The sequence below is a fragment of the Arachis stenosperma genome, chromosome 7 (assembly GCF_014773155.1).
Source record: "Arachis stenosperma cultivar V10309 chromosome 7, arast.V10309.gnm1.PFL2, whole genome shotgun sequence".
In the NCBI taxonomy this organism is placed as follows: Eukaryota; Viridiplantae; Streptophyta; class Magnoliopsida; order Fabales; family Fabaceae; genus Arachis; species Arachis stenosperma.
Genome location: NC_080383.1, coordinates 56,366,306 through 56,438,394, shown reverse-complemented (window position 1 = coordinate 56,438,394; position 72,089 = coordinate 56,366,306). Strand labels below are relative to the sequence as shown.

The following is a 72,089-nucleotide window of genomic DNA, read 5'->3' as shown; positions in this document are numbered from 1 at the left end:
AGCATTCCGGCTTAAAATTGGACGTTCCTGGATAGCAGAGTGTCACAATAAGCATGGAAAACAACATCAATTAGGCAAAGGGACAGTGATGTAGCATTCAGGCAACATGAATTGCATAAAAATTAGTCCAAAAGTCAGCATGTAACATCCAAATAGCAGACAGCAAATAAGCATGAACGGAGCACTTATCAGGCCTAAAATCCTCTATCCAGCCCTAGCTACCTAACCGCAATTATTTCTAACTAACCTAACATGCAAAATTTGAATTTAACTGACTAACCTACAATTAGACTAACTAACATGCATGAACACTAAAAGGAAAAACAGAAAAAGAGAAAACAGAAGCGGAGCCGGAACCTGGGGGCAGAGAAACTGAATGTGGAAGAGGAATGGGGATTAGGGCAACAGAACCAGGGGTTGCGCCGCCGTAGACGGTGGCGGTGTAAGCTGCCGGCACGGTGGTTCTGCCGGAGGAATGAGGGACCGAGGGGGAACGAGACGTTGATGATGAAGCGGAGAACGAGAGAGGAATGAGCGGGAAGGGAAAAGAGGTGGTGAGCCGCCGGCAGTGAGGTCGGAGTAGCGGCGGAGGGGTCGGTCGCGATGATAAGCGGGAGGAGTGAGAGAGAGGGTGTGAGCGAGTGGTGGTGAAAGAGGGAGAAGAGAAAGGGTTGGTGGGAACAGTGGCGGAGGTAGGTGGAGCTGCGGCGGCCGGCGCTGCTGCTGCGACGGACGTTGGAGGAGAGAAGAGGAAGAAGATGAAATGAGGAGGGGGAGAAGTGCGCTGCGGCGCAACGCTCTTCGCGTATTAGGGCTCCCATCTTTTGAATCGGCGCAAGCGCGCACCATGCGCGTCCGCGCCCATTGAGTAAACTAGAGATCTGCGCGTGCGCGTAAAGCGCGCCTGAACGTGGATGAGCAAAATGGGAAAGGACGCGTGCGCGTACAACACGCGCACGCGTGCATGGAGTTGGGCTATAGGCATAGAGTTGGCCCAACTCAGGCCTAACTCTCTGGAGAATGGCCTGGAAGTGGCGTTATCGGATCGGCGCGCACGCGGCATGTACGCGTCCGCGCGCATCGAGAGGAATGGAGATCCACGCGTGAGCGTGCAGTGCGCTCTAGCGTGGAATGGCAGAAGAGGTATGGGCGCGTGGGCGTAAAGTGCGCGCACGCGTATAGTTGATTGGGCCTGAGGCTTAGAGTGGGCTTGAGGCACGCCCAACTCTCGGGTCCGTGGCCTAGAGTGGTGGCAGCACGCATGGATGCGCGCGCGGCGAGTGCGCGCTCGCGTAAATTGTTAAGGTATGCATTGGCGCGTCGGCGCGATGTGCGCGCTCACGCATACCGAGTTGGGTCTGGGGCTTAAAGCTAGCCCAGAGCTGGCTTAACTCTCTGGAATGTGGCTCGAAATCTTGCGGCAGCAAATCGGCGCGGACGCGGCAAGTGTGCGTCCGCGTGAATATCCATGTTCTGAGAAACGGCGCGCACGCACGTAGTGCGCGTCCGCGTGGGTTGAGTTGGGCTCAAGGCATGATGTTTGCCCAAGGGAGGCCCAACTCTCGGGAGTGTTGGCTCGTGGGGCATCCACGCAAGGACGCGTGCGCGTGCATGGTGCGCTCGCGTCCACCCCTTTCTCTCCCTTTTTTTTTTCTTTTCTCTTTTTTTTTTCTTTTTTCTTTTTTTTTTAGATGCTCCCCTTATTGTTCACAACTCTTATTCACTCAACTATCATACAATTCACAAAGATGCAATTTTGACATTATGCATCTACTACTAAACACAACATGTATATGACTAGGCTAACAATTAAATTGTACAAACAAATTTGTATGAAACATTTACCTACAATGGTAACTCAAATCACTTATTAAGTAAATGTAAAAGATTGGAAAGAGTTTACCATGGTGGGGTGTCTCCCACCTAGCACTTTTAGTTTAAGTCCTTAAGTTGGACATTTTGAGAAGCTTCTTATCAAGGTGGCTTGTGCTTGTATTCATCCTTGAACCTCCAAGGATCTTTGCTCCTCAATTGGTTGACAGAATGTCCAACCATCTTTATTAAGCTTGGGCAGATTTCTATCCAAGATATGAGTCCCCATAGTTGGTTGACATGCTTCGATCCGGGATCCCATATCTTATTCTCACATCCATCCGTTAGTTGAGTCTCATGATTTTGTCGGATGAGCGGATGGCATAAATGTGATTGACACAAAGAATTCTCTTTATTCCACCAATGCTTCCTTCTAGATCCATACAAAGTGATCCTTGTCCCAACATCATCCCTATATCTTGAGGTCTTGACCTTAATGAGCTTAACACCTACTTTCCAACCACTACACAACTCATTCTTACTTTTAATTCCACAAAGAGTTCTAAGTTGACCATCATTTTCAATCAAACCATATTCAAGTGAGAAATTAAAGCTTAGAGATAGAGATGTTACCCACTTAAATGTTGTGTTGGATGGTAGCTTGGGAAGGGAGGCTTCCCCACACTTAGACAATGCAAGGTCTATCTCTTTATGCTCTTCTTCGATTGTTTCCACCTCTTCATAGTTTTCTTCAATTTCAACCTCATCGTCTTTGTTACGTGGCTTGGTGTTATCTTCGAGAACTTCATCTTGTTTAATGAGAGGCGCTTCAATTTTGGATAGAAATTCATTGATGAATGAGTTCATCTCTTGATCAACCTCTTCATATTCTTTAATTTCAATATACACCATGCCATTTCCGTCTTCCTTGGGAGGTTGTGCATACTCTTCTATAATTTGAGCTCCACGTCCAATGGGAGGGGATTCCATTGTAGAGAGAAATTCATCCATGATTGAATCCATCTCTTGATAAGTCCCTTCCAAGTCTTCAATGATGGCATGCCTTGGAGGTTGCGCGGCCTCCTCAACGTCAATTTCAAGCATCTTGGAAGAGTGCTCCATGATGCTACATTCCCGTGGACTTTCAACATCTCCTAAGTCTTCAACCACTTCTTCCCTTTCTTCAATGATCATAGGCTTCTCCAATTGTTCCAATACAAAATTTGATTCCTCCTTCTTCACCGGATTTTCCAATTTCTCCTTCATACTCTGCTCTTCTTTAGGTTTTTCACATGTGGTCACGGAAGTACCTTGAGTATTCAAGCATTGGTGGGCTAAAGTGTGCACCACCTTGGTCAAATTGGTCACAAACTCAAGTGTATCCCGCTTCATGGCCTCTTGTCCTTGAAGTAACAAAGTGAGAGAATCATCTATTGGGGCTTGTGGTGGGTAGGAGGGTTCATCATTTTGGAGAGAGGGTTCATGGTAAGAAGGTGGTTCTTCTTGGTAAAATTGTGGAGATTGTGTGCATTGAGGTGGTTCTTGGGGGTAATCTTGGTAGGGTTGTGGTGGTTCTAAGGATTCTTGCTCATAATGGTCATAAGAGTATGGTAGGGATAGTTGGTCATATGATGGATATGGATCATAGGAAGGCGCTTGGTATAGAAAGGCTTGTGAGAATGGTTGAGGTTCATGTTGAGGATAGGATTCATAGGCGTATGATGGTGGTTGTTGAGTGCCACAAAAAGAATCATCATAGCCATTAAATTGGCATGCATTAGGATGGAAGTTATACCTATAAGTGTCCGGAGGTTGTTGCCAATAGGAGTGATCAATTCCTTGAGGCTCCTCCCATCTTTGATGGTTCCATCCATGGTACATGTTGCCATTAAAGTCCACATTTCCTACAACACAATTAGAGCCAAACTCATAGCCAAGGTGAGAATTCATAGTGAGAGGACAAAGGAAAACTAACAAAAATTAAGAAACAAACAAAAGATAAACCTATTCACAATATTCACGTATGTACAATAACCAATAACATAACACCATTGTAAATCCCCGGCAACGGCGCCATTTTGACGATTGGGATTTTTGACGGTTCAGAATTTCTCAAATGAATTCTCGTTGTAAAGTATAGTTTCTAAACCAACAATAATCCTTTCGTACAAAAAGTTGTTTGTCACTAGTACAAACCCCTGAAATTTATAAACCGAAGTATTTAGACCTCGGGTCGTTCTCCCTAGGACTTACAATAAAGTGTTTTGTTATTGGTTGTGAATTATTTTGGGGTTTTAGATGAGAAACATGAATAGTAAATGGTAAGAAAACTTTATTAACAAAATGGTCTTGGCAAGATTTGGTTGTCAAGGGTCTTCATCATTATCACTAGCCACAAGTATGGTAGTTGCAAGGATTAATCCCACTTAGTCATCCTTAAATCAATTAACAAAGGAAAGTCAAGTGAGTTATATCAATCCTAGTCCATAAGTCCTAGCTTTCCACTAATTGGATTAATGAAGGCTAGAGTTAATGGCTATCAACTAGCAATCAATTGGACACTAGTGACTCAAGAAATCCTAAGTTACCTTCTCAAGCCAAGAACATAAAATCCTACTCTAACATCCTCTCAAGCATTTCATCAAACACTTGGAGGGTAATGAAAGAAAGCATTCTTATTTGTAAGAATAAAAGGAATCAACAACTAACAATTACAAAGAATTAACAAAACAACAATCAACAACATCATAATCACATGAATTACCTCAAATTGCATTATTAAAAGAAAACAAAAGAATAACACTAGATCCACAACAAAAATGAAGAATTGCAAGAATTAAAGTATATAACTAGAGAGAGAGAGAAGAGAAGAGTAAGAATTAACAAGTGAAAAGTAAATCAAAGCATGAATTAAACCTAGATCTAAGGAAGGAGATTAACCTAAACCTAATCCTAATTCTAGAGAGAAGTGAGAGCTTCTCTCTCTAGAAAACTAACTAAAATTCCTAAACTAAAACTAATGGTAACTAACATCTAACATCTAACATCTAACATCTAACATCTAACATCTAACATCTAACATCTAACATGTCAAGTCCCTTTCAATCCTTGGCTCTTATATGCATTTTGGCGCCAAAAATTGGGTTCAGAAACCCTCTCAAATCGCCAGGCATGTGTTGCATCAATGAGGTCATGTGCCATCATCGGCGCGTGCGCGCATGGTACGCGTGCGCGTCCTTGGCCTGTTTCGCAATGTGCGCGCGAGCGCCTAGTGCGCGTACGCGTACATGGCCTGGATCAGCTCTTTTGGCTTTTAGTGCTTCTCTCCACTTGTATGCTTCCTTCCTTGCTTCCTTTGATCCATGTCCAGCCTATTTCAATCCTGTAATTACTAGCAAACGCATCAAGGCATCTTGTGGAATCAAAGAGAATTTTAGAGTTCATCAAAATAGGGTTTAAAAAGCATGTTTTTACACTTAAGCACAATTACGGGAGAGATAACAAAACCATGCTAATTTATAGGCTAAATGTGACAAAAGGTTATCAAAATACTTTAAATTCAATACAAGATAAACCCTCAAATTGGGGTTTGTCAGCAGCCTCACTCCACACATTCAAATCCCCACTCTCCACACTTCACACTTTTGGCGTGCTAAACCCCTTCATCACAAATTGTCCTAGCCAACCCATTCTTTATCTATCCGTATCCTCAAATCACCTCAAAACAGCAACTCAAATTCATGGCATCATCAAGCTCAAAGAGGCAAAAGAGGAAGGAACCCATGGAGAGTGTTCCATTCGATGAAAAGAGATTCAAAACTGCCTTTCATGAACGTGAATTTGAGCGGATAAGGGTCAGAAAGATATTGCCAGAATTGATCTTCCAAATCAATGCAAACGAGTCACCACAGATTCGGGAGAAAATCGAACATAGAGGGTGGCAATTGCTCACAAGTCCAGAGGGGAAGATTAATGGAAACCTCATCAAAGAATTCTATGTAAATGTAGTGAGAGAAGACAAGACCAAGGCCCCAACCTTCAAAAGTTATATGAGAGGAAAGGAGGTGGACTTCAGCCCAAATACCATAACAAGAGCTCTTCACCTGAAATCACCTCATTTTGATGAGGCCAGCTATCAAGAAAGGATAAGTAAAAGTCCTGACAATGATGAGCTCACAGAGATAGTGACGGACATCTGTGTTATAGCAGCTGATTGGGAGAGGTACGCAGATGGGAGACCCAAGTTCATCAAGAGGGGAGACCTTAGCCCTGAAGCCAAGGGATGGTTTGAACTCGTAAGGAGGTCCATTCTACCAGCTGCAAATAATTCAGAGGTAAACATCAATCGAGCTACTATGGTGCATTGCTTAGTACAGGGTGGGGAGATCAATGTGCATGAACTCATCACTGAGGGGATTCAAGATTCAGCTGAGAAAGCTGATTCAGGTGCCAAGCTCTGGTACCCTAGCACCATTCTCAGGTTGTGCAACAAGGCCAAGGTAGTATTTGAGGACAGCAATTCAGACTGGGTGAACCCAGGGAGGCCAGTTACACTCGAGCGATTGGTCTATACCACACCTGCTCAGCAACAAAGAAGGCCACATATAGGAAAGTAAAAGGCTAAGGAAGGAACTCATCAAGAGGAATATCATCAGGAAGAATATCAACAAGAAGAGCATTATGACCCAGCCAACTTAAATATGACTCACCTTCTAAGAGCCATTGAGGATTTAGGAATGAGACATATGGAGGGACAAGAGCAAATACTTCACATTCAGTCCAACTGGATGAGACAACAAGAAGAGTGGCAGAAACAACACATGGAGCAGCAACAGGAGCAATACTCCCAACTCACTCAAGCCATCCACCAAGTTACTGAGAGGCAAGAGCGTCAAGATAAACGCCTTCAAGAACTCAACCAGCGGCAACTAGCTCAGATGAAATTATTTAATGAGTTCAATGAAGGAAGGCAACTACATAGAGAGGAGTTCAACGTGAACACTCAGGCCAGGTTGAACTACATGTCCAGCAATATGCATCATCTACATTATGCCATTCCCACATATGATGAGGTCCAAAAAGAGTTTGTTGAACAAGAAGAAAGGAAGGTGAAACAGCAGAAGGACACACTAAAGAAGAAGATGGAAGATGCTGGCTTCTGGAAGAAACTGCTTGGGAAAGACAAAGGAAGTGGGAGCACAAGCACTCAAGAAAAACACCAAGAGGACAAGCAAGAAGGAGAGCATGGGCAACCACATGAATAAAAGGTGGTGGAGCTCCTTCTTTGGTCTCTCTTTTCCATTTTAAAATAAGGAAGATCTTGTATGGAATAGAACATGCTTCCATGTTAGTTTGAACCTTTTCAATTCTGCATTTTAAGTTTTATTGCTTAGGTCTATGATTTCTGGTTTAAGTGTTACTGCATCATACCATTACTTATTGTATGCCTGTCTTTAAAATCAAATGAAGAAGAGAATGTTTATGTTTCAAAAGACCAGAGTGGAGTTCATGATATGGAGTAATTTTCTGAGTCTTTGGTGTGATCATAAGTTAGCTAAGTTAGTTCAACCATAAGGTGGGAAGACAACTATCTGTCCTGAGTACTTTGCTTTGAATATACCCATGAGACTAAGTATATAACAAGATCCTAATAAGAGAAAGGGAAAGAACAATGAAAGTGAAAAACAAAAGAAAAAGAGTAAGCAATAAGGCTAGGCACGAATGGTTTAGATCTTAAGACATGTGTCTGTGGTGCTCCTGTGTGAGGGATCTACTTGGATGAATAAGCTCTCAGATGTGCTTTATCACTTGGTAACTTGGGTTAACTAACCCGGGATTATCAGCTGAAAGTCCACTATCAAGAGTAACCCTCACCACAGAGCACTTAGTAACCCAAAGAGGTGCTGGACACCAAGGTCTCAAGAAGGAAAATAAATGAACCAGATGCCTGTGGTGTGCATGTATGGAGGAGAGACTTGAGGGAGTAAGTCCTTAGGGGTGTCTCAACACCTAGCACCTTGAACCAATTGATTCGGGAGTGTTGGCTGAAAGCTTATCTTAAAGAGTTGCCCCCTTACAGAGCACTTAGCTTGAAGAACACAAATAAGCCCTGGAATGACAATAAAAGGATCAATAAAAGTCTCATGGGATGTAAGCAAAGTCATTGTTTTAGGACATGATAAAGGTCTGAAAGCCAGTAATGGAATGAACCTAAGTTGCTATGCATGAAACCACCATAAAATCAGTGACATGACTTCTACAAGAATGACTCATTTCTCTTGGCATTCCATTCATCATTCTCTTGTTCCAGTACTTGCTTAGGGACAAGCAAGCTTTAAGTTTGGTGTTGTGATGCCAGGGCATCTTGGCCAGTTTCACTGACCTTTTCTTTACTATTTTTAGGGTAGTTTCATGCATTTCCTTAGGAAATAAGCTAGTTTTGGGTGGATATTCACTTATACCTTGATTCAAGCATACATTGTGCATTTTACATGATTTCATGAGGATTTTGCATGAGTTTAGTGACAAATTGTATGTTGCATTACCCATGACTTGGATTAGAACTTTGATGCACTCTATTGCTTGATTTCAGGACCAAAGGAAGCAAGGAAGAACCACTTAGCAGTCACGTTAATCTAATTAACGTTACCACTAACGTGGAATGGGAGGTAACTTGCAAAGTTAATGAGAAAAGTGATTGCCAATAACGCTCTCGAAGCCATCATTGCCCACGTTAAGAGTCACGTTAACTAAGTTAACGTGAACTCTAACGTGAAGAAGGGACTTTGAGCCAACGTTAGTGACACTTAACATTATCACTAACGTTGGCCAATGATCATAAGTGGCCACGTTAGAGTCCACGTTAACTTAGTTAACATGGCCTATAACGTTAAAAGGGGGAAGGAAGCCAACGTTAGTGACACTCAACATTGTCACTAACGTTGGCCTAAGGTGCAATGTACCACGTTAACTCCCACGTTAACTTGGTTAACGTGGGAGCTAACGTAAGAGGCAAGGGAAGTCGACAACGTTAGTGACACCCAACATTGTCACTAACGTTGGAAGCACCCACAAAACCCCAAGGAGCCACGTTAACTTTCACGTTAACTTAGTTAACGTGGAAGCTAACATTGATGAGTGAAAGATGAGCCAACATTGGTGACACTCAACATTGTCATTAACGTTGGGGATGGCTAAGAATGGCCACGTTAGAAGCCACGTTAACCTAGTTAACGTGGGACTCTAACGTGAGACATAGGGGCACACTGGAACGTTAGTGACAATGTTAAGTGTCACTAACGTTCTCGAAGGTTGGCAAGGCCACGTTAGAAGCCACGTTAACCTAGTTAACGTGGGACTCTAACGTGAGACATAGGGGCACACTGGAACGTTAGTGACAATGTTAAGTGTCACTAACGTTCTCGAAGGTTGGTAAGGCCACGTTAGAAGCCACGTTAACCTAGTTAACGTGGGACTCTAACGTGAGACATAGGGGCACACTAGAACGTTAGCGACAATGTTGAGTGTCACTAACGTTCTCGAAGGTTGGCAAGGCCACGTTAGAAGCCACGTTAACCTAGTTAACGTGGGCTCTAACGTGAGGCAAAGGGGTACATTGGAACGTTAGTGACAATGTTGAGTGTCACTAACGTTCTCGAACTCATACTTTCACTAAACGTTACACCCCTAACGTCCTGAGCTAAAGTCTCTGCCCACTTCACACTATCTCTCTGCAAGTAAAACCAAGCCCAAATGAAGAAGAGAACTGCTTCAAACTCAAGATCTAAAGGCCCAAGACTTGAAAAGCCAACTAGAAGCTGAGAAGAGTAGTATATATAGGAGTAGCTTTGAATTATTTGAGGAGTTCTGGAGGTTAAAAGTTGGAAAACTACTCTCTGTATTTTTACTTTCTCTGCTCTTCTAGTTCCATGATGTATTCTCCATCTTTGTTTTCATTTTCTAGAGCTATGAACAACTAAACCCCTTTCATTGGGTTAGGGAGCTCTGTTGTAATTTGATGGATCAATACTAGTTTTCATTATTCTTCTTCTATCTTTTCTCTTGATTTTACTTGAAAGCTTTCGATCTTCATCCCATTGGGTAGTTATCTTGGAAAAGAAGCTATTCAAACTTGGATCTATTCTGAGCCTTGAAAGAGGAATGAAGAGATCAAGCTAGAAATGCTTTCTCATGCTGGACCAAATTGGGTTTGGATGGATATGTGACTATAATCCTCTCAATACTTGATTTGGGAAATGCATGTGGTATAATCAGTGACCACACTTCATCTCTTCTCATGAGCAATTGACCAAGGAATTGGCTATTGATCAAGATTTGAGCGATTGAATTGCAAGAAATTGTAATTCAATCAATTAAGATTGCCAAGGAGATCAATGAGTGCATTGATTGAGGAAGAGATGAAAATGAACTTGATCCGGAGAATTGCAACATCTCCTGCGCCCAATGAACTCCCCATTTCTGATCTTACCCATTCTCTTTAATTTCTGCGTTTACTTTTATGAGCAAACACCCCATTCCCATTTACAATTCTGCAATTTACTTTCAGTCATTTACTTTCAGCCCTTTAATTCTAGCATTTACTTTTTTGTCATTTACATTTCCGCATTTTATTTTCTGCAAATCTCAACCCAAATTCTGAATTCGCTCAACTAGAGCATTCTTCTAATTAAAGTTGCTTGATCAATCAATCCCTGTGGGATTCGACCTCACTCTATTGTGAGTTTTTACTTGACGACAATTTCGGTACACTTGCCGAAGGAAATTTGTTGAGAGACAGTTTCCACCTGCATCAAGGATTCAAGACCCAGAATCATAAGATGGGTGTTGCTTCTGCAAGAGTTTGATATAAAAATAAGAGACAGAAAAGGGCAGAGAACTAAGTAGCAGATCACCTGTCCCGAATAGAACTAGTAGAAGGGGCGTCCTTCCCTCTTACTGAGATCTCTAAAAACTTTCCAGATGAGCAACTCTTTGCCATCCAGGAAGTACCATGGTTTGCAGACATTACAAACTACAAGGCTGTAAGATTCATACCCAAAGAGTATAGTAGGTAGCAATCAAAGAAATTGATCTCGGATGCAAAGTACTATCTGTGGGATGAACCATATCTCTTCAAGAGATGTGTAGACGGAGTAATCCGTAGATGTGTGCCTAAAGAAGAAGCACAGAAGATCCTCTGGCATTGCCATGGATCATAGTATGGAGGACATTTTGGAAGTGAGAGAATAGCCACAAGAGTCCTCCAATGTGGCTTCTACTGGCCTACTCTCTATAAAGACTCCCGAGAGTTTATACGTAATTGTGACAGTTGCCAAAGATCTGGCAATCTGCCTCACGGTTATGCCATGCCTCAACAAGGGATCTTGGAGATTGAGTTGTTTGATGTATGGGGTATTGACTTCATGGGGCCTTTCCCACCATCATACTCAAACACTTATATTCTGGTGGCAGTGGATTATGTATCCAAATGGGTGGAGGCTATTGCAACACCCACTAATGATACTAAGACAGTGCTGAAATTCCTCCAGAAACACATCTTCAACAGATTTGGTGTCCCTAGAGTACTAATCAGTGATGGGGGCGCTCATTTCTGCAATAAACAGCTTTACTCTGCTATGGTTTGATATGGAGTTAGCCACAGGGTGGCAACTCCATATCATCCACAGATAAATGGGCAAGCTGAAGTCTCTAATAGAGAACTTAAAAGAATCCTGGAACGGACTGTGATTAACCGCATAAGGGATTGGGCAAGAAGCTTGGATGATGCTCTGTGGGCATACAGAACAGCATTCAAGACTCCTAAAGGGACCTCTCCATACCAGCTTGTGTATGGAAAAGCCTGTCACTTGCCAGTGGAACTGGAACACAAGGCCTACTGGGCAACCAGATTCCTAAACCTTGATGCCAAGTTAGCTGGAGAAAAATGATTGCTCTAGTTAAATGAGCTAGAGAAATTCAGATTCAATGCTTTCGAAAGTGCAAAAATTTACAAAGAGAAAGCAAAAAGATGGCATGATAAGAAGCTGTCATCCAGAGTCTTTGAGCCAGGGCAGAAAGTTCTGCTGTTTAACTCTAGGCTCAGATTATTCCCCGAAAAGTTGAAATCCTAGTGGAGAGACCATATGTGATTACATGTGTGTCACCATATGGATATATAGAGCTTCAGGATAATTACTCTAACAAAAAATTCATTGTTAATGGACAGAGAGTCAAATATTATCTTGAAAGCAATTTTGAGCAAGAATGCTCAAAACTAAGACTTGATTAAGGCTTAGTAATAGTCCAGCTAAAGACAAAAAAGAAGCGCTTGTTGGGAAGCAACCCAGCCACTAACAAAGCTTATTTGTTAATTAAATGATAAATTTACAGGTTCATATTAATTATCTTCAAGGTAAAGTATCAACTGCATGAGTTCACAGAGTTACAGAAGGATTTAGAGGATAAAACAGCAAAAAGAAGCTCACTGGTGTGAAAATGCCAGTAAAAGCTATTTTGGGCGTTAAACGCCCAAAAGAAGCATCTACTGGGCGTTTAACGTCAGTAGGGATAGCCATTTGGGCGTTAAACGCTAGAATGGATACCATTCTGGGCGTTTAATGCTAGATTTGCAGCATCCTAGGCGTTTAGAAAAACGCCCAATGATAAAGGAATTTCTGGCGTTTAACGCCAGCCAGAAGCTACAGCTGGGCGTTAAACGCCCAGGAGAAGCTACAAATGGGTGTTAAATGCCCAAAACATGCAGCAGTTGGGCGTTTAACGCCAGGATTGTGGGGAGGAGGTAACTTCGTTTTCACTTCAAATTTTTTCCATTTTTTATGTTTCAATTCATAATTTCTTGCATAAACATGTTACAAACTCTCATCTTTCAACTTTAATTTCGAAAAATTTTTAATCCTAAACATATTTCTTAATTTTTCTTCAATTTCTTTTCAAACCTTTTTCAAAACTCATTGATCTTTTTGAATTCTTTTCAAATCTTTTTACACTCATCATATCTTCTTTTCAAAATTCAGATTTATCTTTTTCAAATATCTTTCATATCTTTTCAATTTTAAATTACATCTTTTTCCTATCATACTTATCTTTTACAAATCATATCTTCTATCCTATCTTTTTTCAAAAATTTTCGAAAACCCACCCCCCATTCCCTTTAAATTCGCATTCGGCCTCCCTCCTCTCCTCCATAATTCAAACTTGGCTCTCCCTCTATCCCTCTCCTTTCCTTTTTTTTGCTTGAGGACAAGCAAACCTCTAAGTTTGGTGTATTTATCCGTGATCACTAAGCCAATACCCACTAAGATCATGGCTCCTAAGAGAAAACAAACCACTCCAAGAGGCAAGAAAGAGAATATTCCAAAACCACTTTGGAATCAAGGGAAGTTCTTAACCAAAGAACATTCAGACCATTACTACAAAATAATGGGTCTAAGGTCAGTGATCCCAGAAATTAAATTCAATCTGAAAGAAGACGAATATCCGGAGATCCAAGAGCAAATTCGAAACAAGAGCTGGGAAATCCTAGCTAATCCTGAAACAAAGGTGGAAAGAAACATGGTTCAGGAATTCTACTCTAATCTGTGGCAAACAGACAGGCAGAGAAAGGCTGGAACCGCCTTTTATGACTATCGAACTCTAGTCAGAGGGAAGATTGTTCACCTCCACCCTGACAAAATAAGAGAGATCTTCAAGCTGCCTCAACTGCAAGATGACCCAGACTCCTTTAATAGGAGAATGATGAGAACAAATAAGAGCTTGGACAAAATTCTAGAGGACATATGCCTCCCTAGAACCAAGTGGACAACCAACACAAAGGGTGTTCCAAACCAACTCAAGAGAGGAGATCTCAAACCAGTCGCCAGAGGCTGGCTGGACTTCATTGGGTGTTCTATACTACCCACTAGCAACCGCTCTGAAATCACCATCAAAAGAGTAGTAATGATCCATTGCATTATGTTGGGAAAGAAGTGGAAGTTCATCAGCTGATTTCTTGTGAACTTTACACAATTTCAAACAAGAACTCCAAAGATGCCAAATTGGCTTATCTAAGCTTAATCTCTATGCTATGTAAAGATGCTGGGGTAAAGATGGGAGTAAATAAGTATATCTCTTTTGAGCAACCAATCACAAAAAAATCAATGGAAGGACAACAAGTGCAGGACGACCCCATCAAGAGGAAAGCACAGGAGTTCCTCCAAGAAATCCCTCAAATTGAATACTGGAAGTGTCTTGAAGCATCTGTTACCAAGTTGCAAGAAGCTATGGACCAACTAAAGGAAGAACAGAAAAATCAAAATAGCATGCTTTGCAAACTGGTTGGGGAACAAGAAGAGCAGGGGCGTGAACTGAAGGAACTGAAGCGTCAGAAGCTATCCCTTGAAGGACCAAGCACCCCACAGGCTAAAGGAGCATCCACTTCCCAAAATAAAGGTTGTTGAGTCCTAATCTTAGCCTTAACTCTGTGATAATTGTTTTTATTAGGAATTTACCTTAGAAGTTATATATAAGTAGTAGTAATTAGTATCTTTATTTTGATTTTATCTCCAATTAAGCTATAATTTATTTTTCTCATCATCATCAAATATGAATAAAATAGCAGATTTTTAAAATAAGGAGGCAATATTTTTTCAAGTTTTTAATAAGAAAAATTCAAATTATTTATATGTGGTGGCAATACTTTTTGTCTTCTGAATGAATGCCTGAACAGTGCATAATTTTGATTGTGGAGTTTATGAATGTTAAATCTGTTGGCTCTTGAAGGAATGATGAATAAGAGAAATGTTATTGATGATCTGAAAAATCATGAAATTGATTCTTGAAGCAAGAAAAAGCAGTGAAAAAAAGGAGCAGCAGAAAAAGCCAATAGCCCTTTAAACCAAAAAGGAAATGGCAAAAATGATCCAAGGCTTTGAGCATCAATGGAAAGGAGGGCCTAAAAGAAAAAAAAATCCTGGTCTAAGTGGCTAAATCAAGCTGTCCCTGACCATGTGCTTGTGTCATGAAGGTCCAGGTGAAAGGCTTGAGACTGAGTGGTTAAAGTCGTGATCCAAAGCAAAAGAGTGTGCCTAAGAACTCTGGACACCTCTAACTGGGGACTTTAGCAAAGCTGAGTCACAATCTGAAAAGGTTCACCCAGTTAGGTGTCTGTGGCATTTATGTATTTGGTGGTAATACTGGAAAACGAAATACTTAGGGTTACAGCCAAGACTCATAAGTAACTGTGTTCAAGAATCAACATACTAAAATAGGAGAACCAATAACATTATCGGAATTCTGTGTTCCTATGGATGCCAATCATTCTGAATTTCAAAGGATAAAGTGAGATGCAAAAACTGTTCGGAAGCAAAAAGCTACTAGCCCCGCTCATCTAATTAGAATCTGAGCTTCACTTAAAACTCTGAGATATTATTGCTTCTTTATTTCTCTTTATCCTATTTTATTTATCTAGTTGCTTAGGGACAAGCAACAGTTTAAGTTTCGTGTTGTGATGAGCAGATATTTTATACGCTTTTTGGAGGTAATTTCATGTAATTTTTAGTATGTTTTAGTTAGTTTTTAGTATATTTTTATTAGTTTTTAGGCAAAATTCATATTTCTGGACTTTACTATGAGTTTGTATATTTTTCTGTGATTTCAGGTATTTTCTGGCTGAAATTGAGGGATCTGAGCAAAAATCTGATTTAGGCTGAAAAAGGACTGCTGATGCTGTTGGATTCTGACCTCCCTGCACTCGGAATGGATTTTTTGGAGCTACAAAAGTTCAATTGGCACGCTCTCAATTGCGTTGGAAAGTAGATATCCAGGGCTTTCCAGAAATATATAATAGTCCATACTTTGCTCGAAGATAAATGACGTAAACTGGCGTTTAACGCCAGTTCCATGTTCCATTCTAGCGTTAAACGCCCAAAACAGGTTACCAGTTGGAGTTAAACGCCCAAAACAGGTTACAACCTGTTGTTTAACTCCAGAAACAGCCCATGCACGTGAGAAGCTCAAGTCTCAGCCCCAGCACACACCATGTAGGCCCCAGAACTGGATTTCTGCACTATCTATCTCAGTTTACTCATTTTCTGTAAACCTAGGTTACTAGTTTAGTATTTAAACAACTTTTAGAGATTTATTTTGTATCTCATGACATTTTTAGATCTGAACTTTATACTCTTTGATGGCATGAGTCTCTAAACTCCATTGTTGGGGGTGATGAGCTCTGCAGCGTCTCGATGAATTAATGCAATTATTTCTGTTTTCCATTCAAACACGCTTGTTTCTATCGAAGATATTCATTCGCACTTCAATATGATGAATGTGATGATCTGTGACACTCATCACCATTCTCAATCTATGAACACGTACCTGACAACCATCTCCGTTCTACCTTCGATTGAATAAGTATCTCTTGGATTCCTTAATCAGAATCTTCGTGGTATGAGCTAGAATCCATTGGCAGCATTCTTGAGAATCCAGAAAGTCTAAACCTTGTCTGTGGTATTCCAAGTAGGATTCAGGGATTGAATGACTGTGACGAGCTTCAAGCTCACAAGGGTTGGGCGTAGTGACAGACGCAAAAGGAATAATGGATCCCATTCCAGAATAAGTGAGAACCGACAGATGATTAGCCGTGCGGTGACAGCGCACCTGGACCATTTTCACTGAGAGGATGGATGGTAGCCATTGACAACGGTGATCCACCAACACACAGCTTGCCATAGGAGGAACCTTGCGTGCGTGAAGAAGAAGACAGGGGGAAAGCAGAGATCTAGAAAACAAAGCATCTCCAAAACTAACATATTCTCCATTACTGCATAACAAGTATTATTTAATCCATGCTTTTTATTTACTACTAATCAAAACTAAGAATTATTATCATCCTGACTAAGAGTTACAAGATAACCATAGCTTGCTTCAAGCCAACAATCTCCGTGGGATTCGATCCTTACTCACGTAAGGTATTACTTGGACGACCTAGTGCACTTGCTGGTTAGTGGTACGAATTATGAAAAGTGTGATTTACAATTTCGTGCACCAGGTGGCATTACCTTTGTCCGGACTACTGCAGAAGGATGTTGAATTCGAGCTGAGTGAGGCCTGCATGGAAGTGTTTGATAAGCTGAAAATTGCCTTGACTCAAGCTCCAATTGTGAGAGGACCAGACTGGAGCCAGTGATAAACCCATATTTCATGAGTTATTTTGTGCTTAGTTTGAGTGATTTATTCAATCCTTCACCCACTTATTCATATTAATTGCATGGTTTTACTTTCCCTTCCTTATTATGTGATGTATGTGAAAAACATGTTTTCTAAGCTTTAAAATTAATTATTTTAATTACCTTTATTTCCATTCGATGCCGTGATTAGTGTGTTGAGTAGTTTCAGATTTTCTAAGGCAGAATGACTTAAAGGATGGAAAAGGAAACATACAAAAATGGAAGGAAAGTGTGAAACGGAGCTTTGAAGAAACTGGCACCCACGCGATCGCATGGACGACGCGATCGCGTGCCAGAAGCGAAGAAGCAGCGACGCGGCCGCATGACTGAAGCGACCGCGAGCCTTAAGCAGAACGCATACGACGCGGACGCGTGACTGACGCAACCGCGTGGCAAGGAAAAGCTCCGAATGATGCGACCGCGTGACACACGCGGATGCGTGACAGAGGTCACGAATCAGAATTTACAGAATACGCCCCCAGCGATTGCTGAAGCCCTTTTTGGCCCAGATCCAAGTACAGACAGCATAGACTAGAAGTTATAAAGTGTGGGAATGCATCCATTCAGAGGGGGCTCGCATTTTTGTTACTTCCGATGATTTAGATTTAGTTTTGAGAGAGGTTCTCTCCTCTCTCTCTTAGGATTAGGATTTAGGACTTCTCTTAGCTTGTAAGAGTGACTCTCGATCCAGGTTTTTATGTTCCTTTGTTTTTAAGCTTCCCTTTCACTTTATTTATTTATTCCAGCATTTGAGTTAATTATTTACTTTTATAATTTAATTTATGAATTATTCCATGAAACAGATTATTGTTTGAATTAATGATAATTGAGGTATTTTCAGTTTATGATTGCTTGCTTTTATTTACGATACCATTGCTTCCGATCTGAAGATATTTTATTCCAGCAATTTACTTTTTCCCCCTTTTTGGTCTTGGTTAAGAAATCAGTAACTCAATAGTTATCAAACTCAGCGTAAGTGATAATCGTTATCTTGCTAATTGAACTGAACTTCAATAATCCCAACTTTTTCTTAGGAAATAAATAGGATTCGAAGGTCAAACTAATTAGTCCCTTGACTTACCTTTGCTTCGAAGCTTAACTAAGTGGAATTAAGATACAACTTTCATTATTGTTGAGAGGGATAACTAAGTTGGACTTCTAATTTCTCTCACCTTGCCAAAAGTTGCTTTACAGTATTTATTTATTTTAATTGCCATTTATTTTACTTGCCATTTATATTACTTATTCCTCATTCTTGAAACCCCGAATTCACAATCTCCATAGCCAATAATAAGAACATACCTCCTTACAGTTCCTTGAGAAGACGACCCGAGGTTTGAATACTTGGTTAACAATTTTTAAAGGGGTTTGTTACTTGTGACACCCAAAACGTTTGTATGAAAGAACTTTTGAAGGTTTAGAAACTATACTTGCAACGAGGATTTATCCGCAAATTTCTAGACCACGCAAAAGTTATCTCATCAGCCAGTCCTTTGAGATTATGTGTGATGCCTCCAACCATGCTGTAGGAGCGGCACTAGCCCAGCGTGCAGGTAAGGATCCTTTTGTAATTGCATATGCTTCAAAAACCTTAAATGCTGCCTAGTCTAATTACACTACCACTGAAAAAGAGCTTCTGGCTATTTTTTTGCTCTGGATAAATTCCGAGCCCACTTACTTGGTACTAAGGTAGTGGTGTACTCGGACCATGCAGCTCTCAAATGTTTATTAGCTAAAAAAGAGTCAAAACCAAGGCTAATACGTTGGATACTACTGCTGCAAGAATTTGATTTAGAAATTAAGGATAAGAGTGGTTCTCAGAATTTAGTGGCAGACCACTTGAGTCGCCTTGAGCACTGGTGCACGAAATTGTGATCACTACTTTTCACAACTCAAATTATCCCCGGTAATGAATCCAAAAACTTGGTGCTCAATACCATGGCATAAACACAACTTCGCACAACTAACCAGCAAGTGCAATGGGTCGTCCAAGTAATAAACCTTACGCGAGTAAGGGTCGATCCCACGGAGATTGTTGGTATGAAGCAAGCTATGGTCACCTTGTAAATCTTAGTCAGGCAGATTCAAAAGGTTATGGATGATATATGAATAAAACATAGAATAAAGATAGAGATACTTATGTAATTCATTGGTGAGAATTTCAGATAAGCGTATGGAGATGCTTTGTCCCTTCCATCTCTCTGCTTTCCTACTGTCTTCATCCAATCCTTCTTACTCCTTTCCATGGCAAGCTGTATGTTGGGCATCACCGTTGTCAGTGGCTACAGTCCCGTCCTCTCAGTGAAAATGTTCAACGCACCCTGTCACGGCACGGCTAATCATCTGTCGGTTCTCAATCAGGTTGGAATAGAATCCAGTGATTCTTTTGCGTCTGTCACTAATGCCCAGCCTTCAGGAGTTTGAAGCTCGTCACAGTCATTCAATCATTGAATCCTACTCAGAATACCACAGACAAGGTTTAGACCTTCCGGATTCTCTTGAATGCCGCCATCAATTCTAGCTTATACCACGAAGATTCCGATTAAGGAATCCAAGAGATAAACATTCAAGCCTTGTTTGCTTGTAGAACGGGAGTGGTTGTCAGGCACGCGTTCATAAGTGAGAATGATGATGAGTGTCACATAATCATCACATTCATCAAGTTCTTGGGTGCGAATGAATATCTTGGAATAAGAACAAGCTGAATTGAATAGAAGAACAATAGTAATTGCATTAATACTCGAGGTACAGCAGAGCTTCACACCTTAATCTATGGTGTGTAGAAACTCCACCGTTGAAAATACATAAGAACAAGGTCTAGGCATGGCTGTGAGGCCAGCCTCCCAATAATCTAAGATAGCATAAGACTAAAGATAGCTACTGATGAGCGGATAATTTATACGCTTTTTGGCATTGTTTTTATATAGTTTTTAGTGAGTTTAAGCTACTTTTAGGGATGTTTTCATTAGTTTTTATGTTAAATTCACATTTCTGGACTTTACTATGAGTTTGTGTGTTTTTCTGTGATTTCAGGTAAATTCTGACTGAAATTGAGGGATTTGAGCAAAACTCTGAAAAAGGCTGACAAAAGGACTGCTGATGCTGTTGGATTCTGACCTCCCTGCACTCGAAATGGATTTTCTGGAGCTACAGAACTCTAAATGGCGCGCTCTCAACGGCGTTGGAAAGTAGACATCCAGGGCTTTCCAGAAATATATAATAGTCCATACTTTATTCGAAGAATGACGACGCAACTCGGCGTTGAACACCAAGTACACGCTCCTTTCTGGAGTTAAACGCCAGAAAAACGTCATGATCCGGAGTTGAACGCCCAAAACACATCATAACTCGAAATTCAACTCCAAGAGATGCCTCTACACGTGGATTGATCAAGCTCAGCCCAAGCACACACCAAGTGGGCCCCGGAAGTGGATTTATGCATCAATTACTTACTCATGTAAACCCTAGTAGCTAGTCTAGTATATATAGGACCTCTTACTATTGTATTAGACATCCTGGATGGTATTTTCTATCCTGTGATCACGTTTAGGGGGCTGGCCATTCGGCCATGCCTGGACCTCTTTCACTTATGTATTTTCAACGGTGGAGTTTCTGCACACCATAGATTAAGGGTGTGGAGCTCTGCTGTACCTCAAAGATTAATGAAGTTCTATTTTCTTTTATTCAAATCTCTATCTTATTCTTATTCCAAGATATTCATTCGTACCCAAGAACATGATGAATGTGATGAGCTAATAACTCTCATCATCATTCTCACCTATGGACGCGCGTGATTGACAACCACTTACGTTCTACATGCAACAAGGCTTGAATGTGTATCTCTTAGATTCCCCAACAGAATCTTCGTGGTATAAGCTAGATAGATGGTGGCATTCATCTGGATCCGGAAAGTCCAACCTTGTCTGTGGTGTTCCGAGTAGGATCCTGGGAATCCGAAAAGTCTCACCTTGTCTGTGGTATTCCGAGTAGGATTCCGTTCATGAATGACTGTGACGTGCTTCAAACCTGTAACCTGCTGGGCGTCAGTGACAGACGCAAAAGAGGGATTCTATTCCAGTAGGGGAGGGAACCAACCGGTGATTGGCCGTACTGTGACAGAGTGCGTGAGCATTAGCTTTCACTGCGAGGATGGGATGTAGCTATCAACCATGGGTGATGCCTCCAGACTGGTTAGCTGTGCGAGTGACAGCCGCATAGGATATTTCCCCGTGAGGATTGAAAGTAGCCACAGCTGATGGTGAACCCCTATACAAAGCTTGCCATGGAAAGGAGTAAGAAGGATTGAGTAGAAGGAATAGGAGAGCAGGCGTCCGTGAGCTCTACAGCATCTCCATTCCGCTTATCTGAAATTCCTACCAATGAATCTACATAAGTATTTCTATCCTTTTTATTATTTATTTTCTATTTTATTATTCCTATCCTCAAACCCATAAACAATGTTTAATTCGCCTGACTGAGATTTACAAGGTGACCATAGCTTGCTTCATACCAACAATCTCTGTGGATTCGACCCTTACTCACGTAAGGTTATTACTTGGACGACCCAGTACACTTGCTGGTTAGTTGAACGGAGTTGTGACTTCAAAATAAGGACAATTATTGAATAAATCCAATTACAATGAATCAGATCAAAGAACAGTGATCACAATTTCGTCCACCAGCTACCCAGATGAAAATACAATAGCAAAAGGTCTTATTTATAAAGAAATAGTAGCCTAAGGTTTACAGAAATGAGTAAATGACAGAAAAATCCACTTCCGGGCCCACTTGGTGTGTGCTTGAGCTGAGCATTGAAGTATTTTCGTGTAGAGACTCTTCTTGGAGTTAAACGCCAGCTTTTGTGCCAGTTTGGGCGTTTAACCCCCATTCTTGTGCCAGTTCCGGCGTTTAACGCCGGGCAGTTTTGAGCTGATTTGGAACGCCAGTTGGGCCATCAAATCTCAGGCAAAGTATGGACTATTATACATTGCTGGAAAGTCCAGGATGTCTACTTTCCAACGCCATTGAGAGCGCGCCAATTGGGCTTCTGTAGCTCCAGAAAATCCACTTCGAGTGCAGGGAGGTCAGAATCCAACAGCATCTGCAGTCCTTTTCAGTCTCTGAATCAGATTTTTGCTCAGGTCCCTCAATTTCAGCCAGAAAATACCTGAAATCACAGAAAAACACACAAACTCATGGTAAAGTCCAGAAAAGTGAATTTTAACTAAAAACTAATAAAAATATACTAAAAACTAACTAAAACATACTAAAAATATACTAAAAATAATGCCAAAAAGCGTACAAATTATCCGCTCATCACAACACCAAACTTAAATTGTTGCTTGTCCTCAAGCAACTGAAAATCAAATAAGATAAAAAGAAGAGAATATGCAATGAATTTCAAAAACATCTATGAAGATCAGTATTAATTAGATGAGCGGGGCCTTTAGCTTTTTGCCTCTGAACATTTTTGGCATCTCATTCTATCCTTTGAAATTCAGAATGATTGGCTTCTATAGGAACTCAGAATCCAGATAGTGTTATTGATTCTCCTAGTTAAGTATGATGATTCTTGAACACAGCTACTTTATGACTCTTGGCCGTGGCCCAAAGCACTCTGTCTTCCAGTATTACCACCGGATACATACATGCCACAGACACATAATTGGGTGAACCTTTTCAGATTGTGACTCAGCTTTGCTAGAGTCCCCAATTAGAGGTGTCCAGGGTTCTTAAGCACACTCTTTTTGCCTTGGATCACAACTTTATTTCTTTCTTTTTCTTTTTTTTCTCTTTCTCCCTTTTTTTTCATTTTTTTTTCGCTTCTTTTCTTTTTTTTTTGTATTCACTGCTTTTTCTTGCTTCAAGAATCATTTTTATGATTTTTCAGATCCTCAGTAACATGTCTCATTTTTCATCATTCTTTCAAGAGCCAACCATTCATGAACCACAAATTCAAAAGACATATGCACTGTTTAAGCATACATTCAGAAAACAAAAGTATTGCCACCACATCAAAATAATTAATCTGTTATAAAATTTAAAATTCATGTAATTCTTCTCTTTTTCAATTAAGAACATTTTTCATTTAAGAAAGGTGATGGATTCATAGGACATTCATAACTTTAAGGCATAGACACTAAGACACTAATGATCATAAGACACAAACATAGATAAACATAAGCATGATTTTTCGAAAAATAGGAAAATAAAGAACAAGGAAATTAAAGAATGGGTCCACCTTAGTGATGGCGGCTTGTTCTTCCTCTTGAAGGTCTTATGGAGTGCTTGAGCTCCTCAATGTCTCTTCCTTGCCTTTGTTGCTCCTCTCTCATGATTCTTTGATCTTCTCTAATTTCATGGAGGAGGATGGAATGTTCTTGGTGCTCCACCCTTAGTTGTCCCATGTTGGAACTCAATTCTCCTAGGGAGGTGTTGATTTGCTCCCAATAGTTTTGTGGAGGAAAGTGCATCCCTTGAGGCATCTCAGGGATTTCATGATGAGTGGTATCTTTTGCTTGCTCCATCCTTTTCTTAGTGGTATCCATGAGGATTTGGTCCAACCTTTGATCAAAGTTGACCCTTTTTGAGTTTGGAAGGGATCTCAGGGATCACCTTCTTCTTGGCCACAACTTCATAGAAGTGGTCTTGATGCACCCTTAAGATGAATCTCTCCATCTCCCATGACTCGGAGGTAGAAGCTTTTGCCTTCCCTTTCCTCTTTCTAGAGGTTTCTCCGGCCTTGGATGCCATAAATGGTTATGGAAAAACAAAAATCAATGCTTTTACCACACCAAACTTAAAAGGTTTGCTCGTCCTCGAGCAAAAGAAGAAAGAAGAGAGTAGAAGAAGAAGAAATAGAGGAGATGGAGATGGAGATGGCGTATGGTTCGGCCAAAGGGGGAGAAGTAGTGTTTAGGTTGTGTGAAAATGAAGGAGTGAAGATGGGTTTATATAGGGGTGGAGAGAGGGGTAGGGTTCGGCTATGGGAGGGTGGGTTTGGGAGGGAAAGTGGTTTGAATTTGAATGGTGAGGTAGGTGAGGTTTTATGAAGGATGGATGTGAGTGGTGAAGAGAAAGATGGGATTTGATAGGTGAGGGGTTTTTGGGGAAGAGGTGTTGAGGTGATTGGTGAATGGGTGAAGAAGAGAGAGGGTGGTGGGGTAGGTGGGGATCCTGTGGGATCCACAGATCCTGAGGTGTCAAGGAAAAGTCATCCCTGCACCAATTAGCGAGCAAAATTGCTCTTTGTGCCAATTCTGGCGTTAAACGCCGGGCTGGTGCCCATTTCTGGCGTTTAACGCCAGCTTCTTGCCCTTTCCTGGCGTTTAACGCCAGTCTGGTGCCCCTTTCTGGCGTTAAACGCCCAGAATGGTGCCAGACTGGGCGTTAAACGCCCATTTGCTAGCTTTACTGGCGTTTAAACGCCAGCAAGTTCTCCTCCAGGGTGTGCTGTTTTTCTTTCTGTTTTTCATTCTGTTTTTGCTTTTTTTTAATTGATTTTGTGACTTCTCATGATCATCAACCTACAGAAAACATAAAATAACAAAGGAAAATAGATAAAATATAACATTGGGTTGCCTCCCAACAAGCGCTTCTTTAATGTCAGTAGCTTGACAGTGGACTCTCATGGAGCCTCACAGATACTCAGAGCAATGTTGGAACCTCCCAACACCAAACTTAGAGTTTGAATGTGGGGGTTCAACACCAAACTTAGAATTTGGTTGTGGCCTCCCAACACCAAACTTAGAGTTTGACTGTGGGGGCTCTGTTTGACTCTGTTTTGAGAGAAGCTCTTCATGCTTCCTCTCCATGGTGACAGAGGGGTATCCTTGAGCCTTAAACACAAAGGATTCTTCATTCACTTGAATGATCAATTCTCCTCTGTCCACATCAATCATAGCCTTTGCTGTGGCTAGGAAGGGTCTGCCAAGGATGATGGATTCATCCATGCACTTCCCAGTCTCTAGGACTATGAAATCAGTAGTGATTTAATGGTCTTCAATCTTTACCAAAACATCCTCTACAAGTCCATAAGCTTGTTTTCTTGAATTGTCTGCCATCTCTAGTGAGATTCTTGCAGCTTACACCTCAAAGTTCCCTAGCTTCTCAATTACAGAGAGAGGCATGAGGTTTACACTTGATCCTAGGTCACACAAGGCCTTCTTAAAGGTCATGGTGCCTATGGTACAAGGTATTGAAAACTTTCCAGGATCTTGTCTCTTTTGAGATAATTTCTGCCTAGACAAGTCATCCAGTTCATTGGTGAGCAAAGGAGGTTCGTTCTCCCAAGTCTCATTACCAAATAACTTGTCATTTAGCTTCATGATTGCTCCAAGGTATTTAGCAACTTGCTCTTCAGTGACATACTCATCCTCTTCAGAGGAAGAATACTCATCAGAGCTCATGAATGGCAGAAGTAAATCCAATGGAATCTCTATGGTCTCAGTGTGAGCCTCAGATTCCCATGGTTCGTCATTAGGGAACTCATTGGAGGCCAGTGGACGTCCATTGAGGTCTTCCTCAGTGGCGCTCACTGCCTCTTCATCCTCTCCCAGTTCGGCCATGTAGGTCATGTTAATGGCCTTGCATTCTCCTTTTGGATTCTCTTCTGTATTGCTTGGAAGAGTACTAGGAGGGAGTTCAGTAATTTTCTTGCTCAGCTGTCCCACTTGTGCCTCCAAATTCCTAATGGAGGACCTTGTTTCAGTTATGAAACTTTGAGTGGTTTTGATTAGATCAGAGACCATGGTTGCTAAGTCAGAGTGGTTCTGCTTAGACTTCTCTATCTATTGCTGAGAAGATGATGGAAAAGGCTTGCCATTGCTAAACCTGTTTCTTCCACCATTATTATTGTTGAAACCTTGTTGAGGTCTCAATTGATCCTTCCATGAGAAATTTGGATGATTTCTCCATGAAGAATTATAGGTATTTCCATAGGGTTCTCCCATGTAATTCACCTCTTCCATTAAAGGGTTCTCAGGATCATAAGCTTCTTTTTCAGATGAAGCATCCTTAGTACTGCCTGGTGCATTTTGCATTCCAGACAGACTTTGAGAAATCAAATTGACTTGCTGAGTCAATATCTTGTTCTGAGCCAATATGGCATTCAGAGTATCAATCTCAAGAACTCCTTTCTTCTGATTCGTCCCATTGTTCACAGGATTCCTTTCAGAAGTGTACATGAATTGGTTATTTGCAACCATTTCAATTAGTTCTTGAGCTTCTGTAGGCGTCTTCTTCAGATGAAGAGATCCTCTAGCAGAGCTATCCAATGACATCTTGGATAGTTCAGAGAGACCATCATAGAAAATACCTATGATGCTCCATTCAGAAAGCATGTCAGAGGGACACTTTCTGATTAATTGTTTGTATCTTTCCCAAGCTTCAAAGAGGGATTCTCCTTCCTTCTGTCTGAAGGTTTGGACTTCCACTCTAAGCTTACTCAATTTTTGAGGTGGAAAGAACTTTGCCAAGAAGGCATTGACTAGCTTTTCCCAAGAGTTCAGACTTTCTTTAGGTTGTGAGTCCAACCATATCCTAGCTTTGTCTCTTACAGCAAAAGGGAATAGCATAAGTCTGTAGACCTCAGGGTCAACCCCATTAGTCTTGACAATGTCAGAGATTTGCAAGAATTCAGCTAAAAACTGATGAGGATCTTCCAGTGGAAGTCCATGGAACTTACAATTCTATTGCATTAGAGAAACTAATTGAGGCTTAACCTCAAAGTTGTTTGCTCCAATGGCAGGGATAGAGATGCTTCTCCCATAGAGTTGTTTGCTCCCTTTCTTGCATTGTTGGCATTGTTGTTATTTTCGGCTGCCATGGGTTCTTCTTCTTTGAAGATTTCTGTTAGGTCCTCTACAGAGAGTTGTGCCTTAGCTTCTCTTAGCTTTCGCTTCAAGGTCCTTTCAGGTTCAGGGTCAGCCTCAACAAGAATGCTTTTGTCTTTGCTTCTGCTCATATGAAAGAGAAGAGAACAAGAAAGTATGAAATCCTCTATGTCACAGTATAGAGACTCCTTGAGGTGTCAGAGGAAAAGAAAAATAGAAGGAAGAAGTAGAAGAATTCGAACTTATCAAGAGAGATGGAGTTCGAATTGTTCATTGAGGAATAGTGTTAGTCCATAAATAGAAGGATGTGAGAAGAGGGGAAGAAATTTTCAAAAATTAAGTAAAAGATTTTAAAAACATTTTGAAAAATACTAATTGATTTTCGAAAACTAAGAGTGGAAAAGAAATCAAGTGATTTTTGAAAAAGATTTTGAAATTAGAAATCAAAAAGATATGATTGAAAACTATTTTGAAAAAGATGTGATTAAAAAGATATGATTGAAAAGCAATTTAAAAAGATTTGATTTTGAAAATTAATGACTTGGCTAACAAGAAAAGATATGATTCAAACATTAAACCTTTCTCAACAGAAAAGGAAACATACTTGAAATGTTGAATCAAATCATTAATTGATAGCAAGTATTTTTTTTTAAAAAGGAAAGAAGTTGATTTTGAAAACATATGATTGAAAAGATATGATTTGAAAAAGATTTGATTTTGAAAAATTTTGAAAACCTGAAAAAAATTTGAATTAAAAACAGAATCTTCCCTCTTGTGCCATCCTGGCGTTAAACGCCCAGAATGGTGCACATTCTGGCGTTTAACGCCCAAAGCACTACCCTTTTGGCCTGGCTGGCGTTTAAACGCCAGTTTTCCTTCTTCACTAGGTGTTTTGAACGCCCAGCTTTTTCTGTGTAATTTCTCTGCTGTATGTTCTGAATCTTCAATTCTTTGTATTATTGACTTGAAAAGACACAAAGTAAAATATTTTTGGATTTTTAATAATCAAAATGCAACCAAAATCAAATGACAATGCATGCAAGACACCAAACTTAGCAGTTTGTATACTATTGACACTAACAAAATGAGAATGCATATGAGAAACAATAAAACACTCAAGTCAAGAGAATTTAAAGATCAGAGCAAGGAAATCATCAAGAACAACTTGAAGATTAATGAAGACACATGAATGAATGCAAGAAGAACAGAAATATGCAATTGACACCAAACTTAAATTGAGACACTAGACTCAAACAAGAAACATAAAATATTTTTGGTTTTTATGATTTTGTAAATTTTTTTGGATTTTTCGAAAATTAAGTGGAAAAGAAAATAAAGATATCAAAATTCTTAATGAGAATTCCAGGAATCATGCAATGTTAGTCTAAAGCTTCAGTCTAAAGAAATTAGACATGGCTAGCCAAGCTTCAGCAGGACATTGTATTCAAGAGCTAAATTGATGAGAATCAATCAGCTTTGGTGATGATAAGAACATCACCTTGAAACACTAGAATTCATTCTTAAGAACTCTGAAGATAAATACCTAATCTAAGCAACAAGATGAACCGTCAGTTGTCCATACTCGAAACAATCCCCGGAAACGGCGCCAAAAACTTGGTGCACGAAATTGTGATCACTACTTTTCACAACTCAAATTATCCCCGGTAATGAATCCAAAAACTTGGTGCTCAATACCATGGCATAAACACAACTTCGCACAACTAACCAGCAAGTGCACTGGGTCGTCCAAGTAATAAACCTTACGCGAGTAAGGGTCGATCCCACGGAGATTGTTGGTATGAAGCAAGCTATGGTCACCTTGTAAATCTTAGTCAGGAAAATTCAAATGGTTATGGATGATATATGAATAAAACATAGAATAAAGATAGAGATACTTATGTAATTCATTGGTGAGAATTTCAGATAAGCGTATGGAGATGCTTTGTCCCTTCCGTCTCTCTGCTTTCCTACTGTCTTCATCCAATCCTTCTTAATCCTTTCCATGGCAAGCTGTATGTTGGGCATCACCGTTGTCAGTGGCTACAGTCCCGTCCTCTCAGTGAAAATGTTCAACGCACCCTGTCACGGCATGGCTAATCATCTGTCGGTTCTCAATCAGGTTGGAATAGAATCCAGTGATTCTTTTGCGTCTGTCATTAACGCCCAGCCTTCAGGAGTTTGAAGCTCGTCACAGTCATTCAATCATTGAATCCTACTCAGAATACCACAGACAAGGTTTAGACCTTCCGGATTCTCTTGAATGCCACCATCAATTCTAGCTTATACCACGAAGATTCCGATTAAGGAATCCAAGAGATAAACATTCAAGCCTTGTTTGCTTGTAAAACGGGAGTGGTTGTCAGGCACGCGTTCATAAGTGAGAATGATGATGAGCGTCACATAATCATCACATTCATCAAGTTCTTGGGTGCGAATGAATATCTTGGAATAAGAACAAGCTGAATTGAATAGAAGAACAATAGTAATTGCATTAATACTCGAGGTACAGCAGAGCTCCACACCTTAATCTATGGTGTGTAGAAACTCCACCGTTGAAAATACATAAGAACAAGGTCTAGGCATGGCCGTGAGGCCAGCCTCCCAATGATCTAAGATAGCATAAGACTAAAGATAGCTACCCAGATGAAAATACAATAGCAAAAGGTCTTATTTATAAAGAACTAGTAGCCTAAGGTCTACAGAAATGAGTAAATGACAGAAAAATCCACTTCCGGGCCCACTTGGTGTGTGCTTGGGCTGAGCATTGAAGCATTTTCGTGTAGAGACTCTTCTTGGAGTTAAATGCCAGCTTTTGTGCCAGTTTGAGCGTTTAACTCCCATTCTTGTGCCAGTTCCGGCGTTTAACGCCGGGCAGTTTTGAGCTGATTTGGAACGCCGGTTTGGGCCATCAAATTTCGGGCAAAGTATGGACTATTATACATTGCTGGAAAGCCCAGGATGTCTACTTTCCAAAGCCGTTGAGAGCGCGCCAATTGGGCTTCTATAGCTCTAGAAAATCCACTTCGAGTGCAAGGAGGTCAGAATCCAACAGCATCTGTAGTCCTTTTCAGTCTCTGAATCAGATTTTTGCTCAGGTCCCTCAATTTCAGCCAGAAAATACCTGAAATCACAGAAAAACACACAAACTCATGGTAAAGTCCAGAAAAGTGAATTTTAACTAAAAACTAATAAAAATATACTAAAAACTAACTAAAACATACTAAAAACATACTAAAAACAATGCCAAAAAGCGTACAAATTATCCGCTCATCAAGCACAATAAGGATGACTCTACTCCTATCAATGATGCTTTTCCATTCGATAGCTTGCATGCAGTATCTGAAGTAGTTCCTTGGTAGGCACCTGTAACTAATTATCTAGTTAGTCATACCTTCCCTCCCAATTTTACTAAGCATAAGAAGGACAAGCTGAAAAGCGAGTCCAAATATTATATATGGGATGATCCATATTTATAGAGGTATGGTGCTGACCAGGTAATTAGAAGGTGTGTGTCTCAATCAAAATTCCAGTCTATTTTAGAGACCTGCCACTCCTCTGAGAGTGGTGGACATTTTGGCCCTAAAAGAATAGCTAGAAAAATTTTAGACTGTGGATTCTGGTGGCCTACTCTTTTTAGAGATGCTGCTACTTTCTGCAAATCTTGTTTCCCATGCCAAAGATTTGGTAATATATCCAAGAGGGATAAGATGCCTCAACAGCTTATGTTGTTCTGTGAGATTTTTTATGTCTGGGGCATTGACTTCATGGGTCCGTTTCCAAACTCTAGCGGTTTCCTATATATATTGTTAGCTGTAGATTATGTTTCTAAATGGGTGGAAGAAATTCCTACTCGTACTGATGATGCTAACACTGTTGTCTCTTTTGTTAGAAACCATATTATCAGTCGCCTTGGATCACCACGAGCAATCGTGAGTGATCAAGGCACTCACTTTTGTAACAGGAGATTAACAGGCCTACTGAAGAAACATGGCATCCTTCACAAGATAGCAACAGCTTACCATCCCCAGACTAATGGGCAAGCTGAGGTGTCTAACAGAGAGATAAAGCGCATACTGCAGAAGATAGTCAAGCCTCATAGGAAGGACTGGAGCAGTAGGCTACAAGATGCGCTTTGAGCATATCGGACAGCGTACAAGACACCAATCGGGATGAGCCCCTTCCGCCTAGTTTATGGGAAGGTCTGTCACCTCCCAGTTGAGGTAGAACATAAAGCTTTCTGGGTGATAAGAGAATGCAACATGAGATTTGGGAAAGCTGGAGCCAAAATGAAGCTGCAACTACAAGAATTAGAGAACCTTCGCCTAGAAGCTTATGAGAACTCCAGGCTGTACAAAGAGAAGGTGAAGGTTGTGCATGATAAGCACATCAAGAGGAGAGAGTTCCAACCTAGGAACTTAGTCCTCCTTTACAACTCCAGATTGAGGCTCATGTCAGGCAAGTTGAGATTAAGATGGGAAGGTCCCTATAGAGTAGAGAAGGCAGAGCCATACGGAGTCTTTCACTTGAGTCATCCTTCAAGCTCCGAATTCATCAATGTCAATGGACATCACTTAAAGCTATATCATAGTGAGAAGATGAAGAAAACAAAGAGCTAGAGATCTTCCTCTTGGAGGATCCACCAACAGCAGAAGACTGAGCTAGTAGACCGTCCAACTTAAGGACGTTAAAGAAAAGTGCTAGGTGAGAGACAACGCACCATGGTACAATCTTCCATTTTTATTCTTAGCTTTATTTTACTTTGTTTTTCTCATTAACCATTCATAATTTCTGCATAATTAGCTGCATACTGCATTTTTACTCTTAAAAAAATGGGAACAACGCGCCAGTGCCTAGTGCGCGTCCGCGTTCTTTGTGAATGTGAATTGGGTGAGATTGACCAAAGAGTGGCGCGGGAGCTGGGCAGGAAACGTGCCTCAGGCACCATCCAGCCCACGCGCACACGTACTGTACGCGTGTGCACAGCTTCCTCTCTTGGCGACCGAGGCATCCGTGCCTGAAGCGCGTCCGCGTCAATGTGGAAATCGACGTAAACCTTGTTTGGCCAGAGAGTTGCGCTAGTTTAGGGCCGGTATTGTGCGAGACGCACAAATTGACCCACGCGTATGTGCACCTGGCGCCTACGCGTCCTTTTCACCACTAGGCAATCCACGCATGCGCGTACATGCCGCACATGCGTCGATTGAAGTTTTGCCCCACTGTGGAAGTTATACTGAGTTGCGCGTGCGCGGTGCTGGCCTCGCACTAGAGGCACCGCCTTGGTCACGCGCGGGCGCACAGGACGCATCCACATCCCTTCCATTTTTTGCAACCCGCGCGAACGAACGCAGTGCGCGTCCGCGTCGGTTGCACCGTATCACTCACCTAGTGCGCCGCCCAGTTTTTCATTCTCTCTTCCTCCCAAATCCTAATTCTTTCTTTCCCAATCCTAATTTCTTTCTTCCTCCTTTCTTCTTCTTCTTCTTCTTTCTCTATCTTTTCTATCTTATTCTTCTTCTTCTTCTCCTCTTACTTCTTTCTCACTCACATCCTCCATTATCTCTCTCTTTTCATCCTTTTCTCAAGGTTCTTTCTTTCTATTTTCCCTCTCTTTCTCTTCTTCATTATCTATTTTTGCATTATTTTACTTGGTGTTAGAAATCTAATAGGGTGATTATTCTCTTCTATAACTGCTTGTGGATTATTCAAGAGCTATTTGACAATTAATATTGATTGTTTTTGGGTTGCTTGCATGTTCAGATTTAATTCTTTCCCTATCATATTATACATGCATACCAAGTGTTTGTGAAAACGCCCGTATGATATTGTGCATCCTCAAATATTCTACTCTTATACTCTAATGCCTGTTTTCACAAAACCCTTATAATATTTTATTAATTAAATATAATTGTCAATACAAACATGATTGGTAGTTTGTTACGAATGATAATAGATTTTTCGTAATTAATGCTTGATCTATGCTACTCATGCCTTTGCCGGCATGCTAATAAACATCTTGCATTTAATTGCCTTCCTCTTTCTTGCTATATTTCCATTGATGTCCTAATTGCATGAAGCCGCGACCATGTGTTAACGATATCCTTCTTTACCTTGGCAAGATTATCACTTGTACGGTCCTCTTCCTTGCTCCAACCCTTGGACTTACATGTACCTTTCTTTTTCCCTTTTCAGGATGGCCACCAAAAAGGATAAAGAGAAAGCCACTAACAAACCACCGGCGAGGAGAGGAATAAAAAGAGCTCTCGCTAAGGAACCTTTCTCAACATCAGTCAAGCCATCAACAAAGCGAGTCAAGAGGATTATCAATGTCGATGAAACCGAGATAGCCTTTCCAGCAAGAGACACTGCGCGGTTCACTAACTGCTACTGTGAGCAGATGTTCTCCATCCTGGCTAAACAGAATTACAACAATGAGCACCTACTCATCCTCCCTTACAACATTGTTGATCTTGTAGAGCCCCACATTGAGCGCAGACAATGGGGTTTCTTATGAAGGTAGCCAAGGCAGGTCAACCTTTCATAGGTAGTTGAATTCTACTCCAATTTTCACATGCCAAACATGCAGTCTGTCTATGTCCGTCAAAAGCAAGTCTCTATCTCTGAAGGGGCCATTCAGCGAGTTTTAGATCTCCCCCCTACTCCAGAAGGATTTGACGCATATCAAGAAGCCTCTTTCAAGCGCTAGCAATTCCAATTTGACTGGGAAGACTTTCTCAGAATTATAGCACTACATGGCAGCAAGTGGATCTTTGGATACCATCGATCCTGACCTAAGGGCATATTGGCTTCAGCACTTACCTTGGAAGCTCACGTGTGGGCACAGATTATGTCCCACTACGTCTTCCCGAGTACTCACGAGTCCTCCTTCACTGCAGACATGGCTGTTCTCATCTGGTGTATCCTTACAGACCAGCCTCTCAACTTACCAAGACACATCCAGCAAGTCATGGGACACGTACAGATTGTGGGTAACCTTCCCATTCCCGCCTTGGTTTCGGATCTAGTCTCAGCAGTCACAGTCTCCTACAAAGCTGGAGACACCAAGGCCATGATTTTGCGGGATGATCAGAAAGTCCCTAACGAGAAATACATCAGACCCCCAGCAGCCACTACCAGCCGGACTGCAGACCAGACCGGAGATATCCCTTCTCCCTCTACATCACAAGCACCTTCAACAAATCAGCTGCTCCTTCAAATACTTCAGAGGTTGGACCGGCGAGACCGGCAAATAAAGCGAATGGAGCGCCGCAACAAGCGCCGATTTACATACCTCAGAGAGCTGATTATTGGCGATCACCCATCTAAAGAACAACCAGACACTCCGGACTCCACCTCACCTACCAGCATCAGGAGCCATGATGACCCCGACTGTGGAAATACTGTTACCAGCCCCCCTTTGTTCCTGACTGATGGCACCGAGGACGGTGCCAAGCTTTAAGTGTGGGGAGGTCGGTCAGTACCTAACTTCCGGAGGTAATTGCTTTTTCTTAACACCAATAGGTTATTTCTTTTCTTTTGTTAGACAGGATAGATTGCACAGTAATAAGTGTTTTGCATGCATGTCTATTTGGTTGAAAAACAAGTTACTTTTTAAGACCCCATTTTTGAAAATTTTAACTAATTCAAATTTAAATTCTATGTTAAACTTGTTTGAAGCTTGTTTTTGGAACATGAATTATAGCTAAGAACACACAACCCGTGAGTTTCAAGCTTAATTGTATGGTTACATTATTTAACCATGATATTTATTCTTGTGTGTGTGTTCTTCTCTATAATTACAATCTTTACTTTGTTCCACTCTATATGTCCATTGTTTAGTGTATTTACATGTATGCATATGATTGAGGCCATCATTTATTATTAGCTCACTTATCCCAATTAGCCTACCATTTCAATTACCTTTGTTTGCCACTTTGAGCGTTTTAATTAGCCTACCATTGCAATTCCGCACAATTAACCAGCAAGTGCACTGGGTCGTCCAAGTAATACCTTACGTGATAAGGGTCGATCCCACGGAGATTGTCGGCTTGAAGCAAGCTATGGTTATCTTGTAACTCTTAGTCAGGATATCAATAATTCTCAGGTTTAATTGTGAAAAGTAGAAGAACATGAAATAAATACTTGTTTTGCAGTAATGGAGAACAGGTTGAGGTTTTGGAGATGCTCTATCTTCTGAATCTCTGCTTTCCTACTGTCTTCTTCTTCATACACGCAAGGCTCATTCCATGGCAAGGTGTATGTAGGGTTTCACTGTTATCAATGGCTACCTCCCATCCTCTCAGTGAAAATGTTCAACGCGCTCTGTCACAGCACGGCTATTCATCTGTCGGTTCTAGATCATGTCAGAATAGAATCCAGTGATTCTTTTGTGTCTGTCACTAACGCCCCACAATTGCGAGTTTGAAGCTCGTCACAGTCATTCAATCCCTGAATCCTACTCAGAATACCACAGACAAGGTTTAGACCTTCCGGATCCTCAAGAATGGCCGCCAATATATTCTAGCTTATACCACGAAGATTCTGGCTAAAGAATCCAAGAGATATCCACTCAATCTAAAGTAGAACTGAGGTGGTTGTCAGGCACACGTTCATAGGTGAGAATGATGATGAGTGTCACGGATCATCACATTCATCAAGTTGAGGAGCAAGTGATATCTTAGAATGGAAACAAGCGTGTTTGAATGAAAAACAGTAGTAATTGCATTAATCCATCAAGACACAGCAGAGCTCCTCACCCCCAACCATGGGGTTTAGAGACTCATGCCGTAGAAGGTACAATATGAAACGTGTAAAGTGTCATGAGGTAAAGATACAATAGCAAAAAGTCCTATTTATAGTGAACTAGTGACCTAGGGTTTACAAGAATGAGTAAATGACGTAAAAATCCACTTCCGGGGTCCACTTGGTGTATGATTGGGCTGAGCATTGAAGCTTTCATGTGTAGAGACTTTTTCTGGAGTTAAACGCCAGCTTTTGTGCCAGTTCGAGCGTTTAACTCCAACTTTTGTGCCAGTTCCGGCATTAAACGCCGGAAATTCTGAAGCTGATTTGGAACGCCGATTTGGGCCATCAAATCTCGGGAAAAGTATGGACTATTATATATTTCTGGAAAGCCCTGGATGTCTACTTTTCAACGCAATTAAGAACGCGCCAATTGGGCTTCTATAACTCCAAAATATCTACTTCGAGTGCAGGGAGGTCAGAATCCAACAGCATCTGCAGCCCTTTTCAACCTCTGAATCAGATTTTTGCTTAAGTCCCTCAATTTCAGCCAGAAAATACCTGAAATCATAGAAAAATACACAAACTCATAGTAAAGTCCAGAAATGTGATTTTTAATTAAAAACTAATAAAAACATAATAAAAACTAACTAAAACATACTAAAAATATACTAAAAACAGTGCCAAAAAGCGTATAAATTATCCGCTTATCAGTTAACTAAGTGTGAAAAAATTGTGGGAACATGGGTTGATAGGAATGTTTTATGTTTCTACTTTATTTACATATTGGGAATTTGGGTGCCTACTCATGTGAAAAAGGAAAAACCATATGCATTGAAATGTTATATTTGTTTTCAGGTTAAACAAAAGAGAGAGAAAAACCAAAAATATTCAAATAATTAAGTAGAAAAGGGAATAAGGGGAAAAATTACCCCAATGTCAAGTTTAAGGAAAGATCAATGTATATGTGATAAAATTAGAGAAAAGTTGATGCATGAGTATTTAATGCAAAAGTGAGAATTTTGGGTAACTAGACATGATTTTAAAATTTCAGAGTGTGTGCGTATGTTAGGTGATAGCTTAGGTTACTCAAAGATTCAATTTATATCTCACTTGGTGGTAGCGCAAAATTGTGATCACTACACAACTTTGCACAATTAACCAACAAGTGCACTGGGTCGTCCAAGTAATACCTTGCGTGAGCAAGGGTCGATCCCACGGAGATTGTTGGTATGAAGCAAGCTATGGTCACCTTGTAAATCTTAGTCAGGCAGACTCAAATGGGTATAGAAGATGAATAAAACATAAAGATAAAGACAGAGGTACTTATGTAATTCATTGGTAGGAACTTCAGATAAGCGTATGAAGATGCCTTCCCTTCCGTCTCTCTGCTTTCCTACTGTCTTCATCCAATCCTTCTTATTCCTTTCCATGGCAAGCTTATGCAAGGGTTTCATCGTTGTCAGTGGCTACCTCCCATCCTCTCAGTGAAAATGTTCCTATGCTCTGTCACAGCATATGGCTAATCAGCTGTCGGTTCTCGGTCAGGCCGGAATAGAATCCATCGATTCTTTTGCGTCTGTCACTAACGCCCCGCCTGCTAGGAGTTTGAAGCACGTCACAGTCATTCAATCATTGAATCCTACTCAGAATACCACAGACAAGGTTAGACCTTCCGGATTCTCTTGAATGCCGTCATCAGTTCTCGCCTATACCACGAAGACTCTGATCTCACGGAATGGCTGGCTCAGTTGTCAGGCGAGCACTCGGTTGTCAGGCGATCAACCATGCATCGTGTATCAGGAATCCAAGAGATAAACACTAGAGCCTTGATTGCTTGTAGAACAAAAGTGGTTGTCAGTCACTTTGTTCATAGGTGAGAATGATGATGAGTGTAACGGATCATCACATTCATCAAGTTGGAGAACAAGTGATATCTTGGACAAAGAACAAGCGGAATTGAATAGAAGAACAATAGTAATTGCATTAATACTCGAGGTACAGCAGAGCTCCACACCTTAATCTATGGTGTGTAGAAACTCCACCGTTGAAAATACATAAGAACAAAAGTGATCATTGGTTTCGGCCCCAGAGAGGGAACCAGAAGAACCAAGATGAAAATACAATAGTAAAAGGTCCTATATATAGAGAACTAGTAGCCTAGGGTGTACAGAGATGAGTAAATGACATAAAAATCCACTTCCGGGCCCACTTGGTGTGTGCTTGGGCTGAGCAATGAAGCATTTTCGTGTAGAGACTCTCCTTGGAGTTAAACGCCAGCTTTGGTGCCAGTTTGGGCGTTTAACTCCCATTTAGGTGCCAGTTCCGGCGTTTAACGCTGGAATTTCTGTAGGTGACTTTGAACGCCGGTTTGAGCCATCAAATCTTGGGCAAAGTATGGACTATCATATATTTCTGGAAAGCCCAGGATGTCTACTTTCCAACTCCGTTGAGAGCGCGCCAATTGGGCTTCTGTAGCTCCAGAAAATCCACTTCGAATGCAGGGAGGTCAGAATCCAACAGCATCTGCAGTCCTTTTCAGTCTCTGAATCAGATTTTTGCTCAGATCCCTCAATTTCAGCCAGAAAATACCTGAAATCACAGAAAAACACACAAACTCATAGTAAAGTCCAGAAAAGTGAATTTTAACTAAAAACTAATAAAAATATACTAAGAACTCAACTAAAACTACTAAAAACATACTAAAAACAATGCCAAAAAGGGTATAAATTATCCGCTCATCACAACACCAAACTTAAATTGTTGCTTGTCCCTAAGCAACTGAAAATCAAATAAGATAAAAAGAAGAGAATATACTATAGACTCCAAATTATCAATGAAACTTAGCTCCAAATTAGATGAGCGGGACTAGTAGCTTTTTGCCTCCAAACAGTTTTGGCATCTCACTTTATCCTTTGAAATTCAGAATGATTGGCTTCTTTAAGAACTCAGAATCCAGATAGTGTTATTGATTCTCCTAGTTAAGTATGATGATTCTTGAACACAGCTACTTTATGAGTCTTGGCCGTAGCCCAAAGCACTCTGTCTTCCAGTATTACCACCGGATACATACATGCCACAGACACATAATTGGGTGAACCTTTTCAGATTGTGACTCAGCTTTGCTAGAGTCCCCAATTAGAGGTGTCCAGGGTTCTTAAGCACACTCTTTTTGCCTTGGATCACAACTTTATTTCTTTCTTTTTCTTTCTTTTTCTCTTTCTTTTCTTTTTTCGTTTTTCTCCTTCTCTTTTTTTTTTTGTATTCACTGCTTTTTCTTGCTTCAAGAATCATTTTTATGATTTTTCAGATCCTTAGTAACATGTCTCCTTTTTCCTCATTCTTTCAAGAGCCAACAATTTTAACATTCATGAACAACAAATTCAAAAGACATATGCACTGTTCAAGCATACATTCAGAAAACAAAAAGTATTGTCTCCACATCAAACTAATTAAGCTAGTTTTAAAGATGAATTTGAAATCCTGTACTTCTTGTTCTTTTGTAATAAAAACAGTTTTCTTTTAAGAAAGGTGATGGATTCATAGGACATTCATAACTTTAAGGCATAGACACTAAGACACTAATGATCATAAGACACAAACATAGATAAACATAAAGCATAATTTTCGAAAAGCAGAAAAATAAAGAACAAGGAGATTAAAGAACGGGTCCACCTCAGTGATGGCGGCTTGTTCTTCCCTTTTGAAGGTCTTATGGAGTGCTTGAGCTCCTCAATGTCTCTTCCTTGTCTTTGTTGCTCCTCTCTTAGTTGTCCCATGTTGGAACTCAATTCTCCTAGGGAGGTGTTAATTTGCTCCCAATAGTCTTGTGGAGAAAAGTGCATCCCTTGAGGCATCTCAGGGATCTCATGATGAGAGGGGTCTCTTGTTTGCTCCATCCTTTAGTAATGGGCTTGAGGTCATGCCTTCTCAGTTGAACCGGCTTCCCTCTTGAGTTTCTCTTCCATTGAGCGCCCTCTTCACAAATGTTTATGAGGACTTGGTCCAACCTTTGATCAAAGTTGACCCTTTTTGAGTTTGAAAGGGATCTCAGGGATCACCTTCTTCAAGGCCACAACTTCATAGAAGTGGTCTTGATGCACCCTTGAGATGAATCTTCTCCATCTCCCATGACTCGGAGGTAAAAGCTTTTGCCTTCCTTTTCCTCTTTCTAGAGGTTTCTCCGGCCTTGGATGCCATAAATGGTTATGGAAAAACAAAAAGCAATGCTTTTACCACACCAAACTTAAAAGGGTTGCTCGTCCTCGAGCAAAAGAAGAAAGAAGAGAGTAGAAGAAGAAGAAATGAGGAAGAAGGGAACGGCTTTGTGTTCGGCCAAAGAGGGGGAGAAGTGGTGTTTTATGAAGGATGGATGTGAGTGGTGAAGAGAGAGAGATGTTGAGGTGATTGGTGAATGGGTGAAGAAGAAGAGAGAGAGTGGTGGGGTTGGTGGGGATCCTGTGGGGTCCACAGATCCTGAGGTGTCAAGGAAAAGTCATCCCTGCACCAAATGGCTTTCAAAATCACGTTTTGAGCCAATTCTGGCGTTAAACGCCGGGCTGGTGCCCATTCCTGGCGTTTAACGCCAGGCTCTTGCCCTTTTCTGGCGTTTAACGCCAGTCTGGTTCCCCTTTCTGGCGTTAAACGCCCAGAATGGTGCCAGACTGGGCGTTAAACGCCCAACTGCTAGCCTCACTGGCGTTTAAACGCCAGTGGGTTCTTCCTCCAGGGTGTGCTGTTTTTCTTCCTGTTTTTCATTATATTTTTGCTTTTTCAATTGATTTTGTGACTTCTCATGATCATCAACCTACAAAATAACAAAAAATAACAAAGGAAAATAGATAAAATATAACATTGGGTTGCCTCCCAACAAGCGCTTCTTTAATGTCAGTAGCTTGACAGAGGGCTCTCATGGAGCCTCACAGATACTCAGAGCAATGTTGGAACCTCCCAACACCAAACTTAGAGTTTGAATGTGGGTGTTCAACACCAAACTTAGAGTTTGGTTGTGGCCTCCCAACACCAAACTTAGAGTTTGACTGTGGGGGCTCTGTTTGACTCTGATTGGAGAGAAGCTCTTCATGCTTCCTCTCCATGGTGACAGAGGGATATCCTTGAGCCTTAAACACAAAGGATTCTTCATTCACTTGAATGATCAGTTCACCTCTATCAACATCAATCACAGCCTTAGCTGTGGCTAGGAAGGGTCTGCCAAGGATGATGGTTTCATCCATGCACTTCCCAGTCTCTAGGACTATGAAATCAATAGGGATGTAATGGTCTTCAATCTTCACCAAAACATCCTCTACAAGTCCATGAGCTTGTTTTCTTGAATTGTCTGCCTTCTCTAGTGAGATTCTTGCAGCTTGTACCTCAAAGATCCCTAGCTTCTCCATTACAGAGAGAGGCATGAGGTTTACACTTGACCCTAAGTCACACAGAGCCTTCTTGAAGGTCATGGTGCCTATGGTACAAGGTATTGAAAACTTCCCAGGGTCTTGTCTCTTTTGAGGTAATTTCTGCCTAGACAAGTCATCCAGTTCTTTGGTGAGCAAAGGGGGTTCATCCTCCCAAGTCTCATTTCCAAATAACTTGTCTTTTAGCTTCATGATTGCTCCAAGGTATTTAGCAACTTGCTCTTCAGTGACATACTCATCCTCTTCAGAGGAAGAATACTCATCAGAGCTCATGAAAGGCAGAAGTAAGTCCAATGGAATCTCTATGGTCTCATTTTGAGCCTCAGATTCCCATGGTTCCTCATTAGGGAACTCATTGGAGGCTAGTGCACGCCCATTGAGGTCTTCCTCAGTGGCGTTCACTTCCTCTCCCTCCTCTCCAAATTCGGTCATGTTGATGGCCTTGCACTCTCCTTTTGGATTTTCTTCTGTATTGCTTGGAAGAGTACTAGGAGGGAGTTCAGTAACTTTCTTGCTCAGCTGTCCCACTTGTGCCTCCAAATTTCTAATGGAGGACCTTGTTTCAGTCATGAAACTTTGAGTGGTTTTGATTAGATCAGAGACCATGGTTGCTAAGTCAGAGGGGTTCTGTTTAGAATTCTCTGTCTGTTGCTGAGAAGATGATGGAAAAGGCTTGCCATTGCTAAACCTGTCTCTTCTACCATTATTGGTGTTGAAACCTTGTTGAGGTCTCTCTTGATTCTTCCATGAGAAATTTGGGTGATTTCTCCATGAAGAATTATAGGTGTTTCCATAGGGCTCTCCTAGGTAATTCACCTCTTCCATTGAAGGGTTCTCAGGATCATAAGCTTCTTCCTCAGATGAAGCATCCTTAGTACTGCTTGGTGCATTTTGCATTCCAGACAGACTTTGAGAAATCAAATTGACTTGTTGAGTCAATATCTTGTTCTGAGCCAGAATGGCATTCAGAGTATCAATCTCAAGAACTCCTTTCTTCTGACTTGTCCCATTGTTCACAGGATTCCTTTCAGAAGTGTACATGAATTGGTTATTTGCAACCATTTCAATTAGCTCTTGAGCTTCTGTAGGCGTCTTCTTCAGATGAAGAGATCCTCCAGCAGAGCTATCCAAAGACATCTTGGATAGTTCAGAGAGACCATCATAGAAAATACCTATGATGCTCCATTCAGAAAGCATGTCAGATGGACATTTTCTGATTAATTGTTTGTATCTTTCCCAAGCTTCATAGAGGGATTCTCCTTCCTTCTGTCTGAAGGTTTGGACTTCCACTCTAAGCTTACTCAATTTTTGAGGTGGAAAGAACTTTGCCAAGAAGGCATTGACTAGCTTTTCCCATGAGTCCAGGCTTTCCTTAGGTTGTGAGTCCAACCATGTTCTAGCTCTGTCTCTTACAGCAAAAGGGAATAGCATCAGTCTGTAGACCTCAGGGTCAACCCCATTAGTCTTGACTGTGTCACAGATTTGCAAGAATTCAGCTAAAAACTGATGAGGATCTTCCAATGGAAGTCCATGGAACTTGCAATTCTGTTGCATTAGAGAAACTAATTGAGGCTTAAGCTCAAAGTTGTTTGCTCCAGTGGCAGGGATAGAGATGCTTCTCCCATAGAAGTCGGGAGTAGGTGCAGTAAAGTCACCCAGCACCTTCCTTGCATTGTTGGCATTGTTGTTGTTTTCGGCTGCCATAGGTTCTTCTTCTTTGAAGAATTCGGTCAGGTCCTCAACAGAGAGTTGTGCCTTAGCTTCTCTTAGCTTTCGCTTCAAGGTCCTTTCAGGTTCAGGGTCAACTTCAACAAGAATGCCTTTGTCTCTGCTCCTGCTCATAAGAAAGAGAAGAGAACAAGAAAATATGGAGTCCTCTATGTCACAGTATAGAGATTCCTTGAGGTGTCAGAGGAACAGAAAAATAGAAAGAAGAGGTAGAAGAATTCGAACTTTAATTAGATAGAGTTCGAATTGTGCATTGAGAAGGAGTGGTACTCCATAAGTAGAAGGATGTGGGAAGGGAGGAAGAAATTTTCGAAAATCAAGTGAAATATTTTGAAAACATTTTTGAAAAACTTTAATTGATTTTCGAAAATCAAGAGTGGGAAAGAAATCAAGTAATTTTTGAAAAAGATTTTGAAATCAGAAATCAAAAAGATATGATAAAAAAAATTATTTTGAAAAAGATGTGATTAAAAAGATTTGATTGAAAAGTTATGCTTTTAAAAAGATATGATTGAAAAGATATGTTTTGAAAACAATTTTAAAAAGATTTGATTTTAAAAATTAATGACTTGCCTAAAAAGATATGATTCAAACATTAAAACCTTTCTCAACAGAAAAGGCAACAAACTTGAAATGTTCAATCAAATCATTAATTGTTAGCAAGTATCTTTGAAAAAGGAAAGAAATTGATTTTGAAAACATTTGATTGAAAAGATATGATTTGAAAAAGATTTGATTTTGAAAAACTTTGAAAACTTGAAAAAAAAATTGATTTGAAAACAAAATCCTCCCCCTTGTGCCATCCTGGCGTTAAACGCCCAGAATGGTGCACATTCTGGCGTTTAACGCCCAAAACTCTACCCTTTTGGGCGTTAAACGCCCAGCCAGGCACCCTGGCTGGCGTTTAAACGCCAGTCTGTCTTCTTCACTGGGCATTTTTGAATGCCCAGCTTTTTCTGTATAATTCCTCTGCAGTATGTTCTGAATCTTTAATTCTCTGTATTATTGACTTAAGAAGACACAAATTAAAAATATTTTTGGATTTTTAATAATCAAAATGCAACTAAAATCAAATAACAATGCATGCAAGACACCAAACTTAGCAGTTTGTATACTACTGACACTAATGAGAATGCATATGAGACACACAAAAGCACTCAAGTCAAGAGAATTTAAAGATTAGAATAAGAAACCATCAATAACATCTTGAAGATCCTTAAGACACATGAATGAATGCATGCAATTGACACCAAACTTAAAATGAGACTCTAGACTCAAACAAGAAACATAAAATATTTTTTGGTTTTTATGATTTTATAAATTTTTTTTTTTTGGATTTTTTTCGAAAATTATATGGAAAAGAAAAACAAAGGTATCAAAATTCTTAATGAGAATTCCAGGAATCATGCAATGTTAGTCTAAAGCTTTAGTCTAAAGGAATTAGACATGGCTAGCCAAGCTTCAGCAGGACATTGCACTCAAGAGCTAAATTGATGAAGATCAATCAGCTTTGGTGATGATAAGAACATCACCTTGAAACACTAGAATTCATTCTTAAGAACTCTGAAAAAAAAAATACCTAATCTAAGCAACAAGATGAACCGTCAGTTGTCCATACACAAAACAATCCCCGGCAACGGCGCCAAAAACTTGGTAGCGCGAAATTGTGATCACTACACAACTTTGCACAACTAACCAGCAAGTGCACTGGGTCGTCCAAGTAATACCTTGCGTGAGCAAGGGTCGATCCCACAGAGATTGTTGGTATGAAGCAAGCTATGGTCACCTTGTAAATCTTAGTCAGGCAGACTCAAATGGGTATAGATGATGAATAAAACATAAAGATAAAGATAGAGGTACTTATGTAATTCATTGGTAGGAACTTCAGATAAGCGTATGAAGATGCCTTCCCTTCCGTCTCTCTGCTTTCCTACTGTCTTCATCCAATCCTTCTTACTCCTTTCCATGGCAAGCTTATGCAAAGGTTTCACCGTTGTCAGTGGCTACCTCCCATCCTCTCAGTGAAAATGTTCCTATGCTCTGTCACAGCATATGGCTAATCAGCTGTCGGTTCTCGGTCAGGCCGGAATAGAATCCATCGATTCTTTTGCGTCTGTCACTAACGCCCCGCCTGCTAGGAGTTTGAAGCACGTCACAGTCATTCAATCATTGAATCCTACTCAGAATACCACAGAAAAGGTTAGACCTTCCGGATTCTCTTGAATGCCGCCATCAGTTCTCGCCTATACCACGAAGACTCTGATCTCACGGAATGGCTGGCTCGGTTGTCAGGCGAGCACTCGGTTGTCAGGCGATCAACCATGCATCGTGTATCAGGAATCCAAGAGATAAACACTAGAGCCTTGATTGCTTGTAGAACAAAAGTGGTTGTCAGTCACTTTGTTCATAGGTGAGAATGATGATGAGTGTCACGGATCATCACATTCATCAAGTTGGAGAACAAGTGATATCTTGGACAAAGAACAAGCGGAATTGAATAGAAGAACAATAGTAATTGCATTAATACTCGAGGTACAGCAGAGCTCCACACCTTAATCTATGGTGTGTAGAAACTCCACCGTTGAAAATACATAAGAACAAAAGTGATCATTGGTTTCGGCCCCAAAGAGGGAACCAGAAGAACCAAGATGAAAATACAATAGTAAAAGGTCCTATATATAGAGAACTAGTAGCCTAGGGTGTACAGAGATGAGTAAATGACATAAAAATCCACTTCCGGGCCCACTTGGTGTGTGCTTGGGCTGAGCAATAAAGCATTTTCGTGTAGAGACTCTCCTTGGAGTTAAACGCCAGCTTTGGTGCCAGTTTGGGCGTTTAACTCCCATTTAGGTGCCAGTTCCGGCGTTTAACGCTGGAATTTCTGTAGGTGACTTTGAACGCCGGTTTGGGCCATCAAATCTTGGGCAAAGTATGGACTATCATATATTTCTGGAAAGCCCAGGATGTCTACTTTCCAACGCCGTTGAGAGCGCGCCAATTGGGCTTCTGTAGCTCCAGAAAATCCACTTCGAATGCAGGGAGGTCAGAATCCAACAGCATCTGCAGTCCTTTTCAGTCTCTGAATCGGATTTTTGCTCAGATCCCTCAATTTCAGCCAGAAAATACCTGAAATCACAGAAAAACACACAAACTCATAGTAAAGTCCAGAAAAGTGAATTTTAACTAAAAACTAATAAAAATATACTAAGAACTCAACTAAAACTACTAAAAACATACTAAAAACAATGCCAAAAAGGGTACAAATTATCCGCTCATCACTTGGCTATACATATACCCTCACCCTTACCTTAGCCCCATTACAACCTTGAAAAAGACTTCATGATGTTTGCATTGGTGTATTAAATATTTGTTGATTGGTTAGATAAAGAATAAAGTTTTAGAAAGCATGACTAGAGAATAGTAGAGTGATCAACCCTAGACACTTGAGAGACTAGAGTGTATATACACCACCAGTGAGAGTTCAATGCTTGATTCTATGTTTCCTGCTTTCATGAGCTGTCTTCTTACAAGTTTAATTGCTTCTTATTGTATGATTTGAATTAGTGGAATTTGATTTATGCCTGTCTTGGAGAACTTGTTTATTTTTGACCAAGTAGATAGAAATATCTTAGCATATAGTTGTATTCATATACATAGGTTGCATTGCATGAGTCTTACTTTTCCCTACTCATTCTTTTTGTCTCCTTGAGCTTAGTATGAGGACATGTTAATGTTTAAGTGTGGGGAGTTTGATAAACCACTATTTTATGGTTTATCTTGTGCTAATTTGGGTGGTTTTTATCAACTCTTTACTCACTTATTCATATGATTTGCATGATTTTATAATTCCTTCCCAATTTTGTTCCACGGTTGAAAACTTGTTCCCTAGACATCTAAATTGTATATTTTTAATTCCCCTTATACCATTCGATGCCGTGATCTGTACGTTAAGTGTTTTCAGGCTTTATAGGGCAGGAATGGCTTAGAGGGTGGAGAGGAAACTTGCAAAAATGGAAGGAATGCAAGGAAACAAAAGAGCTGACCAGCGAGGAGCAACGCGGATGCGCACTCGATGTGCACACGCACATTAGCGCATTCACACATAGACGCGCACGCGCACCTGGCGCGTACGCGCAACAGGCAAAGAGAACAATCGACGCACGCGCGCACCTAGCGTGCACGCATGACATGCGCGACGTACAGCAGGTGTAGAAAAATACTGGGGGCGATTTCGGGCCAGTTTTGGATACATTTTTCGGCCCAGAAAATACAGACTAGAGCCAGGAAAGAGCAGAGACTCAACACATTCTCATTATGCATAGTTTTAGTTTTACTTTTGAATCTAGAGAGAGAATTCTACTACATCCTCTAGGTTTTCTTCACATTCATAGTTCATAGAATTTTATTGCTTTTTGCTTTTGCTTGGGATATTGAGAAGAGTCATTACCTCCGTTGAAGCTTCACTATTCTAGTTTGTTTCTCTATTCCTTTACTCTTTTTATTGTCCATTAACCCTGTTTGGATAAGTATATTTATGATTTTGGGATTTATTAATGCAAAGAACCATTTTTACTTTTAATTAATTTTCAGTTATTATTTATCATGTCTTCCTTTTATTCTCTTCTTAACCCTGTGAAAGTTATATTCATGTTAACGGAGTAGTTTCCTAACTTGATTGGGAGTTGATTAAGAGGAGAACCTTGAGTTGAATTACTCGAGTGTTAATTTTAATTGGTGGTTGTTGGTTGACTCTCTAGTCTCTGACTCTGATTCTTTCTTAGGAAAGGATTAGGACGCGAGTGATAGGGTTAGTTGGTTAGTTAATTGACTTTTCCTTATTATATAAGGGATGACCAAGTAGAACAACAACCTTTTATTATTACACTTGGGAAAATTCAATAAGGATAGAACTTCCAATTAATCTTCTCCCGGTCAAGACTTTTATTTGAATTATATGAATTCACTCGTTAATTTCCATTGCTTAAACTCACTATTATTTATTTATCTGTTTCTCAACTCAAAAATTTCTTGGAAAACCTCTGACCAATAAGCTCCACCCTTTTGTCAACTCGTTGGGAGACGACCTGGGACTCATACTTCTAGTATTTTTATTCTAAAATTGTGACAAACCCTTTCTAAATTGATAAGCGGATTTTAGTCGATTGAGAACTGTACTTGCAACGCTATTTCCTCTATAAATTCTTAATCGGTCAATTTCTGCCGCGTCAATCCTCCAGAAGGAGTGGTGGCTGCCCTTACTAAGGTGGATTTGTTCCCGTTACTCCCCTGTTGTTTATGTTATTTTTTCCTTTTTTCATGTAGTTTGTTTTATTGTCTGTCTCTAGTGCATGATAATCTATCTTTATGTCTTAAAGTTATGAAATACTCCATGAATCTCTCACCTTTCTTAAAAGAAAATTATTTTAATTAAAAAAGAAAAGTAAGATGCATGAATTTTGAGTTTTATATTAGGAATAGTTCAATTATGTGATGTGGTGGCATTGCTTCTGTTTTCTAAATGTATGAATAAACAGTGCATATTTGATGTTGGAGTTAAAGAATGTTGACTCTTGAAAGAATGATGATAAAAGAGAAGTATTATTGGTGATCTGAAAAATCCTAAAATTGATTCTTGAAGCAAGAAAAAGCAACAAAAAGTAATTAAAGAAAAAAATTATGTGAAAAAGAAAAAATAAAATAAAATAAAAATAAAAAAAGCAAGCAGAAAAAGAAATAAAAAACAGAAAAAGCCAATAGCTCTTTAAACCAAAAGGCAAGAGCAAAAAACCAATAGTTCTTTAAACCAAAAGGCAAGAGCAAGGATGCAAGGCTTTGAGCACAATGGTTAGGAGGGCCTAAAAGTGAAATCTTAGCCTAGGCAGCTCAATTGAGCTGCTTCCCTAACTATATGCTTGTAGTGTGAAGGTGTCAAGTGAAAAACTTGAGACTAAGCAGTTAAAGTCGCGGTCCAAAGCAAAGAGTATGCTTAAGAACCCTGGACACCACCAATTGGGGACTTTAGTAAACCTGAGTCACAACCCTAAGGGGTTCACCCAGTTAAAGTGTCTATGGCATTTATGTATCCGATGATAATACTGAAAAATAAAGTGCTTAGGGTCACGCCCAAGATTCTAAAATCTGTGTTCAAGAATTAAAAAGAACTTAACTAGGAGAATCAATAATATCATCTGGATTCTAAGTTCCTAAAGATGCCAACCATTCTGAGCTTCAATAGATAGTGAGATGCCAAAACTATTTAGAAGCAAAAAGCTACTAGTCCCGCTCATCTATTTGAAACTGAGCTTCATTGAGAATTCTGAAATTTACTTCATCCTTATATTTCTTTTTATCCTACTTTGTTTTTTGTTACTTGGGGACAAGCAACAGTTTAAGTTTGGTGTTCTGATGAGCGAATATTTTATACGTTTTTCGGCATTGATTTCATATAGTTTTTATTATGTTTTATTTAAGTTTTATTATATTTTCATAGGTTTTAGTGAAAAATTCATATTTTTGGATTCTACTTTGAGTTTGTATTTTTTATGGTGATTTCAGAAATTTTCTGGCTGAAATTGAAGAGCTTGAGCAGAAGTCTGATTCAGAAGTAGAGAAAGGACTACAGATGCTGTTAGGATCTGACCTCTGTGCACTCAAAGGAGCTTTTCTGGAGCTATAGAGGTCCAAATGGTGTGCTCTCAATAGATATGAAAAGCTAACATTCAGGGCTTTCTAGAAATATATAATAGTCCATACTTTGTTTCGAAAATAAAGGCCCAAAACTAGCACTCAATGCCAGCCACCAGCCGCATTCCTGGCGTCCAGCGTCCACAAGGGAGCAACTGGAGTTCAACGCCCAAAAAGGGGCCCCTAGCCAGCGTTCAAAGCTCCTAAGGGACATTAGCACGTGGGAGACATTCAAACTCAACCCAAACACTCACCAAGTGGGTCTCAAAAGTGGATTTTCGCATTATCAACTTAGTTTATCATATTTCTGTAATCCTTAGTCATTAGATTAGTATATATAGGAAAAGATCACCCATGTTTAGGATCTTCTTCCTCCCTCATTATTTTCGAACACTATTTTCTATTAGTATAAGTCTCTAAACCTCCTAGGTTAAGGGGAGGAGCTCTGCTGAGTTTTATGGATTAATAAAAGTATTACTATTCTATCTCAATTCGTGTTTGATTCTCTATTCTAAGCCGTATCTTCGTTCTTCAACCTTATGAATGAGTTGAACTGGCACAAGGTTATCTCTATTCTACATGGGTTCAGCGAGCGTTTGCCGTCTTTCATCATATATTAATGAACCACTAGCTTGATTATACGTCTCTTAGACGGCTAATCTATGACTTCGTTGGGGACTTCTCGAGACATCAGTTCAGCCGAGGTATGGGGAGATTAAGGTCTTGTGGTAAAGGCTAGAACCAAATGCGCAGCATTCTCTAATTCGGAAGATTCGACCTTGTCTGTGGCGTTTTGAGTAGGATCATCAATGGACTGCAGGAGCTTCACCCTCATTTAGACTGGATGCGCACTAACCCTGGTATTCATCCTAGAGGAGAATCGGCGATCTCTCAAGAAAGGCGTTGATCACATACAGCCTGCCATAGAAGAAATCATTCACAGTTGGCGTAGACAGTGGGACCGAATTAATCCAGAAGAATAAAGCATCTCTGAAGCCTTAACCATCTTCTAATCATTGCATTCACCTTCAATTGAGTAACGTTATCTTTATTTTACTTTTATGTGCTTTAAACAAACAAACAATTTTTTTTATCCGCCTGACTAATATCTACAAAATAACCACAGCTTGATTCAAGCCAACAATCCTCATGGGATCGACCCTGACTCATTCAGGTATTACTTGGACGACCCAGTGCACTTATTGATTTAGTTGTGCGAAGAACAATAGTATTAATCCATCAAAATACATAAAGCTACTAACCTTAACAATAGAGGTTTAGTTCCTCATGGTGCAGAAAAAATCCTAAAAGTGTAAAAAGTATCAACTGAAAAGGTGCAGAAGAGGAGAAGAAGCCGCACAGGGCAAATCTCTCCTCTTTTTATATCTCTCATCCTAATTGATTCCAAAAACTTAAATTAAACCTAATCATATTTTTTCTTATTCTCTTTTTTTATTAAATTTAAATTGTGATCTTCCTTGTTGAGTGCTAGCGGGCGTAGGGTCAACTGCTGGATACACTATCGGCGCTAAATGCCAGGTTGGTGGCATTTAGCACTACCCTTCCAGACTCGCCAACATGAGTTCCAAGACCCGGCACTAAATGCCGGTGGTGTGGCGTTTAATGCCACCAAGGCAGGGAGGAATTGTGAGGCTTTAAGGTCTGGCGCTAAATACCGATGATGTGGTGATCACAGAATTTCTAATCTATGACTTACCAGCAAGTGCATCAGGTCGTACAAAGTAATAACTCACAATTAGTGAGTGTCGATCCTACGAGGATTAACGGATTAAACAAGTAATGGTCGATTGATTATTCTAGTTAGACAAATTGAAACGAAAGTTTTGATTATCAATTAACATAAAAGACAATAAATTAAGAAAGCAAATAATTAACGTTTATGGCAAACTACGTTGAACATGCAATGAATACGTTTATGGCAAACTCCTGGTGATTAAATTTCTTTTCCTAGCCAACTCAATCTCCTCTAATATAACCGACTGTCAATTCCTTGATCACTCAATTATATCAGAAGATTAAGTTCAATTTCGGGTTTATAAGACACACAACCCTAAGAATCCCAAAACATAATGCAGTTATATATCGCGTACCACACTACGTCCAGATAATTAGAAGTTATGAGAAATTGGTTTCAAGCTGTAATTCTAATAATATAACTTTTCCAATACTCAAATAGAATTCAAGTAGAATTAGAGTTATTTTTCAATAATCACTAATTCCTAGGATAAAGAACGAAACCAATCCTTAAACAATAATCAAAGTATTAATCAAAGGTAGAAGAACAAATATTTATTAATCTATTTAAGTAAATAGAACTCCTAACCTTAACAATGAAAGTTTAATTGCTCATGATGTGAAAAATCCTAGAAGAAAAAAAGTGTAAAATGTGCGAAATAAAAATTGGGAGAAGAAAAGTTTTCACATGGGTGGATCTCAATCTTATTTATAGTCCTAATTAAAATATATTAAAACTTAAATAAAAGCCTAAGAGATCTTTTCTAATAGTCATGTAATTTACAAAATCAAATTTCCAAAAACTTTGTTGATTTGTTGCAACATGTGATCCCATTAATGGGCACAAAATGGAGCTTGAATCAGGCCTTCAGCGATAGGACTCAAGTTGAGGAGGAGGATACCTCATTGTCCTCTTTGATGCATGAGATGATGTCGTTCATTTGAGACTTTTATGGGAGTGGCCATGGCAATGCTGAAAGTGAACTTTATGTCAAGATTTCAAGAACTTTGACATTCTTTATGATGGTTGAAGATTGAGAGTGGTGGATGATGATGGTCAATGGTGTTGATGGTAACGTGGCGGTGGCAACCGTGGTGTTGTTGGAAAAAGTTGAAAGATAAAGGAGAGAAGATTGAACATGATGGAGGCAGAGACAGTGAGGTGGCGACAGTTGGAACTTTTAATATACAGTTCAAACTTTTATGCCTCATTGAAACACCAAACATCTTGGGACCACTATAACATTCACCTTCCATTAGAACAATACTTTGTTGTTGGTATCTGGTGGTGGTGCATACTTGTACTTCTAAACCTACCTTCATCAGGAGATACATAATTGGTATGAATGCAGAAACAACTTTCTTCTGCAATTCTAATCTCCAAATAAGGATTAGGCAGCCTTTAGGATGATACCTCCAGCAAATGCCTTTACTGTCATCTGATTCCCAAATTGAATCTTCAATTCCAACTTTGATAATGCTCCATAACGCTAAAGAGATTATCATTTGATCATATTCTGTAACAATGTAGCTTTCCTTTCTCTTTGCATGTGCTTGCACTGTGAAACTTGCTTCTCTTTGTATACCTTAAAATCTGCCACTTCTATATGGACAAGGATTTTTCTTTGTGGTTTCAGTTGCACAATAGCAATGATCATGTTCTTTCAGCAAATCCAAACAACCTCGTGCTCACTGCAGTTGCATGTATAAGTCGTCCATAGCGGCAAATCAAAGCTAGAATCTGAAACAGAGATCAGATCTCTGCTATAATCACACATGCAGTTGGTTGAAATTAATTAGTGTTCAAATTCATTAAGTTTATGTGTAATCCATTCTCCTAGTCTTGAGTATCTATTTTTCTGAGATGCTTCAAAGGCCCTTCTCAACATTGAAAGAGTGGGCTCTATTGGCATTGTTTTGAGAAAGTTCTCTAGCTCGTCCATATATCCATGCCGACTATATAGTTCAATCATGCAATCATAGTGCTCCAGCCAGGGCAGGACATAGTATTCATTGCTCATTGATCTAAAGCAGTCAGTACCTACATCAACAAAGCCTTCTTCAACACAAGCCAGCAGAATTCCCTGAAACGTCACTTGGTCTGGATTGATGCCTTCTGCTTCCATCAGTTGAAAAAGTTCAAGCGCCTCTTTACCCCTATGATTGTGGCAACATCCGAAAATGATGGTATTCCAAATGACTATATCTCTGGAAATTGCTCCCTTGAGAACCTCGATAGCATACTCAAGGCATCGACATCGAGAATACATGTTGACCAAAGCAGTTCTGATTATAATATCCATTTCAAATCCATGTCTAATGATGAATCCATGAATCTGTTTTCCAAAGTTAAGAGAAAAACTATTTGCACATGCTGCCAAGAGGGTTCCAAAGGTATACTTTGTTGGTTTTGTCTCCCACTGCATCTCCAAAAATTTTGTTAGTGCTTGTTCACCCAACTGATGATGATCATAGCTAGCCAACAAAGCATTCCAAGAAACCCAGTCACGCCGATTACTCATCTGGTCAAACCAAACTGTGGCACTGTTCAAGTTCCCACATTTACCATACATATCAAGAAGAGCATTGCCGGCACTCAGGTATGAGTGGAAACCATGTCGATATATATAACCGTGTACTTGTTTACCCATCTCCTGATCTGAAAGACCTGCAGAGACATTTAACATCAGACTAAGTGTTACATGATCGACATCTTTAATTTTACCAAGCATCAGATATATAAAGTCTAATGCTTCGTGCCAATCACAAAATCTAGCATACCCTGCCAACATTGCATTCCATGATATCACATTTCGCTCTGGCATCTCATCAAAAATCTTTCTTGCTTCCCATATTTTCCCACACATTGCATATCCAGATACAATCGAGGTCCAAGACACCAAATCTTTGGAACCAATCTGATCAAAAACCTCATGGCCATCCTCAAGCTTACCACACTTCATATACATGTTAATAAGTGAGCTTGAAACAACATTATCCTCGTGAAGACCTAACTTCACAACCACCCCATGTATCTGCATCCCCTCATCCAGCCGAGAGATACTCGCACAAGCAACAAGAGCAGCTGAAAATGTGAAATGCAATGGTCGAACTTTCACCAAAAACATCCGCGAAAACAAGACAATGGCCTCCCTCGCATCGCCAGCATCAAGATACCTCCTCACAATGACATTCCAAGTGACAGCATTGGGACTTGGAATCTCTTGAAACATTCTACGAGCATCAACCATGAGCCCACATTTTCCATAGACATTAACAAGGGAACTCCCGAGAATCACATTGCGACAAAACCCAAATTTCACAACAGTCACATGAGCCTGCTTGGCCAAAACAATCTCAGAAGCCACAGCACACGACCCAAGAACACCAGCCAAAGTTATCTGATTGGGATAAACACCACACCTATTCATCTTCAAAAACAGCTTGAAAACCTCATCCGAGAAACCTCTCTGGGAATAAGCGTTGATGAGCGCATTCCAAGAGCCACCGTCTGGCTTCGGCATTTCATCGAACAATTCACGTGCATCCCGAAGAGAGTCACATCTTCCATAAGCCTCAATTGCTCGGTTGAGAAGGAAGATGGGTGGGTTGGGGGAGAAGGTGAGGAGGTGCGACTCGGCCTTGCGGAGGCCAACGACTGCGCGTGGGGAGGTGCAGTGTTGGAAGAGATGGGCGTAGAGGGAGTATGGGAAGGGCGCCGGGAATGCGAAGAGGACGGAGGCGGCTTTACAGATGTGACCGGCGTTGACGTGGGAGAGGATGGTTGTGATGGCCGCCTTGGTGGTGTTGGTTGCGGTGGAGCGTGGTTGAGGCTTGAGGTTCTTTGCGTGGAGGAGCTGGTTGAGTATGGAAGCGGCACTTACTCCCATGTAAGGGCACAATGGAAAGACCAAAACACTTGGTTTGGCTTATGTGTTGGTTTGAAGCTAATTTTTAAAAAACAAATTATTCTATCCATCCTATTATATAAAAATTAGATTTTTCATTAAATAATAAAATTGTTGTGGCATATTTTTAAAAAGATTACGTATTATTTTCGTCTCTAATGTCTGAAGCCAAAATTAAAATCGTCTCCAATTTTTTTGTTATTAAAATCATCCTCAACATTACAAAACATTATAAAGTCATCCTTTTAAACATAATTTTTAAAATGATACAAATACCATTTTTCTATTATTACTAATTACCCCAGTCCCACCCACCCATTACCCCACTCCTTTCCACTATACTTAAAACAGACAAATTGAAACAAAAAAAAAAGAACAAAAGAGGGAGAAAAGAGAAAAAGAAAAGAAGAAGAGGGAGGCGACGGCAGAAAAGAGGGCAGCCTTCTGCGACGAGGAGACGTCAGCAGTTGCTTCGTCAGGGAGATGGCAACAGGTCAAAGTCGGGCGCTTAGGTTGTGCGGAGTAACGAGGTGTTGGAAACTCCGTTCGTTGGGGTCATTGTCGTTGTCGTCGGCGAAGAGGCCCGGAGAACGTGCGACACTTAGTCGATGGAGTTCGGGACTCCCTTCGTTGTGTCCCTCCCTTCGCTGAAGGTGCTGCACGTTGGGAATAGGGTTTTATTTGGGTGTCATGAGTATATAGTGATACTTTTTGTTGGGTGCTCTGTTCTTGAGAAATTAGTGTTGGAATCAACCTACAGCACGCATGTGGAAGATTCATTTGTGCCCAAGGAAGTTTGATTTGAATTTGAATCATTTGGTGAAGGCTGGGATTGAATTCTCTTGGTACAAGACTTACATTAAGTCTATGTTCGTGATAATCAATTTTTTTTTCAATGTTTGATGTCTTTCAATTTTGTTCTTGACGGTTGAGGTGTGGTGTTTTTTGTTTCTGAAATTGAATTTCTTCAATTCACTCTATTAAAGTGTGTATTTTAAAATAGTGAAGTGAAGTTTTATGTGATGTGTGGAGTTTGAAAATGACTTTTAACAAATTACCTTAATTTAAAATTTATGTGAATTTATTGTGATTGTAGTTATTATTGAATTGTTGCATAATAAAAACGGCTCAGGTGAAAAAAATTGAGTTAGAAATAGTGGGTAGGTGATATAACAATTCTAGTTTTTAAAAAATAAATAATAAATTATTCATGATTTATTTATTTATTGGGATTTTTATTTAAAAAAGATTATTTTTTAAAATAATTAAATTAAATTTTATGAATTTTTGAGTTTAAAGTTTATTAAAATTTTTGAATAATTTTTATTATAATGAGATATTTAAAAAAAATAAAAATTATTATTATTATTATTAAATTAAAAAAAAGGAAGTGGCCAAAGCCATTTGGAAACAAAGAAAGGAAACTGATTTATATATATATATAACCAAACGAAAGAAATAACGATATATAACCAAACGAAAGAAATAACGTGGCTTTTGTAAAGAAAAACATATATGTATAACTGACACCTAATAGTATTTTTATATTACAAACCATTTGTTAACATTACCCTTAATTATCTTCCTCTCTCCTCATGCACCGAATGAACTTAAGAAAAGAAAAGAAGGAAGAGAAGCCGAGAGAGAGTGAGACGAGAGACCTTGGAACCGTGAAGTTTTTTTTTACGATTTTTTGTGATCCGTAATTTCAATAAAAAATCTAATTCGATAAAAGTATTTGTATTTTTTATCTTTACATATTAGGTATTATTTTCGATCGGTAGAAATTAGTCGGTGACGTAGTTCTCCTATTCTTTGAGTTTGGCCAACTGGAATTTTAGGAGATACAGACAATTTCTAATATTTTTTTTGGCAGCTCAGTCAGAAAGCTTCTCTTTAGTCTCGAGTATTTTGATTTCATACGGAACTAAAATTTCAGTAAATTCTCACCGATTAAATTTGTATTAGATAAGTGAATGGTTGTTATGATTGATTATTGATGGAGTTTGATTGACTTTATATTAAATTTTGTTGATATATTGTTATATGTGATTAAACTTGTGATTTGCTCATGTTTGTGCTGCCCAAACTGTGATAATAAGGCTGATTTAGGGATGTCTTTGCATTAGTTTTTGAATAAAGTGGGTGAGGTTTAATGGCCGAGGAATTAAATTAAAAGTTGTGAAAAATTGGTAACCGTAAAACTCAAAAACAGATTAAGATTTAAATGTATATTTTAAAAAGAAAATAAAGAGGGTTTCTGTTCTTGGTGAATAGAAGAATTAGTCAAAAAGAATTATTTTTGAGGAAATATACTTGTATTTTTATGAAAAGATTGAGTTTAATATTATAATTATATAAATTTTTTGAGTATTTTGGATAATAAATAAAGTTTAGGGGTTGAAATGGATATTTTATAAAAATTCAGGATTATTTATATAAATATAAAACAAAGCAAAGGTTTAAATATAATTTCAAAATATTAAAGTCAAAAAGAAAATATTAAAGAATTAGTGGTTTAAAAAGTAATTAATAAAAATTTAAAAATAAGGTTGTAGAAAATAAATTTTAAGAGTATTAAAAATATTATTTTAAATATTTGTTTAAAAGTATTCATTTATATTAGAGTAAATTATTATTTATCAGGATATTATTTTATAAAAATATTATTGTATGTATTATGAAAAATAAAATAGAGAATGGTATACATACAAGTTTTTCTAAAAATTTTAGAAAGACAAATCTAAGATAAGAATTTCATGATTCCATCTTCATAAAACATTTAGGAAAAGATGAAGGAAGAGTGTAAAGATAGTTTTTGATGTTAAAAGTAAGGAATTAAAAGAATGATGAGAAAAAAAAGGAAAAGAATTTAAAGAACCTCTGCCACAGGAGAGCTGAGAGTTAAAAGATTAAAAGAATCTGAAGAACTTCTGCCATAGTAGAGCAGAGAATAGAAAAGAAAGAACGAAAAGAAAAGGAGAGAAGTAGAAATGATTGGTTACCTGCTGAAAACAAGCAGAGATATGGTGGTTAGTCCACTGAGATTTGCTTTCCAGAGATACATCGGCCAATCTAAGGAATGGTCGCACCTATAAGACAGAGGTTGCTTACAGTGGTTATCGCTACATACATTGGCTAGAGAGAGCCTCACCTGTAAGACAGAGGTTGCTTACAGAGGTTATGTTTACATACATCGACTCAAGAGAGTCGCACCTGTAAGACAGAGATCGCTTACAGAGGTTATGACACTAGAAACCAAACTCAGACAAAGGTTGCTGAGTTACGTCGGGAGCAGGTAAAAACCGACAGATGAACTCATTACATGCACTAGGGATAGACATGCATCATACTTGTTTGCGCATACTTGTTTGTGATTGTGTTTTCTATGATTGTGTGTGCTTGTGATTGGATTATGTGTTCTATAATTGTTGAATTAGATTGTACTTTGTTGACTGTTATTGTAAACCAAATATATATATAAAATGAATATAACTCTACACGCCGACCCTACTAAGAAATTTCCAATTCTTACCCCCTATTTCCACCCCTTTCAGCTACAGGTGCGAAGGTTTAATGTGAAACTACAAGAACATAGAAGATTCTATTTACAAGTTGAGTTGTTAGATTTTATTTTCCCCTCATCATTTACTATTTTGGTTTTAGAGGGGTGTTGTAGGAAAATTGTCGGTAAAGAATTTCACAAAAATAATTGCTACGTTGCAAGTATAGTTCTAAACAAACAATGAATCCTTACATCGAAATTTGAATTGTTCGTTACTTAACCTAACCCAATAAAATTAACCGAAGTATTTAAACCTCGGGTCGTCTCTCAATAAATTGCAGGAAAGTATAGTTATTATTGGTTATGAGAAAGTATATTTTTGGCTTTTGGAATAAGGAACAAGAAAGTAAAATAACAAGGAAATAAAATAACAACAAAGAAAAGTCCTAACAAGGATTGAGAATTGAAATTTCTATCCTCATTATCATCATCAATTGTGATTGTAACTGCCTTTTGCTCTCATTTAGTTAACCTCTAACAATGAAGAAAAGTCAAGTGAGCAAAATCAACTTAAGTTCACAAGTTCTAATCAAAGATTAGATTTAGAGAAGTCTAAGCCAACTAGCAATTTTCAATCACCAATCAACAGAAGAAATTTGATAACTCAAGAGTCTCTAATTGATCAATCCAAATTAAGAACATAAAAATTTAAATTAAAATTCACCCAAGCATTTTATCAAATACTTGGAAGGCACAACATAAAAACAGAGAAAAACTAACAAGACATAGCAAAATCTAAGACTAACCAAAGCAAGGAAATAGCAATAGTAAGACAATTGAACAATAAGAAAACGTGAAACATAAATTGCATTAATGAAAATTGAGAGTAACACATGATTTCATAAACTAAATTAGCAAAATAAAGGAATCAATGAGAGAAGTAAATAACTAAAGTGCTAGAACAAATAAAAGTAGAAGAAACATAAATTAAAGCAAGGTAGAAATCTGAATTTGAGAAGAAATAAACATAAAAACCCTAAAACCTAGAGACTTCTCTCTCTCTGGAAAACTACATCTAAACCTAAAATTATGTGAATGAATGTTGAATGATTGAATTCCCCCCCTTCCAGCTCCACTCTGCAGCCTCTAATCTTCATTTTTGGGCCTGAAATTGGGCCAAAATGAGCCCAGAAATCACACCCAGCTAATTCTGATATCTGCAGCACGTGATGCTCTGTCACACGTATGCATCGGCCACATGTGCGCATCGACCATGCGTGCGGGTCGCTGCGCAAGTTCCTGGTCACGTGTATGCATCGCTTGCCTGCTGCACTGGTCACGCATACACATAGCCCACGCGTACGCTTCACCTAACTGCAAGGCAACTATGGAAAATTGCATGTCATTTTGAAGCCCCGGATGTTAGCTTTCCAACGCAACTAGAACCGCCTCATTCGAACCTATGTAGCTCAAGTTATGATCAATTTAGTACGAAGAGGTCAGGATTGACAACTTAGCAATTCCTTTAATTTCTTGTGTTCCTTCCACTTTTGCATGCTTCCTTTCCATTCTCTAAGCCATTCCTACCCTATAAATCCTGAAAACACTTAACAAACATATCACGACATCGAATGGTAATAAAAGAAGATTAAAATTAGCAAATTTAAGGCCAAAGAAGCATGTTTTCAATCATAGCACAAAATTAGGAAGGAAAATGTAAAACATGCAAATTCTATGAATAAGTGTGAGAATAATGGATAAAATCCACTCAATTCAGTACAAAATAAACTGTAAAATAGCAGTTTATCAATCTCCCCACACTTAAACATTAGCATGTCCTCATGCTAAGCTCAAGAGAAGTTATAAAGGATGTGAAGAGGAATAGTAGAATTCATAAAATGCAACCTATCTATATGAATGCAACTAAATGTGAAATGCTTCTACCTACTTGGTTAAAAGTAAATAAATCCTTTAAGAATGAATATGAACTAGATTCCATTAATTCAAATCATAAAATGAAGTGCAAATAGACTTGTAAGAAGAAGATAGCTCATGAAAGTCGGGAACAAAGAATCGAGCATCGAACCCTCACTGGAAGTGTATACACTCAAATCGCTCAGGTGTTCAAGGTTCGATTCTCTCAATTCTCTACTAATCTTGCTTTCTAAGACTTACTCTCCTTCTACCAATCAACAAAAATTTAATGCACAAATACACATATTAAGAGGTCTTTTAAGGGTTGTAATGCGGTTATGGTAAAGGTATGATTGTATTTGGTCAAGTGGACTGAAATTCGAATCCTTGATTAACCTAAACTTCCCACCTAACTTAAAACAATCCATTGGTGCACGAAATTGTGATCATCAACAATGGCGCCAAAAACTTGGTAGCGCTCTCAAACGTGAATCACACTTTGTCACAATTCCACACAACTAACCAGCAAGTGCACTGGGTCGTCCAAGTAATATCTTACGTGAGTAAGGGTCGATCCCACGAAAATTATTGGTATGAAGTAAGCTATGGTCATCTTGTAAATCTCAGTCAGGCTTATCCATGTGGTTATGGGAGATTAGATAATTAAAAGATAAATAAAATAGGATAGAAATACTTATGTAAATTAATGGTGGGAATTTCAGATAGGTGCATGGAGGTGCTTGTCCCTGTTGAATCTCTGCTTTCCTACTGCTTTTATTCTATTTTATCACTCCCTTCTATGGCAAGCTGTATGTAGGGCATCACCGTTGTCAATGGCTACATCCCATCCTCTCAGTGAAAAAGGTCCAAATGCTCTGTCACGGCACGGCTAATCATCTGTCGGTTCTCGATCATGTTGGAATAGAATCCCTTGATTCTTTTGCGTTTGTCATCACGCCCAGCAATCGCGAGTTTGAAGCTCGTCACAGTCATTCAATCCCAGAATCCTACTCAGAATACCACAGACAAGGTTTAGACTTTCCAGATTCTCATGAATGCTGCCATCAATTCTAGCTTATACCACGAAGATTCTGTTTAAGGAATCTAAGAGATACGCGCCCGGCCTAAGGTAGAATGGAAGTGGTTGTCAATCACGCGCGTTCATAGGTGAGAATGATGAGGAGTGTTACAGATCATCACATTCATCAAGTTGAAGTGTAACGAGTATCTTAGAACAGGAATAAATGGAATTGAATAGGAAATAGTAGTAATTGCATTAAAACTTGAGGTACAGCAGAGCTCCACACCCTTAATCTATGGTGTGTAGAAACTCCACCGTTAAAAATATATAAGTGATGAAGGTTCAGGCATGGCCGAATGGCCAGCCCCCTGAATGATCAAAAGACCGAATGGCCAAAAGATGACTAATACACTAGTAAAAAGTCCTATTTATAATAAACTAGCTACTAGGGTTTATAGAAGTAAGTAATTGATGCATAAATCCACTTTCGGGGCCCACTTGGTGTGTGTTTGGGCTGAGCTTGATCTTTACACGAGCTGAGGCTTATCTTGGAGTTGAACGCCAAGTTGTAACGTGTTTTGGGCGTTCAACTCTGGTTTGTGACGTGTTTCTGGCGTTTGACTCCAGACAACAACATGGAACGGGTGTTGAGCGCCAGTTTATGTCATCAAATCTCGAACAAAGTATGGACTATTATATATTTCTGGAAAGCTCTGGATGTCTACTTTCCAACGCCATTAAAAGCGCGCCATTTGGAGTTCTGTAGCTCCAGAAAATCAATTTCGAGTGCAGGGAGGTCAGATTCCAACAGCATCAGCGGTCCTTTGTCAGCCTTCTTATCAGAGTTTTGCTCAGGTCCCTCAATTTCAGACAGAAAATACCTGAAATTACAAAAAAACACACAAACTCATAGTAAAGTCCAAAAATGTGAATTTAGCATAAAAACTAATGAAAACATCCATAAAAGTAGCTAGTTCATACTAAAAACTACCTAAAAACAATGCCAAAAAGGGTATAAATTATCCGCTCATCACAACACCAAACTTAAATTGTTTCTTGTCCCCAAGCAACTAAAAATCAAATAGGATAAAAAGAAGAGAATATACTATAAATTCCAAAATATCAATGAATATTAGTTCTAATTAGATGAGCGGGACTTGTAGCTTTTTACTTCTGAACAGTTTTAGCATCTCACTTTTTCCTTTGAAGTTTAGAGTGATTGGCGTCTCTAGGAACTCAGAGTTCAGATAGTGTTATTGATTTTCCTAGTTAAGTATGTTGATTCTTGAACACAGCTACTTTTATGAGTCTTGGCCGTGGCCCTAAGCACTTTGTTTTCCAGTATTACCACCGGATACATAAATGCCACAGACACATAACTGGGTGAACCTTTTCAGATTGTGACTCAGCTTTGCTAGAGTCCCCAGTTAGAGGTGTCCAGAGCTCTTAAGCACACTCTTTTTGCTTTGGATCACGACTTTAACCACTCAGTCTCAAGCTTTTCACTTGGACCTTCATGACACAAGCACATGGTTAGGGACAGCTTGATTTAGCCGCTTAGGCCTGGATTTTATTTCCTTGGGCCCTCCTATCCACTGATGCTCAAAGCCTTGGATCCTTTTTACCCTTGCCTTTTGGTTTTAAGGGCTATTGGTTTTTTCTACTTGCTTTTTTTTTTCTAAATTTTTTTCGCCATTAAATTTCTTTTTTCACAAGCTTTTGCTTTTTTCACTGCTTTTTCTTGCTTCAAGAATCAATTTTATGATTTTTCAGATCATCAATAACATTTCTCTTGTTCATCATTCTTTCAAGAGCCAACAATTTTAAAATTCATAAACAATAAGATAAAAAATATGCAATGTTCAAGCATTCATTCAGAAAACAAAAAGTATTGTCACCACATCAATATAATTAAACTAAATTCAAGGATAAATTCGAAACTCATGTACTTCTTGTTCTTTTGTATTAAAAACATTTTTCATTTAAGAGGGGTGAAGGACGAATGGAATTATTCATAACTTTAAGACATAGTTACTAAATACGAAGTAAAGACACAAAACATAAACAAACATATAGCATACAAATAAAAAAAACAGAAAAAATACGAGCAAGGAGTTTAAGGAATGAGTCCACCTTAGCGAGGGTGGCGTCCTCCTCTTGAAGAACCAATGGTGCTCTTTGAGTTCCTCTATGTCTCTTCCTTGCTTCTGCTCATATGAGAAAGAAGAGAACAAAAAAAAAAAGAAAAGGAATCATCTATGTCACAGTAAAGAGGTTCCTTTATGTGAGTAGAAAAGAAGAAGAATAGGAAGGAGAAGAGGAAAATTCAAACTCAGAGACGGGGGGTTCAAATTTTGGGATGAAGAGAAGTGTTAGTAAATAAATAAAATAAATAGAAAGAGGTGAGAGGGATAGAAATTCGAAAAATAAATTTTGAAAAAGGGATAGTACTTTTCGAAAATTAAAGAGAGAAAATTAGTTAGGTAGTTTTGAAAAAGATAAAAGATAAAACAAACAAATAAATCAATTAGTTAGTTGAAAAAGATTTGAAAATTAATTTTGAAAAGATAAGAAGATAAGAAGTTAGATAAGATATTTTGAAATCAAATTTTTGAAAAAGATAAAATTTTGAAAAAGATATGATATAAAAGATATGACAAAAAGATATGATAAAAATATATGATTTTTGAAAAGATAAGATTGAAAAGATATTTTTGAAAAGATATGATTTTAAAAGATGTGGTTTTAAAAAGATATGATTGAAATTAGTTTTGAAAAAGATTTGAATTTTAAAATCACAATTAATGACTTGACTCGCAAGAAATCACAAGATATGATTCTAGAACTTAAAGTTTGAATTTTTCTTAACAAGAAAGTAACAAACTTGAAATTTTTGAATCAAAACATTAATTGTTGATGATATTTTCGAAAATATGATATAAAAATAAGAAAAAGATTTTGAAAAAGATTTTTTTGAAATTTTTGAAAATAATAAAAAATGGAAAAGATATTATTTTTGAAAAAGGTTTTAAAAAGATAAGATTTAAAAAGATAAGATATTTATTTAATTTTTTTTTGAAATTTTTTTATGATGAGATAGAAAAACACTAAAAATACTCAATGCATAAAAATTTTGGATCAAAACACATGATGCATGCAAGAACACTATGAATGTCAAGATGAACACCAAGAACACTTTGAAGATCATGACGAACATCAAGAACATATTTTTGAAAAATTTTCAATGTAAAGAAAACATGCAAGACACCAAACTTAGAAATCTTTCATGTTTAGACACTATGAATGCAAGAATGCACATGAAAAACAAGAAAAGACACAAAACAAGAAAACATCAAGATCAAACAAGAAGACTTACCAAGAACAACTTGAAGATCATGAAGAACACCATGAATGCATGAATTTTCGAAAAAATGCATAATAATTTTTAAAACATGCAATTGACACCAAACTTAAAAATTAACTCAAGACTCAACCAAGAAACACAAAATATTTTTGGTTTTTATGATTTTATGAATTTTTTTGTATTTTTATCAATTTTTTCGAAAATATATAGGAAAAATAAAATAAGAAATTCTAAATTTTTAATGAGAATTCCAGTGTTCATCAAATGTCAGTCTAAAGCTTCAGTCCAGGAATTAGACATGGCTTACTAGCTAGCCAAGCTTTTGTAAAAGCTCTAGTCCAAAACACTAGACATGGCCAATGGCCAGCCAAGCTTTAAGTGACAAATCAAGCATACAGCAGCAGATGGATTAGTAACAGCTCGCTTGCTCCTGTGATGATGGGTTGAAGCCTCGGTCCAAAAGAATTTAGACATGGCTTTTACAGCCAGCCAAGCTTCAACATGCTTTATGAAACTCTAGAATTAATTCTTAAAAATTTAGAATAATTTTCGAAAATAGATGAGAAATTTTTGAAAAATATTTTTGAAAACTTTTTGAAAAGAAAATAAAAAAAATTACCTAATCTGAGCAACAAGATGAACCGTTAGTTGTCCATACTCGAACAATCTCCGGCAACGGCGCCAAAAACTTAGTGCACGAAATTGTGATCATCAACAATGGCGCCAAAAACTTGGTAGCGCTCTCAAACGTGAATCACACTTTGTCACAATTCCGCACAACTAACCAGCAAGTGCACTGGGTCGTCCAAGTAATACCTTACGTGAGTAAGGGTCGATCCCACGGAAATTGTTGGTATGAAGCAAGCTATGGTCATCTTGTAAATCTCAGTCAGGCTTATCCATGTGGTTATGGGAGATTAGATAATTAAAAGATAAATAAAATAGGATAGAAATACTTATGTAAATTAATGGTGGGAATTTCAGATAGGTGCATGGAGGTGCTTGTCCCTGTTGAATCTCTGCTTTCCTACTGCTTTTATTCTATTTTATCACTCCCTTCTATGGTAAGCTGTATGTAGGGCATCACCGTTGTCAATGGCTACATCCCATCCTCTCAGTGAAAAAGGTCCAAATGCTCTGTCACGGCACGGCTAATCATCTGTCGGTTCTCGATCATGTTGGAATAGAATCCCTTGATTCTTTTGCGTTTGTCATCACGCCCAGCAATCGCGAGTTTGAAGCTCGTCACAGTCATTCAATCCCAGAATCCTACTCGGAATACCATAGACAAGGTTTAGACTTTCCGGATTCTCATGAATGACGCCATCAATTCTAGCTTATACCACGAAGATTCTGTTTAAGGAATCTAAGAGATACGCGCCCGGCCTAAGGTAGAATGGAAGTGGTTGTCAATCACGCGCGTTCATAGGTGAGAATGATGATGAGTGTCACGGATCATCACATTCATCAAGTTGAAGTGTAACGAGTATCTTAGAACAGGAATAAATGGAATTGAATAGGAAATAGTAATAATTGCATTAAAACTTGAGGTACAGCAGAGCTCCACACCCTTAATCTATGGTGTGTAGAAACTCCACCGTTAAAAATACATAAGTGATGAAGGTTCAGGCATGGCCAAATGGCCAGCCCCCTGAATGATCAAAAGACCGAATGGCCAAAAGATGACTAATACACTAGTAAAAAGTCCTATCTATAATAAACTAGCTACTAGGGTTTACAGAAGTAAGTAATTGATGCATAAATCCACTTCCGGAGCCCACTTGGTGTGTGTTTGGACTGAGCTTGATCTTTACACGAGCTGAGGCTTATCTTGGAGTTGAACGCCAAGTTGTAACGTGTTTTGGGCGTTCAACTCTGGTTTGTGACGTGTTTCTGGCATTTGACTCTAGACAGCAACATGGATCGGGCGTTGAGCGCCAGTTTACATCATCAAATCTCGAACAAAGTATGGACTATTATATATTGCTGGAAAGCTCTGAATGTCTACTTTCCAACGCCATTAAAAGCGCGCCATTTGGAGTTCTGTAGCTCCAGAAAATCAATTTTGAGTGCAGGGAGGTCAGATTCCAACAGCATCAGCGGTCCTTTGTCAGCCTTCTTATCAGAGTTTTGCTCAGGTCCCTCAATTTCAGCCAGAAAATACCTGAAATTATAGAAAAATACACAAACTCATAGTAAAGTCCAAAAATGTGAATTTAGCATAAAAACTAATGAAAACATCCCTAAAAGTAGCTAGTTCATACTAAAAACTACCTAAAAACAATGCCAAAAAGCGTATAAATTATCCGCTCATCATCCATGTAATCAGAATATAAAATCTAACTACCCATTAACTATGTTTCCCACATATTCATGCATCCGAATTTGAGTACAACTCATATGCATTGCTACCACCATTTATTTTGGGGCATTTTGTTCCCTTTTTATTTATTTGCTCTTTTTCTTTTGTTTTTCTCTCTTTTTTATTTTTTTTCTTTTATTTTTCTCAATGCATATGATTAAGGTATTAAATGTAAGAATATATGCTCAACTATTTCTTCCACATTTTCACTAAAATATACAACACTAAATTCCCAAACCAAACGTTTCCAAACCCAATTTTCTCACACTTAGTTTATGAGAACTCTCACTAGTCTAAACTAACCAAGTATTCAAATTAAGGACATTATTGTTTTCCACTTAGAGTTAATGATGTGCTAAAGTAAAGAACAAAAAGGGTAAAATAGGCTCAATATTGGTTTGCAAAGGATAATGAAAGGGTAAGGCCGTATGTGTATGTAAGCTCAGTGAAACAAGGGGCTCAATCACATAAGTACATGCATACATCAAACAATGAAAATATAGAATCGAGCAAGACAAAAATCACAATTTTAGAGAAAACAACACACACCAAAATAAAATATTGGTTGACAAAATGCAACCAATCAAATAGGTTCAAAATCTCACTAGTTTTGTGTGTTCGAGCTCTAAAATCATGTTCCAAATTAAATATCTTCAAACAAGTTTAACAAAAAAATTTAATTCAAATTAGTAAAATGCTTAAAATAGTTTTTTGGAAAAGAAATTATTACTTCAACCAAGTAGCACTTAAATGCAAGCAACTAACTACACATGCAATCTATCATGCAATCAACTCATTAACAAAGAAAACTAAACATTGGTGTTGAAAAAAAAGTAACTAACCCACGGAAGTTGGTATCGATCTTTCCACACTTAAAGATTGCACCGTCCTCGGTGCATGCAAAGATGTGCAAGTGGACGGACTGCTACAACTGCGGAGTTCCTTCAAAAGCTTGTGTAGAAGGACTTGCTTGTTGTCCCCATTTTGAAGCTTTTCCTTTCCTTCTTGGTGGCCAGCCTAAAAGGAGAGAAAAAGAAAGAAAATTAAACCTACAACAAAGATATCAAAGTAAATAGAACATAGGCGGGGGCTAATGCCAAATAAGAATATGGTTCTCAACTACATGGTAGCTACAATATGTAAGTGAGAAAACAATATAAACTAAGGTATATCAACTCACACTTGATGCAAGAGTAAAATCAAAACATAAGTAAATGCCATGAAGAGCATGTTGAGCATCAAGTTCAAACAAGAGAGAGTAGGTCATGAAAGACATTAAAAGTTCATGTCAATGCATAAAGGATGCAAAAGTCATCAAAGATTAAGTATTGACCTAAAAATTTTATCACCCAACAATACCAAACAAGTCAAGAAGCACCAAAATAATTCAAGAAATTCTCAACAATTGAGTAGGAGAATTCAACACCAATATTGAAATAAGAAACTTAGAAAAGAACATAAGAACAAGCTATAAAAACAAAATTAAAATGCAATGAATAAAATTATGCAAATGCAATAAACAAAAGAAAATGAAAGATGAGAAAAAAATGAAATTTTTTTTCTTTCTCTTTTTTTTTATTTTTATTATTTATTTATTTATTTATTTATTTTTTAAGAGAGGGAAAAGAAGAAAGTAAGAAAGGAAGAAGAGAGAAGAAAAAAGGAGAGAAGAAAGAAGAAGAATGGAAAAACGGGAAGCAACGCGTAAGCGTCGCCCACGCGTATGCGTGGGTTGCAGATTGAGAATACAACACGTAAGCGTCACTCACACGTACGCGTGAAAAGACGAAATGGCTGGGTGACGCGTATGGGTGGGTCACGCGTACGCGTGGGGTGGGTTGTGTGCCAGGCTCACCACCCGCACAGTTCCAGCACAACTCTTGGGAAAAATGCACCAGAGAGCAAAATCCAATATGACGCGTGTGCGTCGGCTACGCGCACGAGTGGGACAATTTTTTTTTAAAATCAACAAGCTATCAAATTAATGCCAAACATTATTAAACCAGTAAAACCACAACTTAAACCAAATAATCCTAACTAAAAATAAAAATTCAATTTATTACCAATATAAATAAAAGAGAAAATAGGAAGAGTTTAGCATGGTGGCGTGTCTCCCACCTAGCACTTTTATTTAAAGTCTTTAAGTTGGACATTTGGTGAGCTCCTTGTCATGATGGCTTGTGCTTGAACTCATCTTGAAAATTACACCAACGCTTGGACTTCCAATAAGCTCCAACATTTCCAAGTGAATTCACCAAGCCTTGATGAAGTTCTTCACAAGTTTTGAGCTCCCAAAGTTGATCCTCTTGTATGCCGAGATCCCAAATCTTTTTTCCACACTCGTCTTTAAGTTGATCATCATTGTTCCAGCCGAGTGGTAAGCAATCCGAATTCTCAATGAAGTATCAAACTCTTCTCTTAGATCCAACCAATTGATCACTAGCCCGACCCTTGCATCCAGCTTTGAAATCGCAACTTTGATGAGTCTTGATTTGCAACTCCAACCACTAAACATCCTTCTCTTACACTTAATGCCACAAAGCCTCCTAAGTTGGCCATCCATTTCAAGAGTACCATACTCAAGTGGGATAGTAAAGCTAATAAAGATAAGTTTTACCCACTCAAATGAAGGATTTGATGGCGACCTAGGTAGAGAAGTCTCCAACGATCTTGACAAAGCATATTCAACTCCCGTCCATCCCTTTTGAAAAACTTCCATCTCCATATCATTCTTCAACCCAATTGGAGAAGGTTCTTTAAACTCAAGGAGTTCATTTGCGGATGCACATTTATCACTAGGAGGGCTTGATTTATAATCATCATCACCAAGGGAACTTGCCTCTTGATCTATTCCATCCAATTATTCATAGGAAACATGCCTTGGAGGTTGTGCACTAGCCTCCTCAACATCAATTTCAAGCTTCTTGGAGGAATACTCTACAACTCTAGATTCCCATGGAGGTTCAACATCTCCTAAGTCTTCAACCACTTCTTCCTCTTTGACAATTACGGCTTCCTCCAATTGTTCTAGTACAAAATCACATTCCTCATTTTCCACCGGAGTTCCTAGTCTCTCCTTCATGCTACGTTCTTCATTAGATTCTCCACATGTAGCCATGGAGGTTCCTTAAGTGTCCAAACGTTGAGAAGCTAATTGACTTACTATCTCGATCAATGCATCCGTGAATTCTAGTACCTCCCTTTGCATCTTTCTTTGCTCTTGAAGAAGAACACCAAGGGTGTCATCCATTGGAGATTGGAGTGGATATGAGGGTTCATTGCTTGAGAGGAAAGGTTCATGATAAGAGGGTGGTTCATAATGATACGGATGTAGCGGTTCAACACTCTCCATCTTTTCTACTTGTTGCATAACACACTCATCTGTGGAAATGCTTTGTTCATTGCATGAGTCCCATGGGTCAAACTTTTGATGGATGCTTGCTTGAAGTTGATCCATTGCTTCCTTGAGACGGTCCTTTGACTCTTGTTCCGCTTGGATAACATAATTAGGATCATATTACTCTTGGGTTGATGGATATGTACATTTCCCTATGGAAGGTTGTGGTGGAAAAGAAAATTCATCTTGTGGTTGAAAATTTCCATACATTGGAGGTGGTGTATATTGAGGTGGTGGTTCTTGGGAGTAATTGGGTTGGAATTGTGGTGGTTCTATGTATGGCTCGTATGGCTCATAAGGCTCTTGGTATGGTGGGTAAGGATTGGGGTCATATGGGGGTGTTTGGTAACATGTGGCTTGTGAGTATGGTGGTTCAAACTTATATTGAGGAGGGGGTTCAAAGGCATATGGTGGGGCTTGTTGGTAACTACAAGGAGGTCCACCATAGGTATTATCTTCATATGCATCACGGAATGGCTCTTGCTCGTAGTACGTTGGTGGAGGTTATTGCCAAAATGGTTGATCATAAGCTTGAGGTTCCTCCCACCTTTGATTGTCCCATCTTTGATGCATGTTCTCATTGTAGCGTCCATTTCCTACAACATAATTTGAACCAAACTCATAGCCAAAGGGGTGAGAATTCATAGTAACAAGAGAGAAAATAAAAACAAAAACTAATAAGAAATAATAAAAATAAACTCCTAAACTAGAAACAACTAACAAAGAAACAAAAAGGCAAATATATTCACAATATTCACAATAACCAATAATAAGGCACACATTTACAATTCCTTGGCAATGGCGCCAAAGATTTGATGGAGGAAAAATGTCGGTGAAGATTTTCACAAAAATATCACATTGCAAATATAGTTCTAAACCGACAATTAAACCTCAATCAATATTTAAATTGTTTGTCAATTTAGCAAACCCAATAAAATTAACCAAAGTATTAAACCTCGGGTCGTCTCTCAAGGAATTGCAGGGAAGTGTACTTATAATTGGTTATGGGAAAGCATATTTTTGGGTTTTGAAATAAGGAACAAGTAATGTAAATAACAAGGAAATAAAATAACAACTAAGAAAAGTCCTAACAAGGATTGAGAATTAGAATTCCTATCCTCATTATCATCATCAATTATGATGGTAATTGCCTTTTGCTCTCACTTAGTTAACCTCTAACAATGAAGAAAAGTCAAGTGAGCAAAATCAACTTAAGTTCACAAGTCCTAATCAAAGACTAGATTTAGTGAAGTCTAAGCCAACTAGCAAGTCTCAATCACCAATCAATAAAAGATTTTGACAACTCAAAAGTCTCTAATTAATCAATCCAAGTCAAGAACATAAAAATCTGATTTAAAATCCACCCGAGCATTTTATCAAACACTTGGAAGGTATAAAATAAAAGCATAGAGAATTAATAAGAGATAAT

The 72,089-nt window shown here is 39.0% G+C and overlaps 3 protein-coding genes and 1 non-coding gene across 4 annotated transcripts; 3 read left to right on the top strand and 1 right to left on the bottom strand.

Annotated features, from left to right (window-relative positions):
• The first annotated feature begins 6,512 nt into the window (after positions 1-6,512).
• Positions 6,513-7,076, top strand: LOC130939813 (uncharacterized). Its single transcript, XM_057867886.1, has one exon. It carries the CDS (start codon positions 6,513-6,515, stop codon positions 7,074-7,076), a length of 564 nt encoding a protein of 187 aa, XP_057723869.1.
• A 24,049-nt stretch (positions 7,077-31,125) lies between these two features.
• Positions 31,126-31,482, top strand: LOC130939812 (uncharacterized). The gene has a single exon (XM_057867885.1). The coding sequence runs from the start codon at positions 31,126-31,128 to the stop codon at positions 31,480-31,482; it is 357 nt and encodes a 118-aa protein (XP_057723868.1).
• Positions 31,483-42,217: 10,735 nt separating this feature from the next.
• Positions 42,218-42,321, top strand: LOC130942648 (small nucleolar RNA R71). Its single transcript, XR_009071213.1, has one exon. It is a non-coding gene; the product is annotated as a small nucleolar RNA R71 (small nucleolar RNA).
• Positions 42,322-51,805: 9,484 nt separating this feature from the next.
• Positions 51,806-55,079, bottom strand: LOC130939810 (pentatricopeptide repeat-containing protein At3g26540-like). The gene has a single exon (XM_057867884.1). It carries the CDS (start codon positions 55,077-55,079, stop codon positions 52,986-52,988), a length of 2,094 nt encoding a protein of 697 aa, XP_057723867.1. The 3' UTR covers positions 51,806-52,985.
• Positions 55,080-72,089: the final 17,010 nt, after the last annotated feature.

Bases quoted from the DNA above. Each gene is read 5' to 3' on its own strand.
- LOC130939813 (XM_057867886.1), top strand. From the start codon at position 6,513: ATGACTCACCTTCTAAGAGCCATTGAGGATTTAGGAATGAGACATATG.
- LOC130939812 (XM_057867885.1), top strand. From the start codon at position 31,126: ATGAGATTTGGGAAAGCTGGAGCCAAAATGAAGCTGCAACTACAAGAA.
- LOC130939810 (XM_057867884.1), bottom strand. From the start codon at position 55,079: ATGGGAGTAAGTGCCGCTTCCATACTCAACCAGCTCCTCCACGCAAAG.